The sequence below is a fragment of the Brachypodium distachyon genome, chromosome 1, assembly GCF_000005505.3.
Source record: "Brachypodium distachyon strain Bd21 chromosome 1, Brachypodium_distachyon_v3.0, whole genome shotgun sequence".
Taxonomy (NCBI): Eukaryota; Viridiplantae; Streptophyta; class Magnoliopsida; order Poales; family Poaceae; genus Brachypodium; species Brachypodium distachyon.
In genome coordinates this window covers 44,438,153-44,505,986 of record NC_016131.3, presented here as the reverse complement: position 1 = coordinate 44,505,986, position 67,834 = coordinate 44,438,153, and the positions used below count along the sequence as shown (strand labels likewise).

General features: G+C 48.9%; 10 protein-coding genes, 1 long non-coding RNA gene and 1 other non-coding gene across 14 annotated transcripts in view; 6 read left to right on the top strand and 6 right to left on the bottom strand.

The window, feature by feature from the left end:
- LOC100826525 overlaps positions 1-231 on the top strand; it is a 4,552-nt gene extending 4,321 nt beyond the window's left edge. For both annotated transcript variants that reach the window (XM_014896543.2, XM_003564061.3), the window contains one exon: positions 1-231. This exon is cut by the window's left edge and continues 191 nt beyond it. In XM_014896543.2, the coding sequence (XP_014752029.1) occupies positions 1-49 (49 nt within the window). In that variant the 3' untranslated portion in view covers positions 50-231.
- A 1,029-nt stretch (positions 232-1,260) lies between these two features.
- On the top strand, positions 1,261-3,047 carry LOC100827332 (UDP-glycosyltransferase 73C6). Its single transcript, XM_003560884.4, has one exon. It carries the CDS (start codon positions 1,401-1,403, stop codon positions 2,916-2,918), a length of 1,518 nt encoding a protein of 505 aa, XP_003560932.3. The 5' UTR covers positions 1,261-1,400; the 3' UTR covers positions 2,919-3,047.
- Positions 3,048-7,651: 4,604 nt separating this feature from the next.
- Positions 7,652-15,350, top strand: LOC100825896 (bZIP transcription factor 46). Its single transcript, XM_003564059.4, has 4 exons — positions 7,652-8,839; positions 9,558-9,629; positions 10,285-10,314; positions 14,749-15,350. Exons 1-4 carry the CDS (start codon positions 8,036-8,038, stop codon positions 14,827-14,829), a joined length of 987 nt encoding a protein of 328 aa, XP_003564107.1. The 5' UTR covers positions 7,652-8,035; the 3' UTR covers positions 14,830-15,350.
- A 14,979-nt stretch (positions 15,351-30,329) lies between these two features.
- On the top strand, positions 30,330-32,440 carry LOC100827027 (galactoside 2-alpha-L-fucosyltransferase). Its single transcript, XM_024457391.1, has 2 exons — positions 30,330-30,746; positions 30,945-32,440. The coding sequence occupies exons 1-2, from the start codon at positions 30,515-30,517 to the stop codon at positions 32,378-32,380; spliced, it is 1,668 nt and encodes a 555-aa protein (XP_024313159.1). The 5' UTR covers positions 30,330-30,514; the 3' UTR covers positions 32,381-32,440.
- A 1,809-nt stretch (positions 32,441-34,249) lies between these two features.
- Positions 34,250-36,251, top strand: LOC100826716 (galactoside 2-alpha-L-fucosyltransferase). Its single transcript, XM_014902966.2, has 2 exons — positions 34,250-34,645; positions 34,709-36,251. Exons 1-2 carry the CDS (start codon positions 34,399-34,401, stop codon positions 36,160-36,162), a joined length of 1,701 nt encoding a protein of 566 aa, XP_014758452.1. The 5' UTR covers positions 34,250-34,398; the 3' UTR covers positions 36,163-36,251.
- Positions 36,050-38,549, bottom strand: LOC100826402 (probable fucosyltransferase 8). The gene is made up of 2 exons (XM_024460490.1): positions 38,181-38,549; positions 36,050-37,760 (listed from the first exon to the last, which is right to left on the bottom strand). Exons 1-2 carry the CDS (start codon positions 38,410-38,412, stop codon positions 36,265-36,267), a joined length of 1,728 nt encoding a protein of 575 aa, XP_024316258.1. The 5' UTR covers positions 38,413-38,549; the 3' UTR covers positions 36,050-36,264.
- Positions 38,550-39,642: 1,093 nt separating this feature from the next.
- LOC100826094 (galactoside 2-alpha-L-fucosyltransferase) lies at positions 39,643-42,186 on the bottom strand. Of its 2 annotated transcripts, none has more exons than XM_024461932.1 (2): positions 41,974-42,186; positions 39,643-41,269 (listed from the first exon to the last, which is right to left on the bottom strand). In XM_024461932.1, the coding sequence occupies exons 1-2, from the start codon at positions 42,113-42,115 to the stop codon at positions 39,822-39,824; spliced, it is 1,590 nt and encodes a 529-aa protein (XP_024317700.1). In that variant the 5' UTR covers positions 42,116-42,186; the 3' UTR covers positions 39,643-39,821. The 2 variants fall into 2 exon arrangements, with proteins under 2 accessions (XP_024317700.1, XP_010229902.2); XM_010231600.3 differs by having other exon boundaries at positions 39,643-41,266.
- A 1,535-nt stretch (positions 42,187-43,721) lies between these two features.
- On the bottom strand, positions 43,722-46,508 carry LOC104581614. Its single transcript, XR_729655.3, has 4 exons — positions 46,166-46,508; positions 45,970-46,058; positions 45,805-45,896; positions 43,722-44,017 (listed from the first exon to the last, which is right to left on the bottom strand). It is a non-coding gene; the product is annotated as an uncharacterized LOC104581614 (long non-coding RNA).
- MIR5172 (microRNA MIR5172) lies at positions 44,442-44,830 on the bottom strand. The gene has a single exon (NR_126916.1). It is a non-coding gene; the product is annotated as a microRNA MIR5172 (primary transcript).
- Positions 46,509-48,818: 2,310 nt separating the features above from the next.
- LOC100825779 (galactoside 2-alpha-L-fucosyltransferase) lies at positions 48,819-50,851 on the top strand. Its single transcript, XM_003560879.1, has 2 exons — positions 48,819-49,110; positions 49,419-50,851. The coding sequence occupies exons 1-2, from the start codon at positions 48,819-48,821 to the stop codon at positions 50,849-50,851; spliced, it is 1,725 nt and encodes a 574-aa protein (XP_003560927.1).
- Positions 50,852-50,934: 83 nt separating this feature from the next.
- LOC100825472 (fucosyltransferase 6) lies at positions 50,935-53,369 on the bottom strand. The gene is made up of 2 exons (XM_010229561.3): positions 52,703-53,369; positions 50,935-52,604 (listed from the first exon to the last, which is right to left on the bottom strand). Exons 1-2 carry the CDS (start codon positions 52,863-52,865, stop codon positions 51,112-51,114), a joined length of 1,656 nt encoding a protein of 551 aa, XP_010227863.2. The 5' UTR covers positions 52,866-53,369; the 3' UTR covers positions 50,935-51,111.
- Positions 53,370-53,521: 152 nt separating this feature from the next.
- LOC100825582 (protein TIC 22, chloroplastic) lies at positions 53,522-58,146 on the bottom strand. Its single transcript, XM_003564058.4, has 8 exons — positions 57,595-58,146; positions 57,448-57,510; positions 56,611-56,685; positions 55,784-55,828; positions 54,274-54,333; positions 54,127-54,198; positions 54,020-54,055; positions 53,522-53,939 (listed from the first exon to the last, which is right to left on the bottom strand). The coding sequence occupies exons 1-8, from the start codon at positions 57,976-57,978 to the stop codon at positions 53,850-53,852; spliced, it is 825 nt and encodes a 274-aa protein (XP_003564106.1). The 5' UTR covers positions 57,979-58,146; the 3' UTR covers positions 53,522-53,849.
- Between the last annotated feature and the right edge of the window lie 9,688 nt (positions 58,147-67,834).

Below are 67,834 nucleotides of genomic sequence, written 5' to 3'. Positions count from 1 at the left end.
TTCTTTTCATCTTATTCAAGGAATCGACACGCCTAGTTGTCTGTGCTGAGAAACTGTAAGTAAGTTTGGGTTGTTATCAGGGTTTTGCTAAGCCACATAAACTTGTTTTCTGCAGAGGCTGGGGGGACTCATGATTTTGTGTTTATTTTGTCTGCTGTACCTGTCATTTTGTCTTCTGAAACATGTCCTTCGTCTAAATCCTTAACAGAATCACAACACATGTTCTGGACACCTTGATTTTGTGTGCTACGTCACTGTCATGTCGTGTTTTTTGAATTTTCCTGCTGCGAATTGCTATGCACTTTAATGTTTTATAGATGTTTTGGTGTTTGAGTTCGGCATAACAAATTTTGACTGTTTTTGTGTTCAGAAGCAGGCGCCTGTACGGACTGAACAAAGCAGGCGACTGATTTCACAAAACAAAGTAGGCGACTGAAAATTGTTACAAAAACAGGCGACTGAAAATGCAGACAGAAATAGGCGCCTACTTTCTGGTAACAAATTAGGTGACTACGCAATATACAGACCCAAATTTAAAAGCTCTGAGCATGTGCGCAAGTGTTAAGTTGAGGATTCGGGCTTCCAAAAAAAAAGAGTTGAGGACATGGAATTTCTTCTTATCCGGACTCTTGTTCATTCTGGAAACGATACTTTGATGGGCCGTCCTCAGCCGGCGATGTAGCCTCTTCCCGGACATACCGGGCCCATACCGGGTCTGTTTTTTCTGATAAGGACTGGGGTCGCTGGGAACATAGTTTCCACGACGATCGGCCACAATTTCAGGGACGGGTCATGTCCCGACTTGACATAACACAGCTCAACCTGCTAGCCCCACCCTTTTTACGAGCCACGACCACCGTAATCCGTACTAGTAGTAGCACTGTAGCATCATGGAAATCTTCTAGACGCCCTCAGCAGTCAACATCGTGAGACGCGACATGCATGATGCATCGTCGGCCCAGCTAACTTGGCATCACTCTCATACTATACGTAGTCCTCGCATGCATCTCCATGATCTCATCATCGGTGATGGTAATTCACTCATTCCCCACAGGCGCCTGGTCGTCACTCACTTGGTTACGTCTTATCTGGACTTCGGTAACATCGCTTCTAACCGAGCCTCGACAGGCGAGAAATTCGTCGTATTCATGCCCGTGCTGTTCGCTAACACAACTGACAAAACGCAACAACTCAACATTCCAAAAGACATCATCAGACACACCACCTCGCGATCTGATCATATCATGCCGGCGGCGGCGGCGTACGTGAAGCTAGGATGGCTAACGGCATTCGTCGCATTCAAAACCCAGTCTTCTTTAAGACAAGCCCCCAACCATGCACATCGCCAAACACACTAGTACTCGTCATCTAGTAGTTCCAGGCCTGCCAGTAACTAGGGGATGATGGCTTGCCGAGGAGCACCAAACGGCCGGGGGAATAAGGACGACATCGGCATGGGCGCTAGAGCGCACTTCGTGTTCGTCCCGTTGATGTACCAGGGGCACGTCATCCCGGCGGTGGACACGGCGCTGCTCCTGGCCACCCACGGCGCGCTCGCCAGCGTCGTGGCCACGCCGTACAACGCCGCGCGCATCCGTCCCACGATCGACTCCGCGCGCCGGTCAGGCCTGCCGATCCGGCTCGTGGAGCTCCCGCTGGACTGCGCGGGCGTGGGCCTGCCAGACGATGCCGACGACGTGGACCGCATCCCGCTGGGCCTCGAGCCCAACTACTTCCGCGCCCTCGCTCTCCTCGCGGGGCCCCTGGAACGCCACCTCCGCGCGCACCCGCCGCACCCGACCTGCATCGTGTCGGACTTCTGCCACACGTGGACCGTGGGCGTCGCGGCCAGCCTCGGCGTCCCGCGGCTCAGCTTCTTCAGCATGTGCGCCTTCTGCCTCCTGTGCCAGCACAACGTCGAGCGGTACAATGCCTACGACGGCGTGGCCGACGACAACGAGCCGGTCGTCGTTCCTGGCCTGGAGAAGAGGGTCGTGGTGACGAGGGCGCAAGCCCCCGGTTTCTTCCGGGCGCCCGGGTTCGAGGAGCTGGCCGACGAGATCGAGCGCGCGCGAGCCGATGCCGATGGCGTCGTCATGAACTCCTTCCTGGAGATGGACCCGGAGTACGTCGCCGGCTACTCGGAGGCCAGGAAGATGAAGGTGTGGACCATCGGGCCGGTCTCGCTCTACCACCAGCACGCGGCGACGTTGGCGGCGAGAGGGAACACCGCCGCCGCCACCGTTGACGCGGACGACTGCCTCCGGTGGCTCCAAGGCAAGGAGGCCAACACCGTCTTGTACGTCAGCTTCGGGAGCATCGTGCACGCGGACCCGAAGCAGGTCGTGGAGCTCGGGCTCGGGCTGGAGGCGTCGGGGCACCCGTTCATCTGGGTGCTGAAGAAAGCCGACCAGTACGGCGAGGCGGTGCGCGAGTTCTTGCGTGACCTCGAGGAGCGCATCGCCGGGCGTGGCATGCTGATTCGTGGGTGGGCGCCCCAGGTGCTGATCCTGTCCCACGCGGCGGTGGGCGGCTTCGTGACGCACTGCGGGTGGAACTCGACGCTGGAGGGGATCACGGCGGGCCTGCCGCTGGTGACATGGCCGCACTTCTCGGACCAGTTCTTGAACGAGAAGCTGGCAGTGGAGGTGCTGGGGATCGGCGTGAGCGTCGGGGTGAAGGAGCCGTTGGTGTGGCAGGCGGAGAAGAAGGAGATCGTCGTGGGCAGAGAGGTGGTGGAGGCGGCCGTCAGGAGCATCATGGACGGAGGAGAAGAGGGGGAGGAGAGGAGGAGGAAGGCGCTGGCGTTGTCGGGTAAGGCGAGGGCGGCCGTGCAGGAGGGCGGGTCGTCGCTTGCAAACCTGCTGGATTTGATCAAGCGTTTCGAGGTGGACGCGGGAGACCGCACAACTGAATGAGCGTCGCGCAGCACATGAGAAGTGCAGCAGTTTAGTTTCCCTTAGTTTCACCTTTTTCTTCTCTTCCACAGAAATTCTCGGCGGTGAGATTTGGTGTCCGTGTTAAAAACAGTATGCACATTTCGATCACGGGGAACGGTTTCTTGTCTCTCATGTTCTCCTTCCATCTATTCACTTTGACATACTCCTTCCTTTCCACAAAGATTGATGTAATCCCACTATCTCATATTAAGTGCCGAAATATTACATGTATCTATGCGTATTTTAGTATATAAGTATGTCCTTTTAAAACAAATTTGAGTCACTTAATATGAGAATATGGGACGGATGGAGTATCTGATTCGTTAAGACAAGACTTTTTGCCCAACAATAACTTTATTAATATTTACTCCCACTGATTCATAATAAGTGTCGTTAAATTAGTACGATACAACTTTAGTACAACTTTGTAATAAATCCAACACATACCCTCGAAATCTTTTTTAGATATAAATCCACCAATTTGGACATTGTCGAAGTCCTAACTTCGTCATTTACTATGAATCGAAGGGAGTAATTTATATGATAGGAAACCATAATTATCATCAAGAATTTTTCAAAACGAATCTGTTGATATAGATTTCACGTCTTAATGAACACATATTAATAAGGTATTTTTTTGGTCAAAGTCTTATTTTAGTGAAACCAAATATGCCATCCTTTATGAAAATGTGGGAATAATATTTTCTTCTAAGCTCATGTAGAAGGGCCAAGGAAATATTCGCGCAAAGTCACAATTTGATAGTATTAGTGGTCTTACTATTACTTTTCTTATAATCACTTGTAACTTTGTTTAAACTCAAGCATTCATTAAGGTACAATGCTTTGTATTGTAAACTCAAGAAACTACAAGCAACTCTTAACTAAGGATTTCGATGGAATTTATTAATCTTCTCCATGATAGCAAACTTTAGAACATGAAGTACCGCCAAGCTTTCACTAAGTATAATCAAGCTGGAGCAATGACATCGTCACTCGAACAACTGCATGAACTCTGACTATTTTAAAGAATTTTAGAGAAAAAAACTTTAGCCGCTCGTACAAACAAAAAGGGCCGTGGAAGATCCATTAAAAGTACATGTCATTGAGCCACAAGATTTTCACCAAGACATCAAGGAATTAATATAGAATTATGAAACATCAGACCAACAAAAGCACCAAAAATGCACTAAAAAACTCATCAGATTTATAAGAACGATCATATGAAGAGATAGATCCTAATACTATGCGCAAGATCAGACACATGAAACCTGAGAAGAGAAAACTCATTGGGTTTGTGGACTAGCACATAAGAGAAAGAATCAAGGTACGGCTGCATACATGGGCGGACCAGACGGGTGATTGGGTGGGGTCGGCCCCACCTAATATTTTTTGAGTTTTTTTTCTTAGTAAAAATTATATAAAATAGGAAAAAATTGAAACGCGGTATTTGTCCCACCCAGTATTAAAATTATAATGTTTGTTTCGTCCAATATTAAAAACCTGGGTCTGCCATTGACTGCATAGTTTTGCCTCGCATACCCTAAGTTTTTCTTATAGCTTGCTGCTGCTTCTTTTTTTTTCTCCCTATTTTTGAGTAGTGGTCCTCTTTAATAGCCCATACTAAGAATGTGCCTGTTTATCCCCCTGGTTAGGCAAAACAAGCAGGCCGTATGGCCGTCCAGTTAGCCACAAGGCCCAGGTAGTCAGTTCTCACTGCGGGCAGCAAACAGCCCACAGAATTATTTTTCCTTTTTCTTAAAGAACAGCCCACATAAACCAACGATGACGAGTCCGAAGTCCAAAAGAACGGCCGAAAGCACAATGCAGCCGCACATCCTAGAAAACCATATATTTATTCTACCATAGGTAGGCAGGCAGGGGAGAGAAGCAAGCAAGAAGCACAAAGCGAGCGGGCATTTGACAAATGCCAGAAAATGAACACAAGTCTTCTGGCTCCCCGTGACGTTGCAGTAACTTGTAAACTAGCGAAGGGATGTGTCCAGCTGTAGAGATCCCTGCATGTGCCCGTCTAATATTCTACTCCCCCTTCTTCTAGAAATTTCGCACAGTTTTTTTTTACCTACCTGCCATGCAGCCAGCCGGAAAGGATATTCCAAGTTTCCCCAATAGAAAACTCCTCAAAGCAGGGTTGGGGGGCAAAGACGACCGGAAACTCACACACTGGAGGCCCCCTGCTGCTCTCCAAGTGACGGACGCTACGTTAGGTAAGCGACGGGGACAGAAACAAAATCATTCATCAGCGGGATCACGCAGAGATTACTTATTGGAGTCCGATCGACTGTGTACGGGGCCTACCTTTTGTTTTAGGTCCATGATTTTGCGGTGGTGACGAGCTGCTTCGGGTCAGGAAATAATATTATTATCGGCAGATCGCTAGAACGCGCGACGTGGAGGGCGCCGGGCGGTGTCTCGTTGCCCCCGCCCGCCGCTGCATTATTCAAACCGGGGCATTGCTCTCAAAATGGCATGATAGGGGGTCCCTGCGTGCTGGCGTGGGGTGATAGGCGCCGGGGCGATACAAAAATGGCAGGTCATGCGGTCCACGAGCCTCTCGGTTTGGCGAGAGCAAAAGGGCGAGAGCGACCCACTGGATCGGCCACTCCCGTGCCAACTGAGGTTGTACCACGAGACAGGCCAGATCGACTGCTGCGCCTGCGCCGAGACAGGGGACAGCGGAGCTAGCGAGTCTGACTGACATGTGGCCATCAATCGTACTGACATGTACTCCCGGGGATGTGGTTGAGGTAAGCACGGGGATTAGCTTCAAATTTACAATTAACTTTGTTGTATTTTCTAAAGAAAATGACGGTGTTCAGTGGGCCCTTCGGCCAGCTCGTTTTCAGGTGACCTAAAGACAACTTTGGAGTTATACTTTCCGGTATGGGCGTTAGCCCGGATAACACGACGGCAGGAGATGCACATGCCGGATGCCGTTGCTCGAACTCGTTTCACATGCACACAACACTGCCGCGAGCTCTCCCACGCGAAACGCTGGGATTTTTGGTATATCCCGTCCGTCCGTTCGTCCTGGGAGCGAACCGGATGGGTCCAGCGTTCAGGCTCAGCTTCGGCGGACTGAAAGGCCGCCAGCACTCTGCGCGCGACACGTTGCGCTATCCCCTGTGCCCTGTTACAGGCATTTACTATTCTTACTAGTACGATTGAACACAGAAGCTAAGTCTACGCCCAAAGCTACACACAGAAAACTTAATACTATGACTTTGGGTGAGTATTTCACTGAAGTTCTGTTTTTCCAATACTTGCAGAATAATTGATCAATACCTTTAGTTGGTTTGAAACTAAAATGAAGTTAGATTAAATAATGTTTTCATAAGAAGAGATGCATAATTTCTCTGATCTAAACCATTGTGCAATTGATGATTTCAAGAACGTACGCTTAGTTGGTTGATTGAACGTCAACGCATGAAGTCTAATCGCTCATGTCGTCGCCCCTTCAGATCCCCAAATTACAACTCCTCGCCATATCAATCCCAATGTTTGTTTCGTTTCTGATTCGTTTTTTCCTTTCATCAACAATTTTGCGGTCTAGTTTTAATTGATCAGTAAGTTTTCAGGCCGCGCTTCATGCAACATTGGTACACACCTCCAAGCTGCATGGATTGCACCAGCAACAAGCCAACTAGGCCCAAGTAACCATAAGTTTTTTATTTTTCTTTGGAACAACTGCACTAGGACAAAAGGCCCACGATTTCACGGTTAATTGATCGATTGCACTATTCGATAGTTGTAAACTCTGGACGCGTAAGAAAACTCAGAGGGGGCTCAGTTTTACCATAGTTGTTGGTCAAAGTTTTTTATAACAATCTATGTGTGTCTTACGTATTCGAAAGGAGGGAATATAATAATAAATTACTATATGCCTTGTTACCATTCTCTGTCATATCGCAACCAAAATTTTCTTTTGCCCACTTAGGGCCTCTTTAATTCAAAGGAATTTTATAAGAAATTTGGAAGGTTCTATTCCTAAGGAATTTTTCCTTTATAGCTTGTTTGATTTGCAGGATTTGAAACCATAGGAATATTTTCTATGGAATAGTTATAATTGTACAACAATAATTATGTCATTATTATTTTCGACCCTTCGAATTTGGATGCCGAATTTTGGTTTCTAAAGTCAACAATTAGAGTGAAGTATACGCTTCTACGGTCAGCTTTCGTGACGCCACAACCCATTCTAGAATGATGTGGATGAGCCTAAACGTTCCATGTCTATCTTGCAGTGCTAAATAAGGGTTGCTTACGCGCAAACTTTCGTTCCTTAACTTCTTGTACCTCGTCATACATAGATAGTATCGCCGCTTCGGTGCCGCTTGTTTTTATGCTATATCCAACTACCTCGCTCCAATATAAAATTTGTATAGCACAGTACGAACTATATCCCCATTTTAACTTGAAGAAAAACAGAGTGAACGCGTGAGTAATCTCTTTTTTTTCTTCTCTTCCTGCAAAAACCATTCTCTCTATTTTCTAACACATACCTCAACTTCTGTAAAGAAAGAGAGTGGCAGTCATTTGATGCCCCAAAGGCAGCACCACCGACGAATTTGAGGACCGTTGGTTGATTTTAGGGCTGTGTAGAGTTTGCCCTGTGCGCGGGGCAGTGGCGTGCGCTGTCCGGTGGGGCAGTAATCTAATCCTCTGACCGGCGCCGGGGGCCTTGTCGTCCTCCGGCGGCAGCCACTTTAATGTCCCCGAGGCGACACCTGTCCCTCCTCCCTTCCCTCGCCCCCGCGATCGCCTCCCGTAAAGCCGCACCAACTCTCTCCCAACGCTTTCTCCCCTACACATCCCCCGATGCTCCCCTCCGGTTTTTCTAATCCTTGGATTAGATTTCCCCTTGCTAATTTGGGTATAATACCCCCAAGTAATCACACTCGCCATCCTGTCGCTTCCGCTGCTTCTTTATAAGTCAAGCCCCCCTGCCGCGGCGCTGCTCTTCGTCGGTCGTGTTGGGGAACAGAGACTGCCGCTGCTGCGGAGTTTTGGTGAGATTTGGGGGGAATTTCGGTGGCTTTTGGAGCGGAGGTGGGTGAGGGTTGAGTGGGAGGAGGGAGATGGAGATGCCGGGAGGGAGCGGGGCCCCGGCGCTGGCGAGGCAGGGGTCGATCTACTCGCTGACGTTCGACGAGTTCCAGAGCGCGCTCGGCGGCGCCGGGAAGGATTTCGGGTCCATGAACATGGACGAGCTGCTCCGCAACATCTGGACGGCTGAGGAGTCCAACGCCATAGCGGCTGCCGCGACGGCTACGACGGCCGTGCCGGCCTCCAATGTCGACGCCCAGCCGCCGCAGCCGCAGCAGCAGGCCATCCTGCGGCAGGGCTCGCTCACGCTCCCTCGCACGCTCAGCCAGATGACGGTCGACGAGGTCTGGCGCGACATCATGGGCTTTTGCGACGACGAGCCGGAGGCCCCTGTCCCGGCGCAACTGCCGGCGCAGGCGCAGCGGCAGCCGACGCTGGGGGCCATGACGCTCGAGGAGTTCCTGGTGCGCGCCGGCGTGGTGCGGGAGGACATGGGGGGCCAGACCGTCGTGGTGCCGGCGCGGGCACAAGCTCTGTTCCCTCAGAGCAATGTGGTCACGCCGACCATGCAGGTGGGGAACGGGATGGTGCATGGAGTCGTTGGGCAGGGGGCTGGGGGAGGGATGACTGTTGCGGCGCCGGCGACGCCGGGTGTGCTGAATGGGTTTGGGAAGGTTGAGGGCGGGGATCTGTCATCGCTGTCTCCGGTGCCGTATCCCTTTGACAGTGCGATGAGGGTGAGGAAAGGACCTACCGTCGAGAAGGTGGTCGAAAGGAGGCAGAGGCGCATGATCAAGAACAGGGAGTCAGCTGCCAGGTCCCGCCAGCGGAAGCAGGTGAAGCCTTTGTCCTTCAACTGCAGTGATGTTGCTATCCATTTATCATGCGCCTTTTGCTTAATTATTCCGAAAATATTATCTGAAATCGAACGCAGTGGTGTCCATATTTGGTATCCCCCTCGGTCATGTTGTACTTTATTCACCTGATCCGCCACTTCTAGACTTCCAGTTTAGCTGATGGGTATTAGTTTATGTCCAAGTAGCCACTGAAAATAGCAAGTTGGAGTTGTTAAATATTGTGGAACCCAAGAGGAGAAGAATCTATGCATGAATCGTCATTCAAGTTGACCTTCTTAGATTCAGGAAGACATGGATAACTTCGTTCATTTTGGAAGTGCTCTTTAGATATTGCAGTGTCATGTGTTTTGTTATATCTTCCATCTTCTGTCGCCGTGGTAGTGATACCGTGCTAATTGCGAGTCTTAAAAACAAGTCAGTAAGACCAATGACGAGAAGTATTGTACTTTTTGGTGAATTTTGTTATAGGCTAGCGTAGGATAATAAGTCTCTTTCATGTGCATAAGCTATGCTGCCATGATGAACTTGTACCACTAGATAGACTATAAACTTCTGTGTTGCAGCCAAAGCAAGCTGAAGTCTATTTGATATCACTAATGAATCTCAAATAGTTCGAGAACAGTTCTGCTTATTATTGTAAGTTAGACACTAAGATAATTTGGATAAACTTAGGTTTGAGCCTTCTGATATATGACAGGCTTATATAATGGAGTTGGAAGCTGAGGTGGCAAAACTGAAGGAGCATAATGAGGAATTACAGAAAAAACAGGTAAATTGATAGTAGCTTTGATCCTGGTATACACATTGTTTATTTACTTACCAAGCGATTCCTGTAATCAGTTAGTGGTCCTTAGTTAATCTTGATTGTGGACAATTCTGAAGCTTTCTTTTGTTACAACGATTGTCACAATTTATCTGGGGAGTTTTAGTTTCGGGAAACTTGTCCGGAGATTTGAGTTTATGGTTTCTCCCCAAATAATGCTTGCATTATATTATGGTTGCAAGTTTTGTTATATGAATTTTGTAAAGCTGTTGTTGTTTCGGGTACAATACCATGTAACATTTGCTAGTTCTGGCACTCTATTCTGTGCATTTACTGGTCGATTGTTTTCTGTTGATTATGAAATATCGATTCCACTTTGTATCATGTTTTCTGTGATTAACAGAACTAGAATTTCCTTGTCTTTATTTCACCTGGATGTAACATTATCTATAGATTGTCAGTATCACATTCTTAAAAATGTGGCCTTCTAGGATTATCACTACTTTTATTTTATCCAAATTCGAAATTATATGTTTTGTTAAACTTCAACATTAAGTTAAAGATTTTAGATCAGCTGGTTACATTTCATTTATGTTGCATTTATTCCTTTTAAATTTCTGATAAAATAGTCTAAGATGCTATTTTAATTTCTTTTTTGCAGGTGGAAATGCTAAAGGAGCAAAAGAATGAGGTAATTGTCCTCCATTTTGTAGAAAGTACTGGTGTTATGAATACATTCTTTGTTTGGTCTCATTGTTGTGGAAGTACCAGCATGCAATTCTGCTACCTAACCTTGTTCTGATCACTACTGCAGTTTCTTTTTTGGATTGAATCTCTGCCTCAATCCACAATTTTTCTTGTCAACACGCAAGATGTTCATTAGCCAACTAGCCCCCTAAGTCCACTCCTGTAACCAGTCCTCGAAAACCAAAATGTTATTTTTTCTGCGAGAATCCCTAAAATTGATTATTGCTTTTCCATAGAATGTTCAGGGATTTGGTCTATTCATATCATATGTTCAGTCTAAGGTGCGTACATTCGCAGCAGCATAGTCATGCATGCATAGATTCAAGCACTTTATATAATAAAAATCCTCCAAATCTGCTAAACTTGTTATTCAAAGACTTAGAAATTGGTTGATTGTGAGGTGAAGTTGGCAATTTTTGATATATACTCAGTGGCGGACCCAGGATTAGGACATGAACGGGGCTAAATATTAATGGAAAAAATCATAATTAATTCGTATCCAGACGCATAAGTATACTTTGATATGAACATATATTCAGTGCTTGAATACACAAAATCCACGTCAGTTAATTTAGGACGGAGGGAGTAGCAAAAATTATGCACAGTTAGTTTAATGTTTTGCTGACTTTAGAAGTAGATGGACCGGATGTGCAGTGAATCAGGGTCCTCCTACAGGATGCTGTGTCTTGTATATCATCAACTGATCACAGGAAATTGCAATCACCGTAGCACTAGCCCTTGTCAATTTGGACAAAAGTCCAGGGCTAAAGCTGTTAGATGCTAGATGAGCCATGACCAGGGCTACAGCCCAGGTAGCCCTGGGTATAGATCCGCCCCTGTATATACTAGTTTTGTGTGCATTAGTTATTGGTAACTTCCAGAGTCATAATATCAGTTGGACTCAGGTTTTCCAGTAACTGGTGAGGTTACCAGTTCATGTATACGTCCTAGTAGACCTAGGTTCCATACTTTTGGCGATTGTAGACATGCCAGTTGCCAACTCTCTGGCATCAACTACTAATCTTTGCCTTGGAGGTTCTTTTTATCAAATGTTCTGTTGCCATTATCTGAGTACTAAGACATTGTATGAGTTAGGTTACAGTGTTTCATTTGGAATATCCATGAGTCCATGATTCTAGGACATACTCCCTCCGTTCCTTAAATTAGGGCGTATATTGTTTTCTTCGACCGAGCCTTTGACTAAGATTTAGTCTATTAATATATATTTTTTGTGAAATAAAATCGGTATCATTAGATTCGTATTCAAAATTACTTGTTTATGATTATATCGCGTAAGTCACACGTTGATGGAGTAATCTTTGGTCAAACGCTTGGTCAAAGAAAATAATATAGGCCTTAATTTGAGGAACATAGGGAGTATAAACCTGAGCATAGAGAATTCCAAGTGAGTCATACTCGGATAAAACCTATCTCTTCAGTTTGCAGAACCCATTGACGGTAACAAGATCTAATGTCACTGTTTTGTGAATAGAATTTTGCTTTAATAATTGGTACATCATGTGTACAAACACAATTTTTAAACCATGCAAAAGGTGAAGATTAAAACTAACATTTATCATATGTGTTGTTTGGTGGTAATCACCTCCTGCTTTCTTGGCCAAAAACTGATTTAATTGGAAACCCAATTACTATGGCTCAGTTTGGCATTGCTGAACTGTGCTGTGCTGAACTTATTTTATAATTTGCTGTGGAAAAATACACACAAAAGTAGGGAAAAGTTGGTTAGCCAAACACAAAAATAGAAAAGGCAGGTGAAAAAAAACGGGATTATGGTAATCCACCGCAATGCCAAACGGAGCCTATGTCTTCCTTAAGTTTTTCCCAAAAGCAGGACTACATTGTACTCCCTCCGTCCCATATTAAGTGACTTTCTATTGCATGTATCTAGATGCTTTTTAGGCATAGATACATCCATCTTTGGACAAATTTGAGTCACTTAATATGGGACGGAGGAAGTAGATAATTTAGGTCCTTTTTTTCAGTACATGGTACCTACATAAGAAGTGATTAAATGCCCGAAATCACAATGGTTACAACTACAAGTAGACATGTTCGGAACTATGTAATGGATTCTTCTAGCAACAAATTCTTAGAAGATTTCTAGTATTGCACGGGAAATATATTTGCGAAGAAGGTCCTAGAAGAAAATCAAGGATGAGTATGGCCGAGGTATTGTAGAGGACTCTAGACTGACAGGTGTTTGGTGGTAATCACCTCCTGCTTTGATTGGCCAATAACTGATTTAATTGGAAACCCAAATACTATGTCATCCTTAAGATTCTCCCAAAAGTATTGACTACAATGTAGATAATGTTGGTCCCTTTTTTCAGTACATGGTTCATATATAAGAAGTGATTAAATGTCCAAAAGCACAATTGTTACAACTACAAGCAGATATGTTGGGAACTATGTAATGGATTCTTCTAGCAATAAATTCTTAGAAGATTTTCTAGTATTACAAGGGAAATATATTTGCCAAGAAGGTCCTGGAAGAAATCAAGGATGAGTATGGTCGAGGTATTTTAGAGGACTCTAGACTTGGACAGGTGATCCATAGATATGTCCTTGCTGTTATAGTGTGCCAGTTTTGAAATTTTCAATCCTGAGCCTGAGAAGCAACTTCAGCTGTTGATAGAGTCAATGCGACAGTCTGGAGTGAAGGGCTTCATGTCTACAGTACGCAATGCATAACTCAACTTTATTCTGGAGAAAATGAGACCCTTTCGAGTTATTCACGGCTTGCCGCCCTGATGGATCTCGGCCTTGTTCGCTTGCCTCAGTTCTCCATTGCCGGCCCCATCCTGGATGTGCATGCGGACGCTATCAGTACATGCGCAGACTTGTGCTACCAGAGCGAGGCAGCTCGGGACATGCGATAGCACCTAGCAGCCATGTGAGACCTCCTGATCCTGTCCATTCATCCCCATCCTTATTTTAGCTCGACCTGGAGTCTGGAGAAGGCAGGGCACGATGGTGCGGAAGATAGAGACAAAAGGAGAGTAACTCCAGAATGGAGAAGATCTGGAACTTGAAGAAGCAATGGGAAGCCTGGGGAAGATGAGTATGTGTGGGCGGTGATTAAGGCTTTGGGGTGAAGTCAAGAGAACCAGGTAAATCTGCTTGTTGAGTTGCTGATGTCTCCAAGGCTTCACAGGATCTTCTACAGCCAAACGTCATATCCATTAGTACAGAATAGATCAGAGTTGACATTAGTATGGTAGTGTCTCCTCAATTAGAGTATAGCACTAACCCACATGTATGTTTTCTTCAAATTCATGTGCAAACTTTATATCCATGAATTGAACTTTGGATGTTCTGTGCAAATATAGCGTATAGTAATAATAACCATATACTAACAAATAGAGTGTCTAGCAGAACCTCCTCAGAGCATAAACTATCATAAACCACCTTGCCAATTGCCACAGTAAAGATTGAGATGTCTTGCGGAGAGAAGAGAGTTAGAGTGTGAAAGTGTAACCACCCAAAGAGTGTATGCTTCAGCTGTATCAGGATTGTTAGTAGTGAAGAGTTTGAGTTACCCGTCTGTTGTAAGAGTTGATATCCCTAATAAAACCCATATTTCTTGGTTGATTTGTGATTTGGAAGGAGGGGGCTAATGCTCGGTTTTGCTGCCTGAAAGACCACAGTTAGCATTATCATATGGATATCAACAAAGCACCAATGGTGCCAAATTTCTATAGTAGATAGTAATGTCCCGTAATATCTTTATTTGTATCTGCGTATCTTTCACTAGATAATGCCATGAATCTGCTAGTGGGCTTCATTTATCTACTCAACTTTTTCACTTGAACTTTTGAAAAATTGCTGCATCTTCTTTTTATACATAGCTGCATCCTTATTCTATTCAGATGAAACGTATTAGTACTTTTCATTTTTCTACAATCTACTTTATTTTTAGCTAATTATTTCAAGTTTTAACTAAGAATTCTCTGAAGTCTCAATCATATTCTTTTGTTACCTAATTATTTCAAGTTTTAACTAAGAACTCTCTGGAGTGTCAATTAGTATTCGCAAATAGAATGCAAGCCCAAACTAAGTCAACTTAGTGCATGTCATGGAAATCCATGAATAGAGTTTGCTCTATTCGAATCTTATTCCAGATATAAAACCACATTACTCCTGTTCATCATGGAGGTGGAAAAATGCATTCCTTTTGCTGAAGTTTACCTGATTTTGAATTGAACTGAGATGTATACTTGTGCCCTGACACTTATTTTGTTGCTGTAGACCTGTACTAACTATATCTATGGTGCTCCTGACTGATGTGTAGCAATTAGGAAAAGGTTTCTCGCTATGGAAATCCTTTTGCTCACAGAATTCTATTTTGAATGGACAGGTTGTAGAGAGAATCAGCCAGCAACTTGGACCAAAGGCAAAGAGATTTTGCTTGCGACGTACGCTGACCGGTCCATGGTAGCCTGAAGGTCATACAACTTTGACAACAGTTGAGATGGTTGGCTTCCTTAGATGTAAAACCAGTGTATATATCATATGAAGTCAGAATCTCCAGTTACCGCAGTAGACCGCAGCTTCACCCCTACTCCTTCGTTGATCTTCCAGTTTCTTTAGTTCATTCCTGGTGGCACTTACTTCCTAGGTTTTAGCTTGTCTGTCTTCGAATGAACAAAAGAGAACTATCTAATCTGTTTAATTCCCTATCTATTTGGCATGACAGAATCATGCATGCCATTTGTCTTTGCTGGATGCAGCCGTGCAGCTGCTTGGTATGTTGTTGAGTTCAGATACCATCCTGTGATAGTTCAGTGATTACCCCGTAGTGGTAGATCATTTGGTTTCACTGACCTGCCTGTAATTGCAGTTCACAGTTACTCATAAATGCAGGCGCTGACCTGCCTGTAATCTGACTTTACAGTCCCCTTTCTTGGCGACGTTAATGATAAATGAACAAAGCATGTAGCTGCTGTGCTTGGTTAATAATGTCATTTGGTAAATCCTTATGAATGTTTGTATCGGATATCAGAACAGCGTGGAAAATCTGAGTATACTACGAAGATATATATCATGACAAATTTAATAAACTAATTTAGAAGTGCGATGTCCGTGGTTCCGGTAGGATGTAAAAGTCGCTGAAATCATGACCAAGACACTGAGAGTACCAAGGAAATCGAAACCATCTGAAGTTTGGTTCTTGCAAACAAAACCGTGCAATCATCAAAGGCCCTGCTGCTACCACTTGGAAAAGGGCACTATTATTTGCCACAAACGGAGCCCGGGTGCTTCCATACTGAGTTTTTTGGACTCAGTAAAAAAAAGTTTAGGAGACTCACTTTCGAGATGATGGGATCCACCAACCAAGGTGAAAAACTCGGAAACCGAACTCCATCTCCAACCGGGCCTCCCAAAGGCAACCAAACGCAAAATGGGACGCCGGTTCTAAAAACCCCAACTAGCACACTTTCCTAAATTCAAAAAGTAGCCGGCGTGGCCCGAAAATTTAGCCGGCGCCCCTAGGCCGCTCCTTACTCAAGGGGGGCTAGCGGGGGCGCTGGCTGAAGCTGAAAAGTAGTGCGTGCCACCATTGTCAGTGAGAGAAATCAAATTTAAGAGGCTAACGTTTGGGGGGTGCGGCTGGGTGCCGGCTTCATCCCAAACGAATTGCTTGCGCCGGCGCCCCCCATACGGCCATGCGCCGGACGATTTATGGCGAGACGAGTGGTGACGTGGTTATGGCTAACCACGTACTCGACTCGAGTATACCCTGTACAGCCCAGCTGGGCCCACAAGAAAGCCTATTTCGACTCCAGGAATCTACATGCCAAATCCTGCGACTCAAGACAAGGAATGTTAATTAGAGTATATCTCTCCATTGTAACCGACTTGGACTCTACCTGAGACCTGAGTTCCTGCATATATAAAGGACCAGGAGGGAGAGCCAAGAACACACCTCAAGCTTAGATACAAGACGCCTGGACGCACTCGACGACTCGGTGCGTTTAGACTCTGCGGCACCCCATTGTAATCGACTCATCAATACAGATCCGACAAGCAGGACGTAGGGTATTACCTCATCGAGGGCCCTGAACCTGGGTAAATTGTGTCCCCTGTGTTCTTATTAGCCGACGAGTTCGCCAACACACACTCCTCTTTCCTTGATACAAGTCCATCAATATGGACATTGTCGAAGTTACATCTTCGTCATTGGCGTCGTCTGTGGGAAAGAAGTGTGTTGGAAACACGATCTCGGCGGTTCCAGATCCAGCAGAATCATCATCGACTCAGGTGGAGTCGATGATCCTCGAGTCTTCTGCCGCTCACTTTCAGTCCAACTCCAAAGTCTTGGACAAACTTAATACCCGCTTGGATCTCATATTCGGCGAGTTCCACGTCCGATCCGGTATCCTTCGATTACCATGTCCGACTCCTTCGACTCCGGAAGAACTGCTTCTCCTTTCTCCTTTAGAGAAAGATCCGCCGACAGGCTCGTCAAAACTATTCTAGGAGGTAGAGCGAGTCCCCTCTTGGACTTGCTCCGATTTCAAAGATGGTCCATCCTCACGCGCGAACAACCCCGTCCCTAGCGACGCTGGCGACCGCTCGGAACAAGGGAGTTGCCGTGACAACCTCACCTCGTTGGGTTCACCTGACGAAATAGAGCAGGTTTCCCTTGGAACCTCCTCCGACTCCTACAGCAATCCACCCCAGTCTGCGGAAAGCCCCGTCCCAGGTGACGCTGGCAACTCCTCAGAACGGGAAGGCTGCCATAGCAGCAGCGATCTTGCGCCTGAGAGCGCCATCGCTCAAGTCTTGATGACAAATCCTGTCGCCCCAAAGGAGACTCCTCCGGCCTACCGGCTGGATATTCTGCGGCAGAGAAAGCTCGAGTCCAGGCAGCCCTGGAGTCGGGTGTCCTCATGAAGGATCCCACTATCGCCGAGTTGCAATTATATGCTAACTCACTTGCCACGGCTCAGCGCGACCTGAACAAAGAGAAGGAGAATTTCATCAAGAAGCAAAAGCTTGAAGCGGAGAGGCTGAAGAAACTGGATGAAGATATCCAAGCACACAAAAGAACTCGTCCGGGTTCACTCAGTGACTCTGAAGGAGCCACGCCTCCCAAGGATCTCCCCAGACGAAACATCTCGTGTCGTGATCACACGACCCGAAACCTGTCTCCAAGCTTCATGTCGATTGACGACCAAGGTGATATGATACCAGAAACCCCGGAGGCTGCCTTGCTTGCAGCCAATACCTACCTAGATCTAGCCACCCGATAGTGACCCGTGCTCGCGGCTTCACAAGCAGATTTTGGAAGGATTGAATAAAGCGGGGGCTTCTTGTATCAGCCAAGACTTCAACAACCGAAGGCAACCGCGGGACAGGACTCCATCCCGCCGCGACGGAGAAACCCAGCATGACCTCGAGGTCACAGGGAGCGCGACTCGCACCCGAGGGAAACACAGGGGTCTCCTCGGGTCGCAAACCGCGATCGGCGAGACAGGTATCGTGACCGCTCGCCGGACTCCGATCACAAGGCCGAGACATGCGGAGCGCCATGCTTCAGCCGTCGCATCCGTCAATCTAGGATGCCCAGAAACTTCAAACCACCAACCGATCTAGCCAAGCATGACGGCACTCAAGAACCCAAGACTTGGCTAGAAGACTACCTCACCGGGATTCGCTGTCAAGGCGGTTCTCGTACCACTGCCATGCAGTGCCTGCAGCTGCAACTCAAAGGCCCTGCACGCACATGGTTAACTGGCTTACCACGAGACGACATTGACTCGTGGGAAGAGCTCGTCCAAGATTTCACTCGCAACTTCAGGTCCACGTACAAACGACCCGTCTCCCTCGAGCAACTCCGAGCTTGCATTCAAAAGGAGGGAGAATCCATCCGTTCGTACATCCAGCGCTGGGCCAACACCAAACACGCTTCTGAGGAAGTCTCTGATGAAAGCGCCATCAACGCCTTCAAACGAGGACTCCGACGAGTCGAACTCAAGGAAGAATTGGGTCGTGTGCGGCCCACAACCATCAGTTATCTGATGGAAATCGCCAATCGATGGGCTGACGGTGAAGACTCAGTTCGCAATGAACGCCACCGATCTCCAGAGGAAGAGGGTGATCGTGGCCACAATTGACGGAGGAAGTGCAAAAACCGAGCCTTCGAAGAATCACACCCACCTGAATTCATCGCAGCAGCCTCTCCGACAGATTTTGGCTCTCGAGAGAACGGAAATCGCGGTGGTGACAAGTGCAAGCAATAATGACAGAGAAAAGGAAATCAGCCAATCCTTGCTCAGCAGCTAGCTTCCCCTTGCCCGTTTCACGTCTATAGGGATGAGCAAGGCAACATCAAGCCAAGCCACCCTTTTGCCGAGTGCCGACGCTTCAAGGAACTACAGGCTGAGTTTGCCAGGACACAGCAGTCGGCAACAAGTGCGGGCTTCTCACAGCTACCTAGGATGCTTCCATACCCTAATGAAGGAGTCAATGCACCCTTGCCGCCTCCCATACCAGGAGCTCTAGCCATCGGTGCTCCTCCTCCGCCTCCGCGCCCAGCTAGTTTTGCCGGAGCAGTGCACCCAGTTGCACTTGCACTGCCACTAGAAGCACCGACAACGGTCGCTAGCTCATATCTGACTCCGGTCGGTCACCTGCATGATTCAAAAAGGGAAACCCACAAACCGGGTCCAAAAGTCTATAACTTGACAGGTCCATATGGCCGTGAGTTCACCTCCCTCTTCAACGGAGTACCTCGACTGGTTGGAAGTGGAGATCACGTTCTCCAGAGAAGATCACCCACCCTGCATCCCGCAACCGGGAAATGCAGCACTGGTGCTCGACGCACAGATCGGGGGCTAAATGTTGAACAGAGTGTTCATCGACGGCGGTAGTGGGCTAAACATTATCTATGCCGACACCCTTCGAAAGATGAATCGCTCGACAACAAAGCTGGCACCCACAAAGACAACCTTCCAAGGGATCATCCCAGGAAAAGCAGCCACTCCACTGGGCAAAGTTAGCCTTGACGTGGTGTTCGGCACACCCGAGAACTTCAGGCGCGAAAGACTCGACTTCGAAGTGGTCGATTGGCCATCCCAGTACCACGTGGTCTTAAGTCGCGTTGCGCTAGCACGCTTTATGGCAGTCCCGCATTACGCTTACCTTAAGCTCAAAATGCCTGGACCCAACGGCGTGATAACTATCTCTGGAAGCTTCCTGTGGTCCGATCACTGCGACCGTGAATTCCATAAAAAATTTGAGTCACTTGCCGCGCAGGACCAGGCTGGCCAGGCCTACTTCTTAACAGACGACGACCAAAATTCCGTCCTTAAGAAAAGAGCCATTGAGGCCACAGGCGGTGTAGACTCGAAGACGGAGGAAGCACATGCCTCTTCATCAAAGGAAGCCAACGCTGGCTCAGCCAGTAGCCCTATCAACTAAGGGGTACTGGCTCGCTGGGCTCCCCCAATCGCAACAATGGGAGCCCCTTCTAGAAGGCGCAGTAAAAAAACGAGCACACCAAGCCGGCTTCCCAGCCCTTGCAGTGTAGCTCAAAAGACGCCTTCCGAAGAATGAGTCAGTTCAAACGCATACCTCAAGCTCATCCACGCCTCGACATGGCTCTTCAACCAACTCGACTGCGGGATATGAGAATCGAAAACCTCCCCCTCAGACTCCAATCCAGAGCCGGGGACTCAAGAAGCAAGGCGTGGAACGCCACGCAACTGCGCCGCCAACGCGCCAGGCTTTTTTAATCGATTTTATTTTTTAATTTCTCATCTATTCGTTTTCTTTTTTCTGTATTTTTAAGTACCTTCTTGTACCATCAGTACGTAATAAAACTATTTATGCTCTTCTATTCAGAGTCTTTTCCTTTTACTTACCTTGTTGTGATCTCATCACACTCAGAACTGAGAGATCGATCCCAAAACTTGTCATTGGACGCACCCGACACTCGGGAGCCGCATCCAATCGACCCAAAACTTGTCATTGGACGCACCCGACACTCGGGGGCCGCGTCCAATCGACCCAAACTTGTCATTGGACGCACCCGACACTCGGGGGCCGCGTCCAATCGACCCAAAACTTGTCATTGGACGCACCCGACACTCGGGGGCCGCGTCCAATCGACCCAAACTTGTCATTGGACGCACCCGACACTCGGGGGCCGCGTCCAATCGACCCAAACTTGTCATTGGACGCACCCGACACTCGGGGGCTGCGTCCAGTCGACCGCAGACATTGTCATTGGTGCACCCGACGCTCGGAGGCTGCGTTCAATAGACTCTAAAACCTCACGTTGTACGCAGCCGACATTCACGGGCTATCGCGTAAACAAACATCAGCACAATCAGTCAATGGTCGGCAGTTTCCAAGCAAGCAAAGTTGGAATCAGGATGTTTTCTCATACAAGATCAACGAAAGTACAGAACAAGAAGGTGCGGCATCTTCAACCGATGCTAACAGTTTTCAATTACAAAAGATTTCAAAGTATTTGGGTCTCCACATGACTGCAAACCAGTCATGCACAGACCCGGGGGCTACTCCCACCGGGAGCGCTGGTCGCGCACCCGGTAAAAATACTACTCAGGCAACTACGCCTACATCTTTAACGAGTATCAAAGCCTATTCTACTCCAAGGCCATAAGAGTCACCAGCTGACGTGCCGTGTTCTCCATCATGTCGTAAATCGGTCCAAGCTGAGCATCGTCTGGAATGTAAGAGGGAGTCAAATGCAGGGAGTCCAGATTCAATGAGGGGTAGCGAAGACGAACAAACGAGAGGGCCAGCACAGCCCCCTCCACCAATTGTTCATGAGTAGCCCCCCTCACTACTGCTCCTTCACAAAATCTCTCGATTAATCCCTTCGGGTCAACAGGAACAGGAAGCTCCGGAAACAAGTTATGGTGCACCTCTGTCAAACAGTGACTGCAGGACTTCAGGCAGATCACTGCTCTTGCAACTCGATCCTGCAGAAGCGCAAGGGCATAACCCTTGTCGCGGTTTGACCAGAAGGATGGGGTCTTTGAACCATATCGTGCTAAAGCATCAAGACGACTCTTTACACGTTCAGCTTCAACGTATGGTTCTGGCATCATATCTGCAAAATATGGCGTGTCCAAGTCAGTCAAATTTCAGTTAAATCAACAACTTCAAGCATAAGACTCAACCGTTACCTCGCAAATCTGAACTCAGCTTCACGATTTCCCCAAGGAGGAAATCCTCTCGGCCCGATGCGGCCCGATTCTTTGACTTGAGCAAGGAAATATCCTCCCGTGCCTGCGCAACTTGGTATTTAACATGTCCCAAATGGATATGCATAACCTCGAGTGCATCGGAGGAATCCATATCTTCTTGCAAGGCCCAAGTGCTAATCAGCATGATAAATCTCTTGTGCTGGCTAGTACGTTCGAGTATGCACTCGGTTATTTATATTCGACTGCGAGGCACTCCCACCGGGAGTACTTCAAATCCGACTCAAATTCGACTTCCGCTAGTCAGAATTCGACTCGGCGCTGATTGGCAAGTCAGGGCGCTCCATTTCCAAAAAAAGAAGGGGTGCAACATTGCCAAGAAATTCAAGGATATCACATTACAATTTTGAGTCCGGTCGCCACTACACACAGTCGCAACCGAACTCGGTGGCTACTCCCACCAGGAGCACTGATCGTGCATCCGATAGAATAGTCGTTACAAAAAAGAGAGGAAAAAACCACATGACTACCTACGACGAGGCAGGGTCTCCTCCTCAGCTGCCTCCCATTGCCGGATCATCTACAGCGCCGCCGCCTGCCCAGCCTCCAAGAATGACTTTATACCCTGGGTGAGAGTAACTGGCAGTGTAGCAATTCGCCAGAAATCTAATTCTAGGCAGTTGACTCGCACAAATGCGAGGGCAATTTGGGCACCTTTCACCAGCTGGAGTGGAACCAGCTCCTTCATCCTCTCCTCGCTGTGAAACTTCACCATCAGGCTGCCCAATTTACGAGGCACCTTCTCCTGCGGCCATAAGGCCCGATGAGTCGAAGCTAGCATGTCACGGCAGGAGGTGAAGTACCTTTTGACCTGATTGATCCGCTCAATCAACAGCATCAAATCGTAGCTCCTTGACTGATCCAGCCAAAAGGATGATGGATCATGCACTCGGTGAGCTTGAATGGCAGTGTTCACTCTGGCCTTTTCATCGTCAGGGTCAAAGCAAACAGCTGCACAGAAGACGACAAGATGCGATCCTTATCCTTACCTTGGATTTGGCCGCTCAGGCTGCGAAGCTCTCCAAAGACAAACTCTTCCCGGTTGGTCGTAGCTTTCAGGCTAGATTTGCTACTCTGAGCGTCACCCAGCGTGTCACGCTTCAGTTTAGCGAATCGAGTCTCAACTTCTCATAACTGCTCTGGGGACAAAGAAGTCCTAGCCTGACCCTTTCCGCTAGGATCGGCTGGAGCATCGTTGCGAGAGGCTGCCGCTACAGCTAGAATCGAGTGACTCAACGGTCCTTTTTTTCCTCTACGCAGAAAAGACTCAAGTTACCTCGGCATTTATCCTAAAGAACCCCTTTCAGGATGAAAGTAAAGATTTTTTTGATTTCTTTCCAAAAAGGGTTCAGCTAGAGCAATTCTTTACAAAGGTAAAAGAACAGAAGAAGAAGATTCACAAAGGAGAAAGAGAATCAAATATATCTAGTGACAGATCGCCCACCTCTGGGCCGCTGGATGAAGCTAGGTTCATCTCCTCAATTGATCTACGTGGCTGTCACAATGAGATCTCAGCCAGCTCTTTGCCCTTTCCCATAAGGGGCCCTAGGTTGACCGAGTCGCCTGCTCTCGATCGAGTCGATTGAGAGGCTACTCGACGGAGAACGTCTTCCTCAATGCCATGCGCAAAAGCAAGCGTAAAGAATAGCTCAGCGTCGGTCTTCGACCGATGCTGGCAGTACTCCCCTACCGGGTCTTGACATGCCGCAAAAAAGTCAATAAGGCCATTCAGCAACTCCGGCACTGACCCATGAGGAGTCATCTTCCTGATTACGGTGGTCAGAATCTTCGTCACTTACTGGAGCTTGCCCTTGGCTTCAGCATTGATGACTTCAACATTTTCTAAAGCATCATTGAAGCTCCGGCTTCTCTCTTTGAATTGAACCTCAGCGAAAGCATCAAGGACTCCCGCAAAAGGACAGAGAAACGGTCAAATTTTCCACGAGAATGAGAATTCACTCGAGTAACAGGTGCAAACACTCACCAGCGACCGAGCGAGCAGCACTTTCGAGTCACTCGATCCAAACCTTCTCCCGCTCTTTCTCTGTGGAAGTACAGGAGTCTATACGTTGCTGAAGACGACTCTTTTCGGCGGCCTCGTCCTGCAGCTCTTGGCGACATTGACTCAGCTCTGCTCGAAGTCGCTCCTGATCTGCTTTCGTCTCCTCAAACTCTTCAATAAGAGTTGTCATGGAGCGGATGATTGGCTACAAACAAAAAAGCAATCTCAAGTCATTTCTTGAATGTCACTCCCACCGGGAGGCAGGTAATAGCAAATGACAAATTTGCTCACATGTCGACTCGACGCAGGAACCGTCGCCTGACGAACGCTCGACTCATCTGGTCGACTTCCTCCGCTCGGATTGGCCGCCGAAGCTTCTTCGGTATGAGTTGTCTTTTCTTTAGTCGGCTGGTCCGACCCTTTCGAGTCCTGACCAGTCGATTGAATCCCGGGAGCTTTTTTGCTCTCAACTGAGCCACCAGTATGGCTAATCAAGAAGTTTTTAGAGGTTCAGTCAAAATCTCTAGGATGCTGAAGTAAGATGGCTAAAAGATTCACCTGGCATGGTTAAGTCGTGCAAAAAGACCAAAGCGACGGGCCGCGACTGGCCCGTCGGACTTGGTTCTCTTGAGTGCAGGTACAGACACTGACGGCCCGACGTTCAGGTCCCTCGAGCTTGTCGTATGGGTCTGTACCTGTGAGTCATTTTCCTCTCTGCCGCGCTTCTTTGCCGGTGGGGAAGCGCCGCTTATATCATTATCGGGTCCCTGAAATCAAAGCCGTGATCAGAAATAATTCATGCCAAAAAATGGCAGGGCTTGTTAGACGCTTCGGTGGGCACCTTTTCTAGGGACCTGTCGGGCCCATAGGGAGCCACTGGAGGGTTAATCTCGCAGGGCTCCGACTCGTCCAAGTCAGTAAGCCGCCGAACTTGTTGACACACTTCAGTCGAACGAAATTCCTCGGTACTAATTATGGTCAGGTCACGAACCCCCCGATATGCCCACATGGGATGAGCACGAGCCTGCAGAGGCTGAATTCTTCTCCGGATAAAAGCGGCGATGAGGTGAATTCCAGTCACCTTCAACTGAGGAGTCTCCATGATAGACAGTACTCGGGCCAACAGAGTCTCGGCTTCTTCGCCCTCTGTTCCTCCCAATTATGACTCCAGGCCGTCGTCTTCTTCATCGACGCGGTCGCGGAGAATGCAGGAAGACTGAAGCCGCGCCCTTCGGCCAGCACATCCATGACATAGAACCTCCTCGATTTCCATCGAGAAGATGATGCCCTCTCTCGGAGGTTGAAGAATTCGGCATCCGCCTGAGTTTGAATATCCACACATCCAATCGCGTCCTTGCCCTGGCGCTTGATGGTGAACATTCTCTTCCAAAGACCCATATGGGGATTTATTCCAAGAAAGCATTCACATAGCGTCACAAAGCACGCGATGTGGAGGTAGGAGTTTGGAGAAAGATTATGAAGTTGGAACCGTCCAAAAGCAAGCTATGAAGGAAATGGTGGACTCGGAACGTTAACCCACGAGTGATAAAATCATAATGCACCACTCGCTCTCCATGCATGGGGCGAGGGATTGCCTCCTCGCTGGGAAAACGTACATGTCCCGGCCGCAGGGACAACAGCCCTTCCTCTTGCATAGCGTCCACCCTCTCGCGATCCACGGAGGACAGCGTCCAAGCTTCCGCGCTTCTCTTGTTCTTCCCCATCTTGCTGGGTCGAAGGATGTGATTAACAGGGAATGCGAAGGGTTTTGGCTATGGGAGCTAAGATCTTGGGCGCCTGAGCTCTGGGTGCGAGGAGGAAGAAGGGTTAAAACTAAATTTACCCCACCTCCATTTTTATCCTTGCCCTGGTAGAAAATCCGGGACGCACGATCTCGGTCGTGGCCACGTGTTCCGCATCAATCGGAATACGAAACGGTGAAGTTGAGAGTAACTGCTTACTTCATGAGGCACAAGAACCAATGAGATCATCAATGTGTCTTGTTTACTGCACGAAGTGTGATCGTTTCTCGACTGACGCACGCCTACAGTGTGCCTAGCTGTCAAGCTAGGCTGTACAACCAGTCACATCAGATGACTAAACGGCTCTTCACCTCCAGAAGGTACATCATCAATGACAAAGTCTGACTCAAATATCTTAACTCAAAATTATCTCCCATACAGGATGACGGAGTTTATCTTAAATGTTGAAACTCATCTTGAGTCTCGACCGTGAATACCAAGACTCTCATTCGAGTCATGAATTAACCAGCTGTTGTCTTATACTAGCTAAAGACTTCATTCAGTCAGCTATTGTTTATTCTTTACTTATAACAGCAAAAACAGGACAATGATTCTGACACAAAACAATCGATTTCATATAATCGACTCAAGTGAGTCGCACCAGCTGCGTCACCTCAGTTTTTTATGCTCATTCGCATAACGGTTAGCCTCTTGGGTTTTGTCCAAAGAGCCTGGAGCCGCACTAGCTGTGCTGCTCTAGTAAAATCCATGCTCATTGCATGAAGATAAGCCTCATGGATCTCTCCATCGAGCCTGAAATCGTACCAGCTGCGTATTTCAGTAAATCCATGCTCATTGCATGAAGATAAGACCCGAAAGTTCTCTTACAGCCGAGGGATCGTACCAGCTACGTTATCTCCAGTCAAATCCATACTCATTGTATGAAGGTAAGTCCTAAAAATTAGGACTGGATATGCATCGACTGCATCCCTCCAGTAACAACTTTCACTTAAGGGTCGCCCCCCATAACCATGTTCATTACATGAAGATAAGACCCGTAGGCTTCCTATAGAGCCTAGAAACATACCAGCTGCGTATTTTCAGTTTAAGCAATCTTGACAAACGAGTCGAGTACTTAAAATCTGGAATTTGACTCTATAAGGCCCCAGCAGGCTAAGTCAAATTTCGCCGGTCGCCAGGTTTGAGCCCAGGGACTTGAATGCTGATGAAAGCTAGTGATGTTTTCGCCCTAGAGCGATTAACTGGACTTGACTTCTCGAGTATCTGGGCGCATTAAGCATATATCCCTATGATTCCTATTCACCACACTGATTCACTATCACTTCATATTGTGGAACTGTTATTTAACAGTCAAGCATTAAAGCATCGACTCAGACACTCTCTAAATCGAAAATACTTCTCATTCGAAGTGCAAATCAATGAAACTCCAAGTCTGCAGCATTATGCAACTGGCTCAACAGCAGAATAAGTTCATTCTTTACGTGAAAAGTCCCTAGTCGAGTCTTCAACTCAACCAAGCACTTGGGGGCTACTGATGTGGTTATGACTAACCACGTACTCGACTCAAGTATACCATGTACAGCCCAGCTGGGGGCCCACAAGGAAGCCTACTTCGACTCCAGGAGTCTACATGCCAAATCCTGCGACTCAAGACAAGGAAGGTTAAGTAGAGTATATCTCTCCATTGTAACCGACTTGGACTCTACCTGAGACCTGAGTTCCTGCATATATAAAGGACCAGGAGGGGGAGCCAAGAACACACCTCAAGCTTAGATACAAGTCGCCTGGACGCACTCGATGACTCGGTGCGTCTAGACTCTGTGGCACCCCATTGTAATCGACTCATTAATACAGATCCGACAAGCAGGACGTAGGGGTATTACTTCATCGAGGGCCCTGAACCTGGGTAAATCGTGTCCCCTGTGTCCTTGTTAGCCGACGAGTTCGTCAAGACACACTCCTCTTTCCTTGACAAGTCCATCAATATGGACATTGTCGAAGTTACATCTTCGTCAAGTGGAGATGCTCTTACACCAAATCAACCTCGTGACCGCTGGACGCGAGGGAATGTGCTTCATGCTTCCATCCAGACAAGGCCAAGAAATATTACGTAGGGATCGTCACTAAAACTGGAAACGTTGGTGATGTTGCGGTCGCTGAGATGTGGACCCAACGTCACAAATGTTGGTCAGGAGATTCATCTAAATTGCCGCTGTGTGGTCTTGCGACAGAGGCTTGGAGAGCAATGATGTGTTATTGGTTGCAAACCCATCCACGGTCCATAATAAAGCGATTTTTTTACCGGAGCCGGAACCTACCGGAGTTTAATCACCCGTTAATATGCGCCAAGATTCACGCCAGCTCTATACGGGTTCTACAAAGGCACGGAGAGTCTCACACGCTTTGGCAGGACATGGGGCCCACATAGTTTCTTTTTTAAGGAATGGTCGCTGGTTGGGATTGGGCTAGTCTAGTACTACACTAACATGTTTTGATAGTTGCACAAATTATTTGATGGTACAAACGAATTCAGAATTTGATTAAATTTTTAGGGTTTGTTCAAGATGGAGTGAACCTACATAAAAAGTTTCAATTTTTTTTGAACAAGTTCAAAATCTTGTCGTTCTCTGCCGATACTAGTACGACACTAGCGCGTTTTGATAGTTGTTAAAATTCTATGATTGTCCAAACAAATACAGAAAAAGTTTCAAAAAATTTGGGGCAAGTTCCGAATGAAATTTTCATTGAAACATTAGTCTCAATAAAACTTCACATATAATTTTAATGGTTGTGGTTTCAACAAATGTTTCAAACGACCAAATTGGAACTTATTCATGTATGATTGAAATTGTATAGGAAAGTTTCATTAAGACACCAATGTTTCTATCGGCAATCCTTGCAACACTACTGTTTCAAAGAAAGTTTCATTTTGAATTAGCTCCAAACTTTTTTGAATTTTTTTTGTAGGTCGGAAACACCATCTTAAACCAACCATCAATTTTTTTTAATCAAATTTGAGTCCGTTTGGACCACCAAATAATTTATACAACTATCAAAACGTGTTAGTGTAGTACTAGTATCGGTGAAGATCGACCGAGATTTTAAATTTGCTCGAATTTTTTGAAAAAAATTCTGTATTTAGGAAACACCATCTTAAACAAACCCTCAAATTTTCATCAAATTCTGAGTTCGTTTGGACCATCAAATAATTTATACAACAATCAAAACGTGTTAGTGTCATGAAGCTTGACATGGTATCAGATCCAAAGGTCTCAAGTTCAAGTTCTGTCTTTCACAATTTGTCTTAAAAATTGTCAGTTACCCCCTCCGTCCATATATTAGCCTCTTGAGCCACCATACATCTGAGTTTACACGTGTTGACTTGTCTTTCCCGTCACACGCGGGGAGAGATGTTAAAGTGTATAAGTGGATTGCCTAGTTTTTTTCATCAGATCGATCTTTTGGTTGCGTTGGCTGGCGCATGAAGTTTGACATGTACTACTACGAAAGAATCGTTACCTGCCCATTCTCCACCGAAGACCCCACGTGCATGTCCTGACGTTTGCAGCCGCTGGACCCACGTCTAAATAGTTGTAGGCAATAAAAATCGCTGGAATCTGAAAACAAGAGGACGGCCGATTCTATTCCGATAGGTACCGGTGTCGGTAAATTAGAATTTTCGCGGTCCATAACCATTTTGGACGAGTACCATTGGGTACCAGGTGGCTATTCCTGGGGTGTTTCTCTGAAATTTCCGTGGAATTTCTACTGACCCAAGAACCCTCCTCGAGGTCAACGCGACATGAGCCCTGCATGTGCCATGCTTAAATTTTGTGATGTGCTTACCCGGTGCTGCACCGTAGAACTATGGAGTGTGTAACCGGACCAGTGCTTAACTGCTGGCCGACATCAAAAACGTTGTTTTTGATATAAAAAACATCAAACACGTTGACATGCTGTAGTCGTGAAACGAGTGCATCGGTGCATGATCAACCTCTTGTCAAGACGCCAAACCAGACGACGAAATGCGCATGTACATGCTCAAGTTCACTGGGCGCTGTCTGATGCCTTGTTGATTTATTTATCTGCAGATTCCATCGAACTATACCAGTAGTCAATCTTCATCGGACGGCGGTGGGAGACCATTTATAAACAATGTCGCAGCGCTTCCGCCGACGATCTGGCTATTTGTTTCTTACGGGGAACGGTAGACGCTCTGCCCCGTTCATTAAGATAGGACACCATGTTTGTTTTATCTAGTTATGCGGATGCCGGATGGGATCTTTGCCGATGAGCGGCAGAACGACCCTCCAAATTTTATTATGGATTTAATTATAAACGATATAACTCTATTTCCTGATTAATAAAGCTCGCCATGATGGCTTTTCTTAGAAGAAAAAAAAGATAGGACACCATGTCCGAAGCCTAAAAAAAAAGATAGGCCCTCTGGCTATACGCCAGTGTCATCCATTGTCTCGTAACCCGCATGCAACATCTAGAACCGACATGTATATCGTCATGAAGATCCGTCACTTCTTATTTCAAAGGATGCAAAGAAGAAGCACGTGTGGCCCAGTCTGGCGTAACTTCTGTCGTGATAAAGTACTCCTTCCGTCTCATATTAAATGACTCAAATTTGTCTAAATATAAATGTATTTATACCTAAAAAACGTTTAGATACATGTAATATTTCGACACTTGATATGGGACGAAATATGGAGGAGTAACTGATTCCCTGCAAGGATAATCACCCAGCCCAATTAGCTAATTAAACGCAGCTGGGAACTACACGGTTAACCATGGCAACTTGCAGTGCAGGCTTGCAGTCAACTTGGTACTCGCGTTTACTCCGTGATGCAGCCCAAGGGTCGCAAACGAATGACATATAGTACTAGTACTAATCTCCAGAAGGTCAACACAGTGTCATTTTCAACTCTCAAGAGTGTAGATCTTAGGAGGAAATCTACACTCGACGGACTATAAGAAGTTTGTTAATTGCGCTTCAAGCGTTGCCTGATACTAGTACTTACCAAAGAGAGAGTTCACTTGTATCTGAAGAAAACGACAATCAACCAGAGAGGTTAGTGAAGTATACCACCCGACAAAGCTAAGCCCAAGATGGATACCGAGTGCGGCAAAGAGCCGGGGATCGAGGAGGCCTCGCCGTTCGTGGTGAAGAAGAGATCGAAGAAGGCGTCCGTCGTCGCTAGGCGATGGAGTTCTGTGGGGAACGCCGTGGTGGTGGCCCTGATCATGGCCATGCCGCCGATCGTCCTAATCCTCAGCGGCCGCCTCGGCGCGCCGTCAGTGTGGATCCAGTCCACCGTGGCCGGGTTAGGTGCTCAACGAGGTAATAACTTGCATCCTTAATTACTGTTTGTTCATTTAGTATTACAAACAATGTACACTCTGGTCCTGATGATCGTACATTCGTACTTATACGTACGTAGGATCTACATACATTTTCGTGCTTCTTGATTTAGGTGTGGGGGAAAAGATACTGTGAGAGTCACAGTGACTCTGCCTAAAACTCTGCTCCAAATTTCAGTTGCAGAATCAAAGAAAGACGTGCTTCTGGGTGGCCTTCTCCTTCCAGGATTCGACGAGCAATCCTGCGCCAGCCGGTACCAATCCGTGTACTACCGCAAGAACATGACCCGGTCGCCGACGCCGTACCTGATCAAGCGGCTGCGGGAGCAGGAGGCTCTGCAGCGGCGTTGCGGCCCAGGCACGGATCAGTACAGGAGAGCCTCGGAGCGGCTGAGATCCGGGCAAAAAGACGTGGAAACCGTCGACGGCTGCAGCTATCTCGTGCTGCTGTCTTACCGAGGCCTGGGCAACCGGGTGCTCGCCACGGTCTCGGCATTCCTCTACGCCGTGCTCACCAGCCGCGTGCTGCTCGTCGACCGGGGCAAGACCATGGGCGACCTCTTCTGCGAGCCTTTCCCGGGCACGACATGGCTGCTTCCCCTGGATTTCCCGCTCCAGGGCTACAAGGACCTTGGGGAAGAAGCCGCTGAGAGCTACGGGAACGTGACGCTGCGCGGCGAGACGGGGCCGGCGTCGGCGCACCGGTTCGTGTACATGCACCTGGACCACGCCGCGTCCAAGGCCGACAGGCTCGTCTACTGCGACGACCACCGGCAGTTCCTGCACCGGGTGCAGTGGGTGGTCATGAGGTCCGACGGCTACAACGCGCCGGGGTTCTTCCTGAACCCGGCGTACCAGGAGGAGCTCCATAAAATGTTCCCCCGGAAGGACTCGGTCTTCTACGTCCTATCGCGGTACCTTCTCCACCCGACCAACGACGTCTGGGGCATGGTCACCCGGTTCTACGACGCTTACCTCAAGAACGCCGACGAGAGGCTCGGCATTCAGGTCAGGGTCTTCGACTACGACGACGTGCACTTCCAGCACATCTTGGACCAGATCCTGGCGTGCACGTCCCAGGAGCGTCTGCTGCCGGGCGTCGTGGCGACGAGCACCGGAGCACGGCTTCCGATGCCAGCTGCGAGATCCAAGGCCGTCCTGATGACCGGCCTAAACTCGTGGTACCACGACAGCATCCGGGAGATGTACTGGCGGTCGGCGAGCGCCAGCGGCGAGCTGGTGAGCGTGCACCAGCCAAGCCACGAGGAGCACCAGTCTTTCGGCCAGAGCACGCACGACATGAAGGCCCTGACCGAGATGTACCTGCTGAGCATGACCGACAAGATCGTCACCAGCGGCTGGTCGACGTTCGGCTACGTCGGCACGGCGCTCGGCGGGCTCACGCCGTACATCATGATGAAACCGGAGAACCAGACGATGCCCGACACACCGTGCAAGAAGGCCATGTCCATGGAGCCGTGCGCTCAGGGCCCGCCCTACTTCGATTGCACGAGGAAAGAAGACACCGACGCTGGGAATCTTGTGCCCCATGTCCGGGCTTGCGAAGACATGTCTTGGGGGCTCAAACTTACTGACCCGGTTACCGAAAATTAAGCACGAAGGTGCTTCGGAGTAAAATAGAGCAAATTATTCAAGAGAATTTCAAGTTTGTTATTTGTTGGTTATTGATTTTTTTTTTTTGCCTGGTATTAGATGCAGCCAGCTTGTTTTAAATCTGGTACCAAATCATCAGGATCAAGTTTACCCAAAAGAAAATTTAATTATGTGGAAGTTTCTAAAGGTGTATTGTATGCTAAATTCTAGTATTAATCAATGTGGTAGGCCCAAGACAAGGAGACAAGTGTGCCGAGGCCGGGTCAGCATGTGGCCAGGTCAAGTTACGGGCCTGGTCAAACGACCCAGGAAGTCTCGGCAAAACTAATATGAAGTAAAGTACAGTACAAGATCTCTCGAGTTACAAAGATATCAATCTAGGTTATGGCAAACCTTGTAACCGGCTTTAGGTCGGCCGTCTGTCTATATAAAATCGAGTAGATGGGGTCTTGAGGTGGATCCATCTCATTGCACAGATACCCTATATCTCGATAAAGAAAAATATGCAAGACGTATTTCTTTACCTCAAGCTCGAGGGGCCGAACGTGGATAAAAAACCTTGTGTGTTTGCTTCTTCTTATTAGATTCTACATCGCATAGCTCCACCCTCCGTGAGCCGCATATGGTGGCATCTGTCGTGACTTTCCCACACAGTTGGATTGTTTGAAATGTAGTATTGGTAAAGGAACTTGTTTTGTGGATCTTCCATGAGTATATGTATCTCGTCTCTCCACTCGTCGAAAAGTATGCAAATGCTTTGTCAACCTTTTTTTATGCTTTTCGTCCTTCAGTTCTTGAAACCGGACATCATTAGTCCCTCTGCCAATGCGAAGTGGTATTAGGTCTGATGTGTCATGATTTCGGTCTCGAAATACCACACAGGCTTAGGTTTTCTGTTTCTTTTGGCAGAAACAAATTGACTTGGGGGTTAAAACGAAAAGTGATGCCAACTTAGCAGGCTGACATGACAATTCTGAAGGCAAAATTATAATTTGAAGAAGAGTAAAGCCTATTTTGGGCTATTTTGAACCTTGAGGTCGACCACATCAAACCTCGACCTTCAAATCTCTGAATTTAGCATTCTATCTTCTTTAATTCCGGTATGCAGCGGATAAAACAAAATTTTCAGCCTGGGTTTGTTAACGTGGTGAGTTCAAGATGGAATTGGAATTCCTGCCACTAGGTGTCAGAGTGTCCCCGCCGAGTACCAGTGGCTCCTAGTGTCCAGTTTGAGTATTTGGTGGGCAAAAGACACGTGGAGAGAAAAAGAGACACCATTTGCTACTCTCTCCGATCCTAAATTGTTGTCGAAATATTACATATATCCAGACGTTTTTAAAAAATAGATACATCCATATTTGAGTAAATTTAAGTCAAGAATTTATAACCAGAGGACTAAGTTTTCGACGAGGTGCGGTATACGGAAAATTAACACCTGTCGTATTAGTTTCTCAGCAAATTGACCTGTGGACGAACGGGTGCACCCCATGTGCTCACATTCACCGGGCATCGTACGACGCACTTGATTTACTTATTTTTATGCAGATTGCATCGAACTGCCAGTAATTAATCTACATCGGACGTCGGTGGGACTCTGGAGACCTAAACAATGCCGTAGCGTTTCCACCAGCTGGCCATTTAACAACTGATTCCCTGCAACGAGAATGACACGCCCAATTGGGCAATTACACGCAGCTAGGAATTGCACAGTTAACCACTAGGTGAACATGGCAACTTGCGACTAACTTGGTAATACTCGTGTTTACTCCGTGATGCAAAGTCTAGCAAAGAACTGCCATCTGAGTAAATCCTTCGAACGGTCAACAGAGCATCGTTCTCATGTTTACAGAGTTTGTTTATGGGGAACCATTCTTAAATATATAGATCTAAACTGAGTCTGACTAGTACAAGAAGTTTGTCACTACACACTTGCATTTCAACACAGAGGTCCATAGCAAGCTAGGAGCCAGCCACAATTAACCCACAAGTGAGATATCACCTGACAAAGCTAGCCCACGATGGACACCAAGTGCGGCATGGATGAGCAGAGCTGGCTGGTGATCGAGGAACAGGCCTCGCCGTTCACCGGGAAGAAGACGAACAAGGCATCCGTCGTCAAAGGCAGGCGATGGAGTTCGCTGGCCAACGCCGTGATGGTGGCCCTGATCATGACGATGCCGCCGATCCTCCTCATGCTCGGCGGCCACCTCAGCACGCCGGCGGTGTGGATCAAGTCCACCGTGTCGGAGTTAGGCACCCGACGAGGTAACTGCAATTTATGCTCATACTAGTTAATTTGCCTGCAAATTAACTCTTGTCCAATTTCAGTTGCAGAACCAAAGAAAGACGTGCTTCTCGGCGGCCTGCTCCTTCCAGGAATCGACGAGCAGTCCTGCGCCAGCCGGTACCAATCCGTGCACTACCGCAAGAACATGACCCGGTCGCCGACGCCGTACCTGATCAAGCGGCTGCGGGAGCAGGAGGCGCTGCAGAGGCGGTGCGGCCCGGGCACGGAGCCGTACAGGAGAGCCTCAGAGCGGCTGAGATCCGGGCAGAAATTCGCCGACACCATCGACGGCTGCGGCTACCTCGTGCTGCTTTCCTACCAGGGCCTCGGCAACCGGATCCTCGCCATGGCCTCCGCTTTCCTCTACGCCATGCTCACCAACCGCGTGCTGCTCGTGGACCGTGGCAAGACACTGGGCGACCTCTTCTGCGAGCCTTTCCCGGGCACGACGTGGCTGCTCCCTCTCGACTTCCCGCTCCGGGGCTACAACGACCTGGGCGAGAGCGCGGCGGAGAGCTACGGGAACGTGTCATTGCGCGGCGAGACGGCGTCCAAGCACCGGTTCGTGTACATCCACCTCGAGCACGACGCGGCTCCAGCGAACAGGCTCGTGTACTGCGACGACCACCGGGAGTTCCTGCACCGGGTGCAGTGGGTCGTCATGAGGTCCGACGGCTACATCGCGCCGGGCTTCTTCCTGAACCCGGCGTACCAGGAGGAGCTCCGTAAAATGTTCCCCCGGAGGGACTCGGTCTTCTACATCCTGTCACGGTACCTTCTCCACCCGACCAACGACGTCTGGGGCATGGTCACCCGGTTCTACGACGCGTACCTCAAGGACGCCGACGAGCGGCTCGGCATCCAGGTCAGGGTCTTCTTCGACGCCGGCGTCCAGCCGAGGCCGTTGCCGCACATCCTGGAGCGGATCCTCGCGTGCACGAAGCAGGAGAATCTGCTTCCCGGAGTGGTCAACAATGTACCCTCGCCGATGAAGACGAAGAAGGCACGGTCCAAGGCCGTCCTGATGACCGGCCTCAACACATGGTACCACGACAGCATCCGGGAGATGTACTGGCGGTCGGCGAGCGCCGACGGCGAGGTGGTGAGCGTGCACCAGCCGAGCCACGAGGGGCTGCAGCACTTCTTCCGGTCCGTGCACGACCAGAAGGCCCTGGCCGAGATGTACCTGCTGAGCATGACGGACAAGATCGTCACCAGCGGCTGGTCGACGTTCGGCTACGTCGGCACCGCGCTCGGCGGGCTCACGCCGTACATCATGGTGAAGCCGGACAATCAAGAGTCGACCGACCCGCCTTGCACACGGGCCATGTCCATGGAGCCTTGCTCCCAGGGGCCGCCTTACTTCGAGTGCACCAAGAAACAGATTGACAACATTATTAACACAGGGAACCTGGTGCCCCATCTCCGGTCCTGCGAAGACATGTCTTGGGGAATCAAACTCACCGACCCAGAAGTCACCGAAAAGCACGACTAGCTAGTACTCTATGTTCGGTCCAGAATTTTCTACATGTCTTGCATTTTCTGAGTACATGAATAACAACACCAGAATTTTTTTTTACTGTAGTTTCAGAACTTTCTAATCAAATAGCTTAATCCCGTTGGGTAGATCCTCGCACGCCTTGACATGCCGGGACAGCGCCTCCTTGTCCACGGCCTTCCCCTGGCATTTCACGCCGGGCGTCATGTGGAAGCAGGGTTCCATGGACACGGCGCGCTCGCAGGGCGTCTCGGGCACCTTGTGGTCATTCGCGGTCAACAGCATTGCCGGCCGCAGCCCCGCGAGGCTGCTGCTCATGTACCCGAACGTGGACATCCCGGTCGTGATCAGCACTTCGGAGAAGCTGAGCAGGTAGATCTCCGCGAGCGCCTTCTCGTTGTGCGACCGCTGACCCTCCGTCTGCCGCTCCTCGTGGCTCGGCTGGAACACGCCGACCCGGCCCTCGCCCTTCGCCGCGTGCTCGTAGTACGCCGACTTGATCCTCTCGTAGTAGTCCGCGTGCAGCGACGCGATCAGGATGGCCTTGGACTTGTCGTTGCCGACAATGTTGTTGGTATCGGTAGTATTGCCCATCTCGTCGCCTTCGATTTCCGGAAGAATGCGCTCCTGCCTGGAGCACGCCATGATCTGCTTGTACATGTCGTCGACCGGGATGGACGCCCAGGAGAACATCCTGATCTGCACGCCGATCCTCTCCTCTGCCTGGGCCAGGTACGAGTGGTAGTACCTTTTGACCATGCCCCAAACGGAGTTGGAAGGATGGAACAGGTAGCGACCAAGAAGATGCGACACGCTCTCCTTGGCCGGGAACAGCCGGCGGAGCTCGTCCTCGAACACGGCCATGTCGTATAGCGCCGGCACGAAGTAGAAGTCGCTCTGAAGGAGCAACCAGTTCACCTTGGCGAGCACGAGCTGGTCGTCGTTGCAGTAGAAGAGCCGATCCGTGTGCCGAAGGTCGTGCGCCAGGTGCAGGTACACGTAGGACGGCATCAATGTCGCCTTGGAGGGATCATTGGATATCTTCTTGCTACCAAGGAGGTTTCCATAGGACTCGTCGGAGTACACCCCGAGCCGGGAAATGTTGGCGTCGGGGACCGGGAAGTCCGGCGGGAGAAGCCAAGTGGCGGCGGCATCCGGGAACGGGTCGCAGAAGAGGCCGGCGAAGTCGTCGGTGGAGCGGACGAGGAGGACGCGGTCGGTGAGGAGCGCGTAGAGGAACGCGCTGAGCAGCGACAGCATCCGGTTGCCGAGGCCGTTGTAGGGGAGCCAGACGAGGTACTGGCACTCCATGGCCTCCGTGCTGCTGCTGCGGCCGCCGGAACGGAGCTGCGCGGTCGATTTGGCGTACAGCGGTGTGCCGGGGGCGCACTTCTTGTGCCGCGCCTCGTGGTCGCGCAGCTTGCGCAGGAGATGGGGAGACGGCGCGTAAGGGGAGTGCTTGTAGTAGCGTGCGGACTGGTGCCGGCTCTGGCATGCGTGCCGGTCGGAGCCCGGCGCGAGCAGGCCGCCGAAGAGCTCGGCGGCGGCGTTGCTTGCGCCGGTGGCACTTGAACGAGAGAGCTGGTTTGGTAATCCTGTGGGGCCATGAAACGTTGTGAACGAGAGACCTCGAGATGATTAAACTTTGTTCATGCGTTCGAATGCGTTCGTGCATGTACAGAGAATTTCCGAATACACGACATGTGAGTGATCAGGCATGAAATACCCCCTTTTTTTTACCGTGGCGAGGCAGAGACATGCTCGGTGCTTAGACTAAACACTTTTTTTTTCTAGCATTTCTCTGTATAAAAGAGCTCGGCGTATGACTCTACGTGGTGATGGCGCGCCTTTGGGCATGTGATTGGTACAAGCTAGTGCAGTACAATATGATATGCGTTCTACTGGCACACTAGGTGAAACAAAGACACAGTTTTTCAGCTGATCAACCAGGGAATCATAAATCACGCATTAGCATGCAAATCATAAGAGAAACTTGACATTAACAAGAGAAGTACCTCCACCGACAGCGGTCAGCTTGGCGGCGCTCTGCCACACGGCGGGAGCGCCGGTCCGCCCGGAGAAAAAGAAGACGAGAAACGGCAGAGTCATCAGGCACACGATGAGCAGCACGCCTGCCCGGCCCAACCTCTCCTCCTCCCTCCTCATCCCCGGCACGCCGCCGGCCCTCGCCGCCCACGCCTCCGTCGCCGGATCGCCCAACTTCTTCTTCTTGCCTGCCATCTCCATGGCCTCCTCCGCAGCGTGCAGTCACACGCGCGTGCGATTGAATCGCGAAAAAGCTTCTTCAGAGGTTTTTAATAGATGTGGTATGTGTTGGTGTTGTTAGATGGGCTCGTTCGTTAGTGTGCCATGCACGTAGTAGATTGACGCGATCAGTTCCGTAAAGGTGCATGTTTCGTTTCATTTGGATGCACATTATTCTACTTTGCGTGTGAAGTTTTGGCCATTGACTTTGCCATGTGACGAGACTAGAGCATCGGGAATACGGATCTAGCCGGTTAATTGCGCGCGCCGCGTGGCCAGGCGTACCCTGAGACTTCTTTGGGGTCAACGCGTAGAGTACCGGCCACGGTCGATCTCGCGGCGATCGAGGAGTTTTTTTCTGTCTTGAGACATGGACCTCATCGATCGTCAGATCCATGGCGCACGGTTAATTACCACAACCGTGTGCACGGTTAATTACCGAGCTTGCCCTTCATTTTGGCAAATCGGACCGATAGGAAGTGTTGGCTGCAGCCCAATAAAATTTAAAAAGTTGAGCTCACCTGAACCGTTGATCTCGGTCGCATCCAACAGCTGAGGTTGCTCCTTAAGAGAGAAGATGAATAAAATCCTAACCCTTGCCTCCTCAGCTGAGTGAATCCTTTGCTGGCTACTGAGAGTGAGAGAGCAAGGGACATATAGCAGCACACACGTACAACCAAAGAGTGGAGAAAAGAAAGGAAGAGAAAATCTGTCCAGATTCGAGCTCCGTGTTGATCTTTACCAAGCTTGTTCCTTGGAAGCTCAAACGTGATTGGATCAGCTCCAAACTTGGTGAGTTCATTCCACACTAAGAGCACTTCGATTTGGTCTGTTGGTTTGAGGATTAAGTGGTCAGAGAGCAGGCTGGAACCTCAGAGGTGCGCAGTGTTGGGATATTGTCGGTTTGAGGGGTCAAACAATGTCGGATTCAGCTGAAATTTTGACAGCGTGTTGAGGACACATAGAACTACATATCTGTCAAGTTTCACGCACTTTGGTCCACCCATTTAAGAACAGTAATCTGAAAACCGAAGAGGACAAAAACTATATTTCTCTGTTTAGTTGAATTTGAGCTATATCCTTTTGCTCCTGTTAAGAGTGGTTGTTGTTGATGGTGATAGCAAGTTTGTAACTTGTAAAGGTACTGTTGGAGTGGACCGGTCGGTCCCGTGGTTTTTACTCCTCACGTTGTGGAGGTTTTTTCACGTTAAATTCTTGTGTCACTTGTGCATGTTGATTGTGTTTATTCCGCTGCTTACTTGTTGGTTGAAACTATTATCAAAGTTCATTACAGGTTGAAGGGGTTTAGGTTTGCTTAATTGCTGTCCAAATCCCAACGGGAAGCTCTTAGCAGATTTCAGTGACTCGGGCAAAAATGTGTAAAGTGGAGACTACGGTGCTATGCGATCACTACGATGAACAAGCTTCAATCCCCAGCTGACGTCTTTGCAATGTCGGACATGCGGCACAATCTTCCCGGTGTCCGCCCCTCGCTTGAGCCGGCAGTCGTAGAACGGCGGCGCGTGGAAGCATGGCTCCATGGAGATATCCCGTCCACACGGAGGGTCAGCCACCGTGGAGCCGTTGTCCGGCTTGTACATCACCCACGGTGTCAGGCCGCCGAGGCCCTGCGCCACGTAACCGAACGTGGACCAGCCGCTGGTCACCAGCACGTCGGTGAGGCTCAGCAGGTAGATCTCGGCCCACGCCTTGGCGTCGTGCGACTTGGCTCCGAAGCGCTGGTACTCCTCGTGGCTTGGCTGGTGCACGCCCACCGCCTCGCCGGTGGCCGTCGCGTGCTCCCAGTACATGCTCTTGATCTTCTCATAGTACCATGACTTCAGCGAGGTGACAAGTACGGCTTTGGACAATGGCGGCTTTCGGGCAGCGACGATGGCGGGCTCCTCTGTTCCTGTGCCGAGAATAACCTCTGGGAGCAGATTCTCTTTCTGCGTACACTTGGTGATCTGCTCTAGGAGCTCCGGCGACTCCGGCTGGATCCCGAAGACCCGCACCTGGATACCGACTCGCTGGTCCACCGCCGCGAGGTAAGCATCGTAGTACCGCGTGACGAGGCCCCAGATGCGGTTGTTCGGGTGGAACAGGTACCGGCCGAGGTGGTGGAATGCGGTGTCCGGCTCCGGGAAGAGCATGTCGAGCTCCTCCTGGAAGCCCGTGACCAGGAACAGCCCCGGCACAATGTAGTTGTCGGTTCTCATCACCAGCCACTGGATATCCCGGAGATGCCTCTGGTCCTCGTCGCAGAAGAACAGTTGGTCCTGCTTCGTAGCGTCGTGGTCGAGATGGATGTACGCGAACGCCGGCAGCGGCTGATCACGGACCTTGTTGTTCTTCAGCATGTTCCTGTAACTCTCCGCGGTGCCGACACTGAAGTTGGTGTAGCTTACCAGCGGGAAATCCGGTGGAAGCAGCCACGTTGTGTCGGGGAAGGGCTCGCAGAAGAGCTCGCCCATCTCGTTGCTGGGGTCGACGAGGAGCACGCGGCCGGTGAGCACCGCGTAGAGGAAGGCCGACGCGGCCGCCAGGAGCCGGTTCCCGAGGCCGCGGTACGAGATGGATACCAGATATTTACACTCCGATGACCCAATATTCTCGCCCGACCTGAGTTGCTCTACTGCGTTGTTGTAGGCGGCTGTGCCCGGGCCGCAACGTCTTTGCAGGGCCTCGTGCCGCCGCAACTTTGTGGCAAGGTATGGGGAGGGCTTCCTGCCGGCATTCCGGCGGTACATGGCGGATTGGTACCTGCTGTGGCAGGACTTCTCGTCGACGCCTTCAGCCAGGAGGCCACCGAGAAGTCTGTCGGGTGTTGTCATTCCTGCTGTGCAAAACAGAATAAATCATCAGGGGTCATACCTTTTTGGAATACAAAGGGTCAAAACGTGGGCGTAGCCAAATTTTATTACTCCCTCCGTTCAACAAAAAAGTCTCAAATTTGTCAAAATTTGGATGTATCTAGACATGACTTGATGTATAGATGCATTCAAATTTAGTTAAGTTGAGACATCCTTTGTTGGACGGAAAAGTAAGAAAGATGTCATACCATTAATCCAAGACATTGACTTATAAAGAAAGTATGTGGAGGGATGATCGAAAAACATCCATGGCTAAGTCGCCATTTGTTTCAGGTACTTTGTAAAACGGCACAGGAAGACAGTCCGAAACTTGTTCAAAATGGTACCCAAAATTTTAAAATCCTAGACTTCCTTTTCTTTCAGGCAATGCCAAGCAAAGCTTGGTTGGCCACATGGGCTATTTGTATTGTGATAAACTTCCGGCCAAACCAAAATTACTACTAGGAAGTAAACATTTGGAACCGGCAAAATTTCGTCGAAATTCTGAACCCGGATGTCTGCTTTACGGCTAACCAGTAACCACATGAAGGAAGATCGCATTTCCTTGACTTAACTGCACGGCAGAAAAATTGAGAAGCGCGCAAGCAACAAACTAGAACCACCCGAGATCAGAAAAAAATCATCAATTGTCCGCGCGCATCGATCCGACGGACGTAACGTACGTACATACCTTGTCCCGTCAGGAGGAGCCTGGGCACCTGGGAATCCGACGCGATCAGCACCCGGCGGTCGGCGGAGAGGAAGAGGACTAGAAGCAGAGGCAGCGAGAGCAGCAAGATGACCACTCCGCGCCGCCCCCCTGGCTTCGCCATGTCGCAACGTTGTGATGCCCTCTCGAGAGTCTCGACCTCTTCCAGCAAATTCAGATGGAAAGTAAGTAGAGCCGTAGTACGGTGAGTAGAGGTCAACCGTGGCGGGCTAGGAAGCTGTTCGTGAGGAGCACTCCTCGACCTTGTCCTTTGCTCCGAGAATCGGAAAGTCATGCATGCATGCACGCACGCCAGTATGCGCCCACGACGTGTGAGAAATAATTGCTCTTTAAAAAAAAACTGAAATGGCTCTTTTACGTATGACGACGCGCATCGCTAGTGGCTGCCTCTTTTGAGAGAGGCTAGATTAATTGGTACTCACAAAAACAAAACAAAAAATGGTGTGTAAGAAATGACAGATCTCGCATCGTAAGCCTGCTAAGACTGGATTGCACCATGACATGAGATTACTCCGTTTTGCAGTCACACTTTTTTAAGTTTGTGTGAAGAAATAGGTTCACCCACATGGTCACATCCTTCGAACCCCCTTGGCGTCACCGGATCGAGGGGGTGGGATTATGAACCATTCCCTTAGACCAATTCCTTCAAGAAATGCAAAGGTTTTCTCTAACGAAGATATCCCTCCTCCCATTGCTATTGGATCCCTAATCCAGGACATAACATTGTGGTCTTTTAGGCTAAGATGCAATGCAAAGAAAATAGCAGCCGGTCTGTTTTCCTCGTCTTTGTTGTAATTCTACCCCCCCCCCCCCCCCCCCCGCATTGCCTCAAAACAAATCCAGCAGTACCTGTATCACCTTCCCGATAGCATTTTTAGGGGATAAAAGGCAAAAAAGGCTCTCCAGTAGTTTCCCTATCACCTATCCGAAAAATCGGCATCCCCGACTCACCCCTCCTCCTTCTCCCTATAGATTGGGGCGGTGGAGGCATCCCCTATAAATTTATTGGTATTGCCATATGCCTATATATGTATCCTTTTTGTTTTTGTAGTTACAGAAAATTCTTAAAATAAAGAATATGAGAGATGATTTAGGAGAACTGCTAGACTTGGGTAATTTTTAGGAGAGAATATTTTTAAGGAAGTTCCTCATTTTGATATATAGGAGATAAATTTTAGGAGAACTGCTGGACTTGCTTAAGGACCCCCGGTTTAGGTAGAACATCAGTTGATGGATCATCTACATTTGCATCTACCGTGATGAAGATTTTTTCTTCTTTGCCCGATCCTTGATCAAAAAGAAATCAGGATTAAATTCAAGGAATGCTTGATTATCATAAGCAATATGGTGAACAGAAACAAAGATTTTGGGTGGCACTTCATACATGAAGAATATCGTTTGTGTAAATCTCGAGTAGAGGTGTGAATAGTAGAATATGAATATGGTCATTCCCATTGTATTTGTCACAGACTGTCAGCTTGTCCAACTCATAGTTGCCTAGTTTCCGGGTCGAACGGGTCTTGCCGTCGAGGGACGAGAATCGCTAGTGGCCAAAAATAAGGATCGAGCAAGGTATACATCTCTGGATCGACCGTTCAACAGGGGGGACGGGATCCATACAATTTGGGGACCATGAATCGAGAACAATACGATCGGTCGAGGTACGCGACCCTCGGCAATTTGGGTCGATGACCCGATACAGCAGGACGAGGAACACAACCCCATACCATTGACGATGACTCGGGAACATACACGGGGGGTCGAGAAACAAGACCCTTGCCAGTTATGGATCGATCTTACAGAAGAAATTGACTTGTATCAACTAATTTATTAACGTCTACAACGAGTGTACTCAATAAAAGAACTTACTTAGCCTAGAAATTCAAATTCATGACAGACCAAATGAGTAAATAAACTGAGTAAACTTCAACGGCCAAAAGCACTTCACTAGCAGCTCGTGTTCCAGCCTTCAGGACTTCAAGCTTCCAGGCATGAAGCAACGTCACTATTAAAGAAGAGAAAATTCAGAGTTAATTTAACAACGCAGCGGATTAAAGCGGAGAAAATTCAGAGTTAATTTCACAACGCAGCTGATTAAAGTAGAGAAAATTCAGAGTTAATTTCACCACGCAACCGATTAAAGAATAGTACAATACCAATCCCTTTCTTTTTTCCCTTGATGGTTCAGGTGGTGCTTCTTCATCAGCTGTTGGAGCATTGGCAGAATTATTCACCAAAGCTTTCCAATGCAGTTGCTCAATTTTCATGTTAAACTCTTCCAACAAGCTATTCTCTGTATCAATGTCACACTTACGGTGTTGATCTTCTTTTTAGCTGTGGCAAAAGCTTTTCAGCAGCCGTTGGTTAGCAAAGATAAAGACAAGCGTATCAGTTGTCTTTGCATTAATCTTATTCCTCTTAGCACTATGAATGTAAGAGTATGTACTTGAATTTCTTTCTGCCGAGGAGCTAGTAGATCAGGATGAAGTCGAGGAGGCTGACGCGGACATTGATCTCAACAATGTCGGTGATGAACATACTCGTCCCGATGACGACTCGGACGAAGAAGATCAATCGTCCAAGCAGGGTACTGCTAAACAGGCAAAACCCCTACTTGATGAGTCATAATTCCCCTCGCTGCACCTAAGGGGAAAAATTCCGATGGATCAAAAGCTTGGCGTTGCAAGCACTGCAATAAGACGTATACTAGCTCCTTGGTAGGATTGAATTCAAGGGTTCTTCTTTGCCTGATCCTTGACTTCATCCCGATCTACTAGCTCCTCGGCAAAAAGAATTTGGAGTACATAGTGTCAAGAGGAATAAGCTCAATGCAAAGATGGCTGATAAGCTTGTCTTTATCCATGCTAACCAGCGGCTGCTGAAAAAGTTTTCCCAGAGCTACAAAGAAGGTCAACACTGCAAGTGGGACATTGATCCAGAGAATATCTTGTTGAAAGAATCTAACATGAAAATTGAGGGGCTGGGTTGGAAAGATTTGGAGAATAATTCTGCCAATGCTCCAACAGCTGATGAAGAAGCACCACCTGAACCATCAAGGAAGAAAAGAAAGTGATTGATATTGTACTCTTCTTTAATCAGCTGAGTTGTGAAATTAACTCTGAATTTCCTCTTTTTTAATCACTAAATTTCCTTCATGCATGAAGGCACGCGGTGGTGAATTTAGGATCTGAAACTAATCTCTGCCAAGACACGTCGCAGAGGAGGAGTGCTGAGAGTGCTGCAACTCTCTGCTTACAATTTGAAGGTGCATGCTTACTTTAGGATCTGAAACTAATGTCCTCAGACTTAGCAGTGGCATTCACTAAATGTTGATACCTTAGCGTTTCAGCACATAACATAAAAATGAACTAAACACACATGCGTGCATGGCATTTCAGAGTCTCTGTAAAGAACACATTAACCAACACTAGTGGCTACAGTGATGTCACCAAATTCCAGGAAAAAGATGATGTTACATCACAGTGATGGCTCATAACTATTGATCTGATTAAAATCCCATGGAAAAACCACCCTGGTTTCTAGAACCAAGCTCTATACAGAAATAGTAACAAAACTTAGTGCAGTCACTTGGTAGAAAAGTGTCATTTCTTTTTACCAGAAATGTTGTTTTTCTTAAAGAGCCTTGTCAGATTACCGTTACTGCACTTCTTGTCTAAACATAATTCATTCCAGCTCTCTCTGCTTTGACGGACGGCAAGAATATATTTCTCATCAAAAACGAAAATATTGAACCTCAAGTCCTTAATTAATCACAAGCTTGAGCTGCTATACCTTACTACCTGTAGGACTTCTAAGTACCAGGTCAAATATTTAGTGCATTATCAGCATCCGTAGGATTCAGGGAAGAGCTTCAATATGCTAACCTGATACATGAACATCCCGCGAAAATGACAAGGCATAAAACATGAAGAAATCAGAGGTTTAGAAATTTAAAACCTCTATTGATCTGAAGTGTTCTTCTCTAAACTTTCTTAAATAGTACAGCACTGACCGACCCATACGAAACCGAGCTCTGAACTTGGTTTCTTGCAGAAACAAGAGCAAGATGATCAATAGAGGAGTATGTTTATTTTTCCGGTAAATCAATAGAGGAGTAGTTGAATGACGAAGCGAATGGGATTCTAGAACGCACCTTGCAGGCGCAGGTTCGACTCTATGGGCTGCTGCAGCAGGATGCCGTTGCAGTCGAAGCCGCATCCCTGGGTGGGGGCATGGACAGGATGCCGATGCAAATGAAAACAGGGGTGGCGGCAGGGGTGGTGCCGTGGTGGTAGGGCGGAGGCGGGGAGCTGCGGTATGGATGGATTCGGCCGGGCTGGGAAAAGGAGAGGGTGGTAGCTGGGTAGCGGAGGGGCTTCGGCCGGCCATGGCGCAGCCCCGCCGGCCCTTCTCCCGGCGATCGCAGCGCCGCGGCGATAACTAAGAGGAACTGGATCTCCCAAATCTCATACACGGGGATCCCTATCCCATATTTCCCGAACATCAAACTCGAAGATATCTCAAATCTTTTCGGCAGATTTCCTAAATCTCATCGTCTGTAATTCACTCTCTATATTATATTCATATCTTTCAACCAATTTTTTAAACTTTGATATTTCAAACTAGTTGATTTGAAATCGTATATTTGAAAAACACATAATTTAAATAAATTTTTTATTTTATTCAAAATAAATTATTTAAGTAAACTATAATATTATATTTAGATTAATAGTCTGTATAAATTACGAACTCTTCTATACCGGCTATAATTTCAACATCTATATATTCAACGGCTCATTTGCAAGAGATATATATATCTCATTCCCTGTAATTTTGAGTGTCATTCCAAACTTCATCGACAAATATCAGTGCTTCAATTTACAAAAACATCTTGAGAATCCATCACAACACTCCATAATTTTATAAATGGTATACACAACAAATATCAGTGCTTCAATTTACAAAGTCATCTCTGTGTAATTTCATAAATGGTATATACAACAAATTTAGTCTCTCTGTCTCATCTTAGCCCAGCTGCTGAAAGTAAATCTATCTGTGCAATTGAAATTTACACTGGCACGACAAACATGAAAAATCAAACATCATACGCATCTGCTACACTCGAAGTTGCCAAGAAATGTTGCCACTTCCATTGTTCAAAAACATCAGAGAATACAATATAGCTGTTGTATTGCACTTGTGCAACGTTTTTCGTCAGCAGGTATACAACAGGCTTGTTGGGTGTTCTGTATTGGACAATCCACATTGACATCATCACCGTATGCTTGCTGGGAGTGCTCCATCGCCCCGCTCCTGCTGCTGCGCGCTCCCCGCGCCATGTCTAGCCGACCTGCGCCCCTTCCATCCTCCCCTGCGCCCCTCCGCTAACAGCCGCAACTCAGGATGGCAATGGATGTGGATATCTAGCTAATGGATGGCGGGTATGAAACGGGTTCTCGCTCCATGGATATCCACGAATGGATACCCGCCGAATCGTGGAGTGGGCATGATATCACATTTGATTCATGGATATCCATGGATACCCGGTATTTAATAAAAGAAATAAATTACTGACATGTGGGTCCATTATCTAGCTATATGAGTCATAAAAATAGTTTCCTTCCTTCTCAACCCTAACCCTAACTCCCTCTTTTGTCCTTCACTCCCTCAGTCCAACCCCACGAGCCGCCGCCTCTGTCCATGGATATCCACGAATACTATTGTATTTTGCTGTTTATGATGTATATTGTGTGGATATGGATGTGAATATTTTTTTGTATCCATGGATATTTTCGTGGATGGATAATGAGTTTGGGGATGGATATGTGGCCGACCTGTCCAGACCCACCCCATTGCCATCCTGAGCCACAACGCCATGCCCAGCCGACCACCTGCGCCCCTTCCCTCCTCCCCTGCGCGGCTTCGCCCCTGCCCTCGCGCCATGCCCAGCAGAGCATGGGAATGGGCCGTTGGCATGCTCCTCCCCTCCCCTACTGAACCACCTCCCACTTCTCTCGGGTCGGGGCGCCTCTCCACTCGGGCGAAGCAAACAGAGAAGGAGGCGAAGGAACTAGAGAAGGAGAAGATGGCGCGTACCTAGGCGAAGCGAACGGACATGCCGGAGGGAGATCTTGGGCTCGGTGGTTGACGGATGGGGGATCCCGATGGCTATGTTCGATATGAGGAATGGGATGAGGATATTGTTGCAGGACTGTTTTGGGCCCAAATTTCCCAAATTTAGCTATTTTTTGAGGAAATCCCTAAATTTAGCTATTCGGGGTCTCTTGGAGCTGCTCTAAGCCGTCGTGGGGCTTATTTCCCGGGGGTTTTAAATGGGCTGGGCCTGCGGCGCTGTTTAAGCCAGTTTCCACTTACAGGCATACTCTAGCCGCTCTGGCTGTGGCCAGAGAACGACCGAGCGAACGAACAAAAACGTTTTAACTCGACCTGGTCTCGTATCTCCCTCCCGATCGATCTCCACCCCACCATAATCGCAGCCTTCCCGTCTCTTCCACGGTTCCACCTCTCCCTCCCTTACCTGGTAGTAACGTGATCCGGCAGGCCTGATCGACCTTCTCCCAAAACGAGGCCTTAACATATGTGTGAAGCCTTGCCCTCAAAAATAAAAAAAACATATGTGTGAAGCCGATTGAATATTTAGTACGTGCAAGTAGTATCATGTTTTTGGAAAGTAGTACTTTCCTTCTTTAGTCGTTTCGGAAATAATGCATCATTTTGGAATTGATTCCGTCTTTCAGAAATGAGATCCGTGACCCCGGGAAAAACGGACGACCCGCACCATAACGATGGCGTCGGAGGGAGATGTTGGCAGTGACCATGGCATAAGCAAGCGGCCGTCGCAGCAGCAGTCGCCGGTCGCCGCCGTGGAGAAGCCCGCACAAGAGCACGACGAGAAGGCCAAGGAGGCGGCGGCGGCGGCGGCGGAAGAGAAGCCATGGGTTGTAAGGAAGTGGATCGCGTCGTTTGCGGTTTGCCTCGCCGCCTTGCCGTTCCTGCTGATCCTGGTTAGCCGGCGCCGGGACGAACCGCTGCCTTTGGCGTCCGGATGGACATCGGCGACAACATACACACACCAAGGTATAGGAACCGATCGATACACGCCACATCTCGTCTGGTCGTGTTCAATCTTGAATTTGCCATGTTTGAGAACGAGATTTTTTTTTTGTCGCAAGAATTGGCATTGGACGATGAAAGATAATCGGGTTTCCATGACATTTATTGCATTGCTCGTTATGGCGATGGTGTCATTCTTAAGCTATATATGTGTCGTTTATTGTGCACAATGTCTCAATTACACAGCACCATTTTCCTTCCTGTTTTTGGAGATGAAAATTTTGGGGAAGAATGGGAGTAGGAACTAATTTCTCTCACGTGTTGCCGTGCAGAATCCAACGACGATAGATTCCTCGGAGGCCTGCTCGTCCCGGGGTTCGACCAACAATCATGCATCAGCCGGTACCAGGCCGCGCATTACCGCAAGAACATGGCGCGATCGCCGTCGGCACACCTCGTCAAGCGGCTGCGGGAGCAAGAGACATTGCAGAGGCGGTGTGGCCCAGGTACCAAGGCATACCGGAGGGCAGCAGAGCAGCTCGACACACCGCGAAACGGCACCGACGATGACGACGACTCCTGCAAGTACCTTGTGCTGGTGCCGTACAGGGGCCTAGGGAACCGGATACTGGCCATGGCGTCAGCGTTCCTCTACGCCATGCTCACCGGCCGCGTGCTGCTCGTTGACAGGGGCACGTCGCTGACCGACCTCTTCTGCGAGCCGTTCCCGGAGACGTCATGGCTTCTGCCGCCGGACTTCCCCATCAAAGACCTCGAGAACCTGACCGGCGAGGTGCCCGAGAGCTACCGGAACCTGGTGAAGGACAACAAGGCCGATTCCATGTCCGACCTACCATATGTGTTCGTGGACCTCGACCATGCCTGCACCTACCATGACAAGCTCTTCTACTGCGACGATGACCGGGAGTTCCTCCACCGGGTCCCGTGGCTGGTGATGCGCACGGACGGGTACTTCGTGCCGGCGCTCTTCCTGAACCCGGCGTACCAAGACGAGCTCGACAAGCTGTTCCCTCGGAAGGACTCGGTGTTCTATCTCATGGCGCGGTACCTCTTCCACCCGAGTAACAGAGTGTGGGGATTGATCACCAGATTCTACAACTCGTACCTGAAGGATTCGGACGAACGGCTGGGCATCCAAGTCAGGGTGTTCGACGGGGACACGCCGTTCAAGCACGTCTTGGATCAGATCCTCGCTTGCACGTCACAGGAACATTTGTTGCCTGAGGTTATGACGGAAGAAACAGCAACGATGCCGATGTCGGCGTCAGCTGGCGCACGGTCGAAAGCTGTCCTGATGACCGGCCTGAGCTCGTGGTACTTCGAGAACATCCGGGGGAGGTACTGGCAATCGGCGACGGCCACCGGCGAGGTGGTGAGCGTGCACCAGCCCAGCCACGAGGAGCACCAGCTCTCCGGCGAGGCGACGCACGACATGAAGGCGCTGGCCGAGATGTACCTGCTGAGCATGACCGACGCCATCGTCACCAGCGGCTGGTCGACGTTCGGGTACGTCGGCCACGGGCTCGGCGGACTCACCCCATGGATCATGTTCAAGCCTGAGAACCTCACCACGCCTGACCCGCCGTGCCAGAGGGCCATGTCCATGGAGCCATGCTTGCACGGGCCGCCCTTCTATGACTGCAGGGCCAGGCGCGGTGCCGATACCGGCAAGCTGGTGCCGCACGTTCGACATTGTGAAGACATGAGCTGGGGACTGAAACTTGTTCACCCGGAGCAGGTCTGACCCGGAGTGATGTAAAATGTACAAAAATAAAACATTCGAGGGAAATCACACTTAGTCAACGTTAACTCTTATGATTGATTGATTTCGGATGAGAACTACAAATGAAGAAGTTTAATCTAATCAGCAATCGTCTTTAGTAACCCCGTAAAACTCCTGCAAGTCATAGGAGCGAAAAGGCTCGATATAGAACATGTGTATTACAGTGACTGATCAAGCACAAGATGTTACTACTAAATTCTGCCTCCCCTCACAAATCGAACTCAATCGAAAAGCTTGAGGCCGGCGCCCACATCTTCGCAGTGGCGCAGGAACGGCACATGTGCCACCGGGTCAAGATCCTGCTGGCGCCGACAGACGAGAGACGGCGGCGAGTGCAGACACGGCTCGACGGACTCCGGCCTAACGCAGGCGACGTCGGCCCTCATCTTGCTCCAATCGAGCGGGATCAGCACCCACGGCCGCAGCCCGGCCAGCGCGTGCGCGACATACCCGAATGTTGACCACCCCGTGGTCACCACCCTATCGCAGTAGCTCAGCAGGTACATCTCGGCCAGGGCGCGCTCGTTGTGCGCCCGAGCCTCCGTGTGCTGGTCCTCGTCGTGGCTCGGCTGGTGCACCGTCACGACCTCGCCGGTCGCCGTCGCGTTGCCGTAGTACATGCCGTGCAGCTTGTCGTAGTACTCCGGCTTCAACGACACCACCAGGACGGCCTTCTTCACCTTCGCCGTGCCATTTGTTGGTACGCCGGCGGGGGCAGCAGGTTCGTCGGTCACTTGCGGCAGGAGGTCATGCTCACGCGTGCACCGGAGGATCTGCTCGAACATGACCTCGAATGGGACAGCCTGGTATGGCACGATGCGGACCTGCACGCCGAGACGGTCGTCAGCGCCGGCCAGATACCCGTCGAAGAACCTTTGGATGATCCCCCAGGGTCGGTTCCCCGGGTGGAAGAGGTACCTGCCGAGGTGGTGGAACACGGACCCCTTGGACGGGAACATCCGGTTCAGCTCGTCTCGGTACCTCGGCACGAGGAACAGCGCCACGGCGAAGTAGCTGTCGGACCGGAGCAGTATCCAGTTGAACCTGTCGAGCACCCGGTGGTCCTCGTCGCAGAAGGTGTGGTTCTGGAGCCGGAGCTTCATGTTCTCCAGGTGGAGGTACACGTACGCCGCCGGGAGCGGTGTGCTCGCATTGCCGCCACTGACATCGTCTTCGTAGCGGACGAGGTTGTTCTCAAGCATGGTCACGTAGTTCTCCTTGCAGCCGGACCAGAAGCGGGAGCCGTCCTTGTAGGGGAAGTCCGGTGGCAGCAGCCACGACGTTCCCGGGAAGGGCTCGCAGAAGAGGGCCTCCATTCCTGGTGGCTGATGGACGAGGACGACGCGGCCAGTGAGGAGCGCGTAGAGGAAGGTGGAGACGAGGCTGAGCATCCGGTTGCCGAGGCCCTGGATCGGGAGCCACACCACGTACCGGCACCCGCCATGCTCGTCGGCATTGCGGCCGGACTCGAGCTGCGCCGCGGCCTCACGATAGCGCGCCGTGCCTGGCCCGCACCGGCGGTGGTTCGCTTCGTACTGCCTCAGCTTCCGGACGAGGTAAGGGGAGACTGGAAACGGAGACGGCTTCCAGCGCCTGGAGGATTCGTGCCGGCTGCGGCATGCCGCCGGTTCGTCGTCGAAGTCCGGGGAGAGCAGGCCGCCGAGGAGCCTGTCGTGCTTGCCCGAGCCCGGGGACGACGCATTGCTGCGGGGACCTATTATTGATCCGGCAAGCGAATCAATGAACGCATGGAATACCGGGCCCTTAACGTGCAACCGGCATGGGTAAGCTTGGGGATAAGTAAGTGCGTACTTTGCTGTTTCAGTTCCGGCCAAAGGAGGGCGTCGGCGGCGATGTCGCGGAAGAGGAAGACCACCAGCAGCAGCGGCAAGGCGACCAAGAACACGGCCGTGATGGTGCCAGGACGGCGTGGGCGGCGCTTCTCTGCGTCCGGCGAGTCTATCACTCCTTCCATCGCCTCAGGAACCGTATACGGTCTAGTGTTGTTTATTTTGTCGAGGGCGCATGGAGAATGGAGAGGTCAATGGATTACTAAAATAGTATATAAGGCCTTAACTGTCTTACAATGCCAGAGTTGTTACCAGGTTCCAACGTACGATAAAATTAGGGATGACATTGTGATTCTTTATGAACATGTTCAATTTGTTGGAACGAGTCAGTAGATTCCTTGTTTGGAAGGAAGCAAACGAAGGCGTGGCTGCAATCCGGCAAAGTTTGTTTGTTCATGTGAACTTTTACTTGCCATCTCAGATACCAAAACATCACAATCAAATTACTAGCGGCTACCGCACTAGAGGAAATTGAATGAATCAATTGGAAAGAATGGGGCTTACAGCCTCGTGTTACCCACAATGGTAATGGGCCAAGAAATTTTGACTACATCGTCATCTTCTTTTCATTCCATGAACACCTCTTTTAACTTCATAGCAACTACACCAGTTGCACTCAAGGCAGAAGCTAGATTTGGTTCAGTCTTTTTATCTGAAAGGCCTGAACAGCAAGCTGGTGAAAGTCCCATGGCAAGAGAGTAACAAGAGGACAAAGAGATCCAGATTTTTCACAGCATAGGTACTCCGTAGTTTAATAACAACCCAAACAACGCCGCGCCAAAGTTCAAATCATTCTATTCTCTTTTACGATAGCAATCCTGTACAGAAAGATAATCCCCATGCACTAATCATGTCAGTCTTGGTGCCGACCTCGATCTTTGTGAATCCAGAAACAGTAGAGTAGTTTTTTTTTTCTCTTCTAGGATACAACGGCAAAATATTATGTCTGGATTCTAAAAAGTTCCTTCCAAGGCTAGCCATGAAAATAGTTATTACGAAACAAGAAGCTCAGGCAGCGACTTAACATTGTTGATAAGCTGGCCATCACAGCTTTTCAAGTGTGAAAACATGTGTGCTCAAACTCTGTGCCTATTCACTGCACAACAAAACTACGCTGATACCTCATTGATATGTTGGTTAAGGCTCTTCCCAGGTGGTATGAAGATCATGTCGTCCCAACCAGAATTTCTGTCATTTATCTGTAGAATAAAGAGAGAAGTGGACGTTAAGGAGTCGGAGCAGTACATAGTGTATTTCTATAATTCAACCTCCATCCTACCTCCATTTTCTTCAAGACATCCTCCAAACTCCCAACCTAAAGAAACCAGATGCATAAGTTCTCATGAGAGCTTAGGAAAGCAACACGAAATACATAAGATCACATACCATAATTTGTTTCAATAAGGCTGATCCTTTTGAACCCTTAGATGCCTTTTTGAGTTCTCTTTCTATGTCCTCCTGAACAAAGAATCAATTGGTGATGACTTAACCAGATGGGGTATAGTACATGAAAGAAAATTTAGTCTGACAAACCTTTTGAAAATATATTGGACAGTACCGCTTCTTCTGTTTCTTAACGACCAATAGATCTGACTGCACACACAATTTTGGAACTTTTACTACTCCCTCATTCCCAAATTATAAAACGCCCACACATTTCGAGATTCAACTTTGACCATTAATTTGACCAATAAAATGATTATACTATTGGATCAGTAGTATAATTTTTATGGTGAATAACTCATATATTAATTGTCCAATTGATGGTCAAAGTTTAATCTCAAAATTCAAGGGCGCCTTATAATTTGGGAAGGAGTATAGAGAAGGACAGTTCATCCAATGTTGAATATGTCGTTTCAAACAAGAAAAGACAGTCAAAATAGCCAAATAGTCCAAAAATAAAAAATAACTGCATAATATGCATCTCGAGGTGAAAGTTAAGCGAGTTTACGCTGCAGCTATGCCAATGCCAGCTTTAGGCTGTGTTTGCCAGTTATCATTGCGGTGGATTCTCATACTACGTTTGCCCCAACCGCTTTTGCCTATTTTATTGCTTGGCTAACCAACTTTTTTTTTTGCTTTCATGTGTATTTTCCCGTAGCAGATTATAGAATAACTTCAGCAACCGCAAACTGAGCCTTAATCATCTTGCAAGAGCCTTTATCTGGAATACTGTAATAAGAGCACTATGGTTGCTCCATCCTAAAGGTATTCTGCTTTTCTCACTAAGTGCCTTGTTGTGGCCACTGGCCACTCTTTTGTTCAATTGAGTAAACCAACTATATTCAGCTAGTTGGATAAATCAAAACATGTGTAATTTATTTTGGTTATCTTAATAAAGGAAAGTGTGTATTCCTAAAAAAAACAGTAAAGGTTTGTCAACCTGTCGATCCTGTTTCACAGTTTTACCACCAACTTCCAAGTTCAGCAGATAGAACTCAACTTGGTGAGACTAGGGAAATTATGACAGGACTGTTCATGCATTTGCATTTCTGAATAAATGAGTTCAGCCAAGTAGCTGATAGGAACAGGAAAACAGCTTCAGCTTTTGTTCATGTGTTCTTCCAGAATCCACCTAAGCCATATGGCTCATGGAAGTTTGCCTATAGTAAACTATGTATTTCTGTTAGAAGTCAAGTCTATGTGGTAAGACATATATTGCTGTTACAGATCGACAGATCTCAAAAAAGGTTATTTGCTAACTGCGGCATTGTGTTCAACTCTTACAAGGTATTTGACCAATTGGTGTAAGGTTCCCAAGAGATTTAAAATTGCATCCAGATTTTGCAGAAAGATAGAATTGAAGTTTTACTGTAGTGCTAGTGGTTGTTAACACTTAACAGAGCTTTAGAAATATAAACTGCCCCAAAAAATGAAGGTGGTGTAGGAGATGGTTTACAAGAGGATGAATAGAGAAAAACGGTCTTTAAAATATAAACAAATTAACAAGAAACAATCACATAGTATCCAATTGTTAGTGAGTATCTAAATTCTGAAAAGTGCTTTCCATAAGAATAGAGTTTCTTAGTAGAACTATAATTACCTGAAAAACAGGAACACCGTCAAAACCAGTTAAGCCAGATTTCAACTGAAAAGCCAAAGGGTAATAATCATCAGGGTGAAGAAAACTTATCTAGACTCCTTCCAGAAAGGAGTACCGGTGTATAAGATAACAGCATTCCGCATGTTCTACATTTAAGATTTCAACTTTGAGATAGCCATCAGCAATGAAGTATAGTTATACAGACCAATAGTGCTAAAAGAAAAGCTCTGCCAATATGGAGAATCACTGCATGTGAACTTGTCCAGCCAAAAAAAAGAAGGAAAAATGATATATATTATCTCAACATTGAAAAGGCACCAAGCCTATAAAATCAGGTGGCATTCTGAGGGCATAGGACTCGACAATAGCTCTCTAGATGTGAATTCCTGTGCCAAGCCACTATAATAGGTCTCTCACTTTGCATTGCTCAAAGTAAGTGTGCTCTGGAACACAAGTGTTATTTGGAGTCTGAAAACATATGTTATTGAAAAATATGAAGAATGAGGATGCATTCTGGGGATTCAGACACATCTTGATAATACAGTGTAATGATCTGTGACCATCCAACCTTTGCAGAAATCGATATTAAATGCATGAGTGGTGACACTTTATGCGTGGATTTTTCATGAACATGGAAAACATGACAGGGATAAAGTTGATACGTAGGAAGCTTGGAACATATAGTTCCTGCACTGCTGCTTTGAAGAATCATTTAATTTACCGAATGAATTTGATACTTTTCCAGTGAGATAGAGGGGTGGAGGTGCTAAAAATAGTCCAAGATAATATGATAGGATAGTGTGCCACATGTCCATCAAAGAGCAAACCTCCAGAGCATTCTTTATTTGAAGTGGGTCAGGTAAGAACCGGAATGCAATACCTTCGGCCTTCAACATATAAACCTGCGTTGGAAGGACAGTGTAAGGAACATTTAGATTCCAAAACATCAAACAGTATCAAAATGGTTCATGATGATAAAATACAGCAATTAGCGTGTAAATGGGCCGGTATCGCGAATACATTCCAGCTAATTAGTGGTTCATTTTCTTTCATATGGCACTTGCATTTGTGGTAAGGAAAAAATATATACCCATCCACTTAATTAATGGTTCACTTGCACAATGGTCCTTATATAGTCCTCACCATGGTGGTAAAGTACAGTTGGCATGGGTTTGCCTGTCTCGCCCAACTTGCGTCTCTCTTAGTCACGCATGTTGTAAAATGAGAAGTTGCGATGAGGATAGCCTAAGCTCACAAACCTTTAAAGAATGTATAACTAAGCAGCTAAGGAAAACCTAAGCTGGGTAAACTGGTGACACATAAGCAATTAACAACGGTATTACTTATGAGAAACGGTTCCTTTGCTCATGGGCATCCTTCTAAAGAATCTAGTGCATTTTGCCGGTCATTGAGGTATCTTTCAATTGCTAATTTCCTATGTATGTGTTCCACACTTCTGCAACAATACACGCAAAAACATAATCAAGACTGGAAACTCTGTGCTAAACTCTAGCATAAACTCTAATTCCCTGTAGATTCTGGTTAAAAAAAAGCAACACCACAAACTCCCTGACTCTGGTGCAGGATTGTTCCTCAAATGGTGGATCAGAAACTATTGTTCCTGAAATCACGATATGGTCGATCACAAGACATGTCAAGCTCACCTGATCAAGCGTAATAGGGACCACTTTTGCGCCCTTCCCTAGCACAGGCTGCCGCGTCCTCACCTGCACAACGAAACCTCCAGAACCATCAGTATATACATAAACCCAGCAGATGGCCAGAGATAGCGAGCGAGCGTGAGAGCATACATGGGAGAGGAGGGCGTCGGCGTCCTCGGAGCGGAAGCAGAGGAGGCCGAGGGAACGTAGACCGGTGGCAGGGTCAGACACCAGCACGAACTCGTTGCTGGAGTTGCAGACAGTGAAGACGGGCGTCCCCGTGAGCGCACGCGCGACCTCGTCAGGCGCGAGAGCGAGGGAGAGGGAGGAACCCTGGGGCCCCGGCGGGTGCGCCGCGGCGAGCGCGGGCCGCGGGGCCGCGAAGCGCGACGCGAGGTTGGAAAGGTGGTGTTGGAGGAAGGAGGAGGCGGCGGCGAGGGGGTTGGGAGGCGGGGAAGAAGAGGGGGAGGGGTTGGACATGGGGGCCGCGGCGAGCGGGAGGGAGGAGGAGCGTGTGGAGTTGGGCGGCGGCATCGGGTCGGTTAGTCGCACGCTCTCGTCGGCGCTACGGGCGCTTTGGTGGTGACGGCGGCGGCGGCGTGCGTGCCCCTCGGAGTGGACGAGGAATTGCCGGGCCCGGGGCGGATTCGGTGGAGGCGTCGACGCAAGCCCGTTTCCGTGTAAATCTTGCTTGTGATCGTGTGTTTCCTAGATTTTTCAGTTTGCCCAAACGCACTATAAATTTCCTGAACGGCCGAACTTGCTTAAATTCGGGCTTGTTTTAGCGAGCACTTTTAATATCTGAATGCGATGTACAATTGTGATCATTTGCTATGAACATTCTGTTCGCTTTGTTCATTGTGGACCCTTCTACAATGAGTTTGAAGACATAGGAGTCAATTACTTCCTATTTTCCGCCGTACACGGACTACCGTGTATCCGAAGATGATGCCTAGTCCCATCAATTTAATATAAGCATGTTCTTAGTATATATTTTTCATTTGTTCTGCTGCCCGATGACGAAGAAAATTTGGCTCGGCATCCAGAGGATTTGGAAAACTCACGTCGGCCCTTAAGAGCATCTCCAGCCGTGCCTCCTAAAGGCTTCCTAAATGGGTTTGGGGGACGTCGGCGTCTAAAATCCGACCCAGCCAGCCTTCCCAATTTGTTTTTTCATCCAGCGCGGCCTAGATAGTTATCCGGCGCCCCAGGCCGAACCCAACTCACGGAGGGGCAAGCGGGGGCGCCGGCTAGGGGCGCAAAACCACGTGTCGGGGGAATGACCCCGGGTAGGATCATGGCGACACAATTCTAGTCGAGATGACGGAGGCAAAGCCGACATAGTTACGTATGCCGGCATCGTAAAGTTAAACTAACACTAAGCCAGCATCCCGAGCGTATGCCGGCATGGCTATCTTGTTTTATAAGTTTGCAGGATAAGGACGAGCACGCCGAGATCTCTCAACGGTCTTATCCTGACCACGCGGTGCAAAGTAAAGTAAAGTCATCATTATCTCAAGAAAGCGGCAGCGCCTGCGTACCGGTGTCAGGTAACCATGCTAGAGAAGCACCGAAAGAAAATCTCTGACGGAAGCCGGCAGAGGATAGCTGTACCCGTTGCAGACTGACAGGGAAAAGTAAAGCTATCTTGTCCCCACGGTACTGCCTGGAGGGAACCAAGCCTCGTGCCTGGTAGGGCCCTAGGAAGATGACGTTAGACTCGGCCCACATGTCAGTATGACATGGCGGCGTATAAATAGAACCTTACTCCTCTATAGAGAAGGGGGGCGCTTAGGAGGAGAGCACTTAGGCATCTAGGGTTTTCCCTTCTTCTTCTTCCTCAAGAATATAACTCAACGAGCGCCATTGTAGAGCTTGCCTATCTCGGCTAATACAACAAAGCAGGAGTAGGAATCTTACCTCGACAAGAGGGCTCCGAACCTGGGTAAATCTGTGTGTGCTTGTGTGTTTTGTGCGTGTTTTCACGTCCTCCCTCATCCGGATCCTCCTACGTCCATCGGCCCCAAGTTAAGCCATCCTATGGCATCTGCCGTAACACCACCACGACAGTTGGCGCCCACCTTGGGGTCAGCGGCGGCACTGGTTAGAGTTTTCATCTGGACGGGAAGCTTTCTCGTCACCGGAGAGCGTGTGGTCTCCGGTTTGGTCCAAAGATTCGGCTCTCTGGGCTTCATCGACAACAATGCGGGCTGATTCAACGGCACACCGCTTCCCTATGCAGGCCGCTTCATCAATTTCGGCATGCACGAGGTCTATGTTGCTATTGACAGCCCTTGCAGGTACCCAGAGCAGGTGGTGATGGCTGAAAATCCCCCCGCCATCTGCACGGCTCGCGACCGGCACGTCGATTGCCCCGCTGACCGTGTGGAGGTTATGGTGACGGCTCATGGCACTGATGCGGGAAGGGACGCTGCAGCAAGTGGCGTTGTCCCAACCAAGTCCGGCAGAACGGCGAAGCTCCCTTTGGAGAAGCCGGAGAACATCGCCGCTCAAGCCGGCACATCGGCTCTGCCGCCGAAGCCAACTCAGATCCAGGCCTCCATCGAGCGGCTGACCGCGCCGGTGGCGTCGAATGCTAACCCGGCCCAGCTGCAGGCGGAGTTGGAGTTGGAGAAACAGAAGCTGCTGAAGGAAGCCGTCGACGTCGCCAACGCCCGACAACAGTTCGACATCTCGCTCCATGAGTATAACAAAGCTCATGGTCTCAGTTCTACTGCGTTCTAATCCTAGTAGAGTTGGGGAGGTGCGTAACCGTGGCAAGAACTTGAATACTAAGATGACAAGAGATGGCAGGGGTGTGCCAGCTGTGTTGGCAAGTTTTGCCTCGGAACTAAAGCCGAAATACAATACCCCTGTCAAGAATCTCAGGGCTGCCAAGGCTGCGGCTGAGGAGTTGTCGAATCTTACGGGAGAGGCACTTCGGCAGCAGTAGCTGCGCGTGAAAGAACTGCTCCAAACAGCTAACGAACAGAATGAGTCATACATGAGAATGCACGGCAAACCCGGTGCATCTCAAGTCATTCACTCGGCTGCAGATGCTGGTGGTCGGGTTGACAAGCAAGCATCCTCACCTGGTGGCAAACGGGACAAAAGCGTTAACTCTGACCGGGATAAGCAGTTGGAACGCTGTGACCCGGCCCTGGCCGAGAAACAAATAGTCTGAAGGGTTGATGATAGCCAAAGTGGTCTGCGTCCCGGTGGCAACCGTCGAGATCAGCAGGAGCGTTACTTGTATGATCATGGGCACCGACCTCGGGGTCCGGCACCCAATACTGCCGCGGGACAACAGGGTGTCGGGCGCAACCCCCTGTATCGAGGTGAAGATCGTCGTTATGACCGTTACGATGACGGATACTCGGCCATGGCTGACGAGGGTTATATCAGGCGAGAGCGCAACAATCTCGGCCCGCTCGGAGGCCGAATTGGGAACAGGCAGGTATCGCCCCTGGATGCACGACATCAGCTTGACAGATTTTATCTGTCCGAGCTTCTGGAGGAGCAAGGCCCTCCGGGAGAGCGTTGCTTCGCGCATCGGATCATGAGGGAGAGACCAGCCTCGAGTTTCCAGCTGCCCAGGGGTACAAGAACGTATGACGGCAGTACTAAGCCGGAAGATTGGCTGGAAGACTATGTCATAGAAGTAAGCGTGGCAGGCGGCAATCGTAGATGGGCAGTACGTTATGTACCCCAGATGCTCGTGGGACCGGCAAGGATATGGTTGAACAATTTGCCGGAAAGCAGCATCAATTGCTGGATAGACTTTGAGGAAGCATTTGTCAGCAATTTCACTAGCACTTACAAGAGGCCGAATCGTCCTCAACAGTTGTCCATGCGCAAGCAAAGAGACAACGAAACTGACCGGGATTACCTGACAAGATGGAACAATCTCCGTAATTCCTGTGAAGGGATAGTGGAATCGCAAGCCATAGCGTGGTTTGCCTAGAGATGTCAGCACGGCAGCATGCTGTGGTAGAAGCTGCAAAGAGAGATGTCGACCACTCTATCTGAAATGATCAGGATCGTCGACATGTACGCGCTTGGCGATCCGACTCAGCCATCGCTGATGCCGGCATAACCACAAAGGGAGCAGCCGACATAAAATCCTACTGGGGCATTCCGGAGGAATGATCATCAAGATCATCGTAACAAGAGAAGGGATGACAGGCCGGATTACAGGTATGGGCCAGCCCATGTCGCTGCAGTTCAGGACCAGCCTGACGCCCGCTCTAGCCAGCGTCAGAAAACAGAAAATCAGCAGTGGGTCAAGAAGGAAGAACAAAAGAATGCCTGGCAAGATAAGCCGAAGTATACTTTCGAGGTGATGTTGGATCAGCCTTGTCGTTTTCACACGACTAACCCCAACAAGCCGGCGAACCACACAACGCGGCAATGCAGCTAGATGCAATGGGCCGAGAATGGTGAGGCAAGCCGGTTACCCCCACCTCCACCCCTCACAGGCGCGAACGCACAGATCCAAGGACCCCCTCAGGCAAACAAAGCAGTCAACCAGGTGGAGGGACAAGAAATCCCAGGGTATGCCGGGAGAAACGAGTACAAGGAGCATCACCAGAGCTACATTATTTTCATCACTGAGCCCACTGACAAGCAAAGTCAGCGCAGGCGAGAGATGGAGGTCAATGCTATTATGCCGGCAGTTCCAAAATTCATGTATTGGTCAGAGCAAGAGATAAACTAGAACCGCGCAGACCATCCCAAGATTATGGCCAACCTTGGTGGATATGCCCTGGTGGTCGACCCGACGCTCATTGGGCCCGACATTAACGTCAAGTTCACTCGGGTTCTTATTGATAATGGGAGCAGCATCAATATCCTGTACCGGGACACGATGTTTAAGCTCGGCATTACAGATAACATGCTTGAGCCCAGCCGAACTACATTTCACGGTATTGTGCCGAGAGTGTCTTGTGCCCCGGTAGGCAAGATCCGAGTGGATGTCTTATTCGGCACCAGGGAGAACTGTCGGACCAAAAATCTAGTGTTCGAGGTGGTGGACCTTAGCAGTCCGTACCATGCCCTGCTTGGTAGGCCAGCACTCGCCAAGTTCATGGCTACTACTCACATTGGTTATCTAAAGATGAAGATACCTAGACCAAATGGTACCATAATTATCACTGGCAACTACAAATGCTCAATGGAATGTGCGGCGGCCGGGTCTGCTTTGGCCGAGTCGCTGGTCATCGCTGGTGAGAAGAAGAAATTACAAGAAGCTGTTGTGATGGCTCAGACGGCACAAATTGGCCTGCCGGCTATGACCAATCCCCATGGAAGTGTGGCCTTTCAGGCAGCCAAGGAGACAAAGAAGATACAGGTTGACAGCGAGTTCCCGGACCGCACCGTCATCATTGGTGCCGGCCTGGGGGAGAAATAGGAAGCCGAGCTCAGCAGCTTCCTCCGTGAGAATCGGGATATCTTTGCATGGTCAACTCAAAACCTGCCAGGTGTGCCGAGGAAGTTAGCTGAGCACTCATTGCATGTCAGACCAGACGCAAGACCGGTGAAGCAGCCATTTCGACGCTTCGCCGACGATAGAAGGAAAGTCATATCGGAAGAGGTATCCCGGCTTCTAGCTGCCGGCTTTATCATGAAAGTGTTGCATCCCGACTGGCTGGCAAACCCGGTCATGGTCGAGAAGAAGAAAGACGACCCAACTGCTGACAAGGTGTAGCGCATGTGTATCGACTACACCAGCCTAAACAAGGCATGTCCCAAAGACCCATTTCCGTTACCTCGGATCGATCAAGTGATTGACTCCACTGCCGGGTGTGAGTTGTTGTCTTTTGTGGATGCGTACTCTGGTTTTCATCAGATACCACTGAATCCTAATGATCAAATACAGACATCATTTATCACCCCGTTCGGGGTTTATTGCTATCGCACTATACCGTTTGGTTTGAGAAATGCAGGAGCTACCTATCAAAGGTGCATGCAGAAGTGCTTGCACGATCAACTCGGCAAATGTGCAGGTATATGTCGACGATGTCGTCATAAAAACCAAGAAAAGCGCCATGCTCCTAGATGATATCCAGCAAACATTCGCAAATCTGCGGAGATTCCGAATGAAACTGAACCCGAGCAAGTGCACATTCGGTGTGCCGGCAGGAAAGTTGCTCGGTTTCCTGATATCAAGACGAGGTATAGAAACGAACCATGTGAAAATTGCTGCTATAGAAAGAATGAAACTGTCAAAGTGCCTCAAAGATGTGCAGAAATTCATGGGATGCCTAGCATCGCTGAGTCGTTTCGTTAGTCGGCTAGGTGAAAAGGCTATGCCCTTATAGCAGCTGATGAAGGAACCGACAAATTTGTGTGGACGCCACAGGCGGACCTAGCTTTTCAAGAGCTGAAGAAGATGATTGCTACGGCACCAATATTAGCTTCGCTGATGGAGAAGGAGTCTATGTTGTTATACATTGCAGCAACAAATCGAGTTGTCAGTGCTGCCATCGTAGTGGAAAGGGATGAAAACGACAAATCGGTGCAGAGGCCGGTATATTACTTGAGCGAGGTGCTATCGTCGTCCAAGCAAAATTATCCCCACTACCAAAAGATGGCATATGGCGTATATATGGCGGCAAAGAAGTTAAAGCATTACTTTGAGGCACATCAGATCTGAGTTACATGTGAGGCGTCCGTCTCGGAAATCATGAGTAACAAAGACGCGAGCGGCCGAGTCGCAAAATGGGCTGTCGAGTTGGCACCCTATGCGCTGCAGTACGACAGACGGGATGCCGTGAAATCTCAGGCTTTGGAGGATTTCTTGGTGAATTGGGCCGAGATGGAGTATGAACCACCGCCCCCGAAAACTAACTACTGAAAATTACATTTTGACGGCTCTAAGATGAAAAGTGGGCTTGGTGCCGGCATAGTTCTGACCTCGCCAAAGCGCGACCAATTTAAGTACGTATTGCAAATTCACTTCGCAGCGTCCAACAATGTTGCCGAGTATGAGGCACTTGTGCACGGATTGAAAATGACGAAAGAAATTGGAGTCCGTCGGATTCAGTGCTTTGGTGATTCCGACCTGGTCGTCCGGCAAGTTTCTGGTAATTGGGATGCATTGGATGCCAACATTGCACTATACCGGTTTCATGTTCAGAAGATCAGTGGCCATTTCGAAGGGTGCGAATTTCACCATATACCTTGGGCGGAAAATGAAGCAGCCGACACATTGTCGAAACTCGGCTCAACACGACAATCTATTCCAGCTGGGGTGGCATTAGAGCATTTACGTAAACCGTCCATCAAACCCTCGCCAGAATCGGAGTCGATATTTATCCCGGCGAGCTCAGAAGCCGACGTCACTCCCGTGGACATTGACAGTGGCAACGGTTCTGGTAACCCAGGGGCTGAGCGCCTTAACTTGGCAGAAACAATGGCAGTTGAGCCAATGTAGATAGACGAGCCGGATGAGCCAATCTTCACCACTTGTCCTGTGCCGATTTGGGCGCGACCGATAATGTCTTACCTCAAAGATGGGAATCTCCCGGAAGAGGAAGTGTCGGCAAGGCAAATCCAGAGAAGAGCGAAGGTGTACACCATCATCAATGGTGAGCTCTACAAGAGAAGCGTCACTAACGTCCTTCAACGGTGTGTCGAGCCAGAAAAAGGGCAAAAAATACTTCGGGATATTCATCAAGGAGAGTGTGGCCATCACGCATCTTCGAGAACGCTAGTGGGCAAAGCTTTCCGGCATGGTTTCTATTGGCCGAGTGCACTGCAGGAAGCGGAAGACATAGTCACGAAGTGCAACGGCTGCCAGAGATATGCCAGCAAGATTCATATGCCGGTGTCTGAACTCAAAACTATTCCAATTACTTGGTTGTTTGCTGTTTGGTGTTTGGATATGGTGGGACAGTTCAAGCGGGCGCGAGGAGGCATGACGCATATACTAGTCATGGTCGACAAGTTCACCAAATGGATTGAGGTCAAGCCGGTAAAAAAATGTGACGGCAAAACCGCGGTGTCATTTCTGAAGGATATCATCTTGAGATATGGGTACCCGCACAGTATCATCACGGATAATTGAACGAACTTCACGGAGGGACCTTTCACACGATTCTGTGCTGAAAAGAATATCGGGCTGGATGTCGCTTCCGTAGCACATCCTCAATCCAATGGGCAAGTGGAAAGAGCAAACGGCATGGTTTAAGCCGGCATAAAACCTCGGCTAATCGAACCATTGGAGCGTACTCCGAGATGCTGGCTGGATGAACTCCCGGCTGTGGTGTGGAGTCTCAGGACGACTCCCAATCGCTCTACAGGCTACACGCCATTCTTCCTTGTGTACAGGGCGGAAGCTGTCCTACCAGCCGACATTGAACATGACTCTCCACGAGTAACCATGTATACAAAGGCTGAGGTAAAAGAGGCCCGAGAAAAAGATGTCGACCTGCTCGAAGAAGCACGGGAATTAGCTCTATCTCGGTCGGCCATCTATCAACAGCACATAAGGCGTTATCACAGCCGAAAGGTCAGCCTGCGCGTGTTTCAGGAAGGAGATCTTGTCCTCCGACTTGTGCAGTGCACATCCGGCATGCACAAACTATCACCTCCGTGGGAAGGACCCTTCATTGTGAGCAAAGGGCTCCACAATGATTCCTACTATCTTATAGATGCACAAGATCCCAAGCTGAACAGGATGGACTGGTCAGGCGAGGAGACCAAGAGGCCATGGAACGTAGCCTTGCTCCGTCCATTCTATACTTGAGAGCTGAGTATTTGTATCGTTTTCTCCTTATGATTGAATGTTTTAAGACAATGAAATGATCCACCGGGTTCTTAAAAGAAACTCGGGGACGTATTACAATTATATTTTGTATGTCGGCATGGATTAGTTGCGTACTCTTATATCGGTTTAGTAATGTGTCGGTTTTGAACATCCCCTCTATGACTTCGCTGCTGTCCGCAACCCGGCTTCATGGCAAGCTAGAGACGGGTATAAAATAACCGAGCACATGAAAGGCGATAGCGGAAACAGGCAATGAAGCGATCCGAGATGCACGTTCTTTTAACTCGGCATTTCTTTCTTAACTCGGTTATTGCCAAGCGAGTTCATCGAGTTACTTTTTTCGAAAAGGTGGTTTTATCACTTTGCGATTCATACGTCGAACGCCGACAAGGCAGACAAAAGAACCGAAGTCATAAAATTTCACTAAGAGAAAAAATGAACTCAGGGACTCAGTCGGGAATTCGATAAGCAAAACACTTAATTAAATTAAAAACATGGTGCCTTGCAAACAAAGTATGGTATTCCGGTTACATTTGCACCCGGCATTCCGGGGATCTAATAATTCTAAAAAAAATTCCTAAGAAGAGACAGAAGGATTGTTGGTGCCGGAACTAGGAGCATCCGTCGCGGTGGAGGCCGACTCGACGACGATCTCCTCATCCACTGCCTCTTCCTCGCCTCCGCCAGTCATCTCGGCCTCGGCTTCGGATGTCGGGCCCGCAACAAACGTATGCACGTCGGCATACTGGATGAAGGAATAGGCCCGCTCCTTGCGCTTGGCGATCAGCTCCGGGTCCGAGAGGTAGGGGGAACCGGCACGCATTGACTGCAGCACGTCGAGGTTGATGCCGTCGTACCAAGACAGTACGAACGACAAGGCCTCGTCGGCGCCGACAAGCGCGGCCGATTCCTGCCACTCGTTGAGGCGATCCTCCACCTCCAGCAGGCACGTTGCCAATTCTGGGATGCCAGTCGGAGCCTCTTCTCCCAGCCACAGAGCCCGGAAGGCCTGGATACCGGCGTTCAACATGTTAACCCCGAACGACTTTAGAGGCTTTACCCGGCTAGAAATGCTAACCAGGTAATCCACTAAATCGTATTCAAAGGCTTCACTTGTCCCGATCGGAGCCTCTTCTCCCGGCCACAGAGCCCGGAAGGCCCGGATGCCGGCGTTCAACATGTTGACCCCAAACGATTTTAGAGGCTTTACCCGGCTAGCAATGCTAACCAGATAATCCTCTAAGTCGTATTCGAAGGGGGTTGTCCCGGCCGGATCCCTCCTCCTGTGCGCCTTGATCACGGCAACTTGGGCGGTCTCGACCGACTGCGGAAAGAATTCTGACAAAAGCACAGAAGATAGTAATGAGTCGTGGCATCCTCATACTATTATTCGGACAGGTGATCAGATGGAGAAATTTGTGTCAGGGCAACTTACTGGTCAGCATGGTGTCGATCTTGACAAGCTCATGCTGGACAACTTTGAACAGCCGGGTCTTCTCGGCATCCTCTTTCTCGGTGGCAACGGCGTGGGTCTCAATCTCGGCGACCAGATCCTGTCACTTTTGCACCTCATTCTCCAGACGGATCCTCTCATCGGCCTGGGTAGAGAGGGCCAAGGTG

Excerpts from the sequence above, each read along its gene's own strand:
- LOC100827027 (XM_024457391.1), top strand. The coding sequence starts at position 30,515 with ATGGATACCGAGTGCGGCAAAGAGCCGGGGATCGAGGAGGCCTCGCCG. Across the intron at positions 30,747-30,944 it reads CGGGTTAGGTGCTCAACGAG|TTGCAGAATCAAAGAAAGAC; the intron begins GTAATAACTTGC and ends TCCAAATTTCAG.
- LOC100827332 (XM_003560884.4), top strand. The coding sequence starts at position 1,401 with ATGATGGCTTGCCGAGGAGCACCAAACGGCCGGGGGAATAAGGACGAC.
- LOC100826716 (XM_014902966.2), top strand. The coding sequence starts at position 34,399 with ATGGACACCAAGTGCGGCATGGATGAGCAGAGCTGGCTGGTGATCGAG. Across the intron at positions 34,646-34,708 it reads GGAGTTAGGCACCCGACGAG|TTGCAGAACCAAAGAAAGAC; the intron begins GTAACTGCAATT and ends GTCCAATTTCAG.
- LOC100825472 (XM_010229561.3), bottom strand. The coding sequence starts at position 52,865 with ATGGAAGGAGTGATAGACTCGCCGGACGCAGAGAAGCGCCGCCCACGC. Across the intron at positions 52,605-52,702 it reads GCCGGAACTGAAACAGCAAA|GTCCCCGCAGCAATGCGTCG; the intron begins GTACGCACTTAC and ends GATCAATAATAG.
- LOC100825896 (XM_003564059.4), top strand. The coding sequence starts at position 8,036 with ATGGAGATGCCGGGAGGGAGCGGGGCCCCGGCGCTGGCGAGGCAGGGG. Across the intron at positions 9,630-10,284 it reads AGGAATTACAGAAAAAACAG|GTGGAAATGCTAAAGGAGCA; the intron begins GTAAATTGATAG and ends TCTTTTTTGCAG. Across the intron at positions 10,315-14,748 it reads TAAAGGAGCAAAAGAATGAG|GTTGTAGAGAGAATCAGCCA; the intron begins GTAATTGTCCTC and ends TTGAATGGACAG.
- LOC100825779 (XM_003560879.1), top strand. The coding sequence starts at position 48,819 with ATGGCGTCGGAGGGAGATGTTGGCAGTGACCATGGCATAAGCAAGCGG. Across the intron at positions 49,111-49,418 it reads GACAACATACACACACCAAG|AATCCAACGACGATAGATTC; the intron begins GTATAGGAACCG and ends GTTGCCGTGCAG.
- LOC100826402 (XM_024460490.1), bottom strand. The coding sequence starts at position 38,412 with ATGGAGATGGCAGGCAAGAAGAAGAAGTTGGGCGATCCGGCGACGGAG. Across the intron at positions 37,761-38,180 it reads GCTGACCGCTGTCGGTGGAG|GATTACCAAACCAGCTCTCT; the intron begins GTACTTCTCTTG and ends ATGGCCCCACAG.
- LOC100826094 (XM_024461932.1), bottom strand. The coding sequence starts at position 42,115 with ATGGCGAAGCCAGGGGGGCGGCGCGGAGTGGTCATCTTGCTGCTCTCG. Across the intron at positions 41,270-41,973 it reads GCTCCTCCTGACGGGACAAG|CAGGAATGACAACACCCGAC; the intron begins GTATGTACGTAC and ends TGTTTTGCACAG.
- LOC100825582 (XM_003564058.4), bottom strand. The coding sequence starts at position 57,978 with ATGCCGCCGCCCAACTCCACACGCTCCTCCTCCCTCCCGCTCGCCGCG. Across the intron at positions 56,686-57,447 it reads TCCCTATTACGCTTGATCAG|GTTTATATGTTGAAGGCCGA; the intron begins GTGAGCTTGACA and ends CTTCCAACGCAG. Across the intron at positions 55,829-56,610 it reads AAATAAAGAATGCTCTGGAG|TTGAAATCTGGCTTAACTGG; the intron begins GTTTGCTCTTTG and ends TTGGCTTTTCAG.